The sequence below is a fragment of the Nyctereutes procyonoides genome, unplaced genomic scaffold (genome assembly GCF_905146905.1).
Source record: "Nyctereutes procyonoides isolate TBG_1078 unplaced genomic scaffold, NYPRO_anot_genome, whole genome shotgun sequence".
Lineage (NCBI taxonomy): Eukaryota > Metazoa > Chordata > Mammalia > Carnivora > Canidae > Nyctereutes > Nyctereutes procyonoides.
Window position 1 is genome coordinate 34,809,051 of NW_026575048.1, and position 71,312 is coordinate 34,880,362.

A 71,312-nucleotide genomic window follows, 5' to 3' on the forward strand; every position below is an offset into this window, starting at 1 on the left:
CGAGGACACTAACCGCCAGCCCCGCCCCCGGGTCCTAAGGCAAGGACCCCAGCGCGGCTGTCCGCCGCTGCGCCGGACTCATTCTATCCCGTTGCCGGTAGAGAGACTCCCCCACCGCAGTCTGCGCAGCGGCGCGACCCTCCGGGAATTCAGCCACGGGCTGCGGCCAGCCGTTCGGGAGTTGCAGTCGCGGCAGGCAGTGGAGAAGGCGGCCCCGCCGGAGGCGAGCTCCGGGCTCCAGCATGGCGGCGGCGGTGCGCGCTGCGGGCCGCCTCCCTGCGCTGTGCGGCGTGCCGGCGGGTGAGAGCCGGGGGGCCGGGAGAGGGGCTCCGAGCGGGCGCGGGCGCGGGCGCGGGCATCGTCCCCGGGCCTCGTCCGCGGGCCGCAGGTGCGCCGGCGGAGGGAAGCGCCGGGACGCGCGGCCCCTGGGCCCATCCGGCGCGGCTCCGTCCGTCGCAGAGCCGCTGTGCGACCTTGCGCGCCTCTGTGACTTCTCGGAGTCGCGGGGTTCCCGGTCTGTAAAGCGAGGGTGGACGGGACGCCGTGCAGGGCTCCTTTCCCGTTCACCAAACGGCTGGAGCGTGCTTCGGCTCAGAGGCGCGGGGAGCCGGGAAGCAAGCATCGCCGTCCCGCGGGCGCGACGGCCGTTCATTTGGTGATGATGTCGATGCGGGGTTCAAGGCAGGTGGAGGCAGGTGGAGGCAGCCCTCCGGCTGGAGTCGAGTAAAATTAGATCCCAGGCTGGCCAGTGTCATTATTGTAAAGAAATGATTTCAGTGGCCGTGCTTTTGCTGTTCAGTTGTCCTCTCCCCGCTTTGTTGGTTTGCAGCCCGCGGAGGTGCCTGCACTCTGCTCCATTCGGTAGCAGGTCTCCCGCCTGTGCTTCATGAGCAACTTGCCCTTTTTTCTTCGCTCTATTTCATTGTAAATCCGCAACCCAGCATTCGTAATTCCAAGACCTCTAAAAACCGAAGATTTTTTATTTTATTTTATTTTTTTGTAACTTGGAGAGGGTCAGGTTTTTTGTATCCATATCACCTGGCTCCAGAGCGTGTTTTTCTCCCCTTTTCTGGTGTATTACTGACTTTTTTGGTAGCAACTTTATTAGGATGTAATTTAAACACCATACCGTTATCCTTTTAAAGTGTACAATTCAATAGTTTTTTTTTTAATTTACTTATGATAGTCACAGAGAGAGAGAGAGAGGCAGAGACACAGGCAGAGGAAGAAGCAGGCTCCATGCAACGGGAACCCGACGCGGGATTCGATCCCGGGTCTGCAGGATCGCGCCCGGGGCCAAAGGCAGGCGCCAAACCACTGCGCCACCCAGGGATCCCTCAATAGTTTTTAGTATATTTGCAAAGCTGTACAACCATAGCCATATAATCAATTTTTAGAACATTTTCATCACCCCAAAAGTATGCCCTTTGTTCCCCATTGCCCCCAGCTCTGGGCACCCTCTAAACTCTATGGTTTAAATGTTCTGTATAATTCATGTACTATGTAGTCTTTTGTGATTGGCTTCTTTCACTTAGCATAAGGTTGTCAAGATTCGTTCACGTTGGAGCATGTATCAGTACTTCATTTCTTCTTATGGCTGAATTTCTGTTGCATGTACATACTCATCATGTTTATCCATTTATCAGTTGATGAATATTTGCCTCAAATATTTTTGAGCATGCTGTAATATGCCTTTGAGGCATACTATAACAGCCTTTTGGCTATTAGGCCTGATGTTGCTATAAATATTTGTGTGTAATGTTTTTGCTTCCCTTGTGTGTAGACCTGGGAGTGGAATCACTGGATCAAATGGTAATTCCATGTTTGACTTTTTGAGGAATGGCTAGACTGTTTCCTGATGTAGCTGCAGCATTTTACATCCCCACCAGCAGAGCATGAGGGTTCTTATTTACATTCTTGTCAACGTTTGTTACTATCTGTCTTTTTAATTATAGTCACCCTAATGGGTGTGAAGTGATTTCATTTGGTGGTTTTGATTTGCATTTCCCTAATGGCTTATGAACATCTTTTTTGGTGGTGGTTTGTCCACTTGTAAATACTCCTTGGAGAAATGTCTGTTCAAATCTTTACGTGTTTCTACATTGGATTGTCTTTTTATTAGTGAATTGTTAGAGTTATTTATATATTCTAGATACAAATCACATTCTATATGATTTGCAAAAATTTTCTTTCAATCTGTTCGTTGTCTTTTCACTCTCTGAATATAGTGTCCCCTGAGGCACAGAAGTTTTAAATTTTGGTGAAGTCTGATTTGTCTATTTAATTTTTGTTTCTTATGCTTTTGTATATCTAAGAAACCATAGCCAAATTCAAGGTCATGATGATTTACCCTTAGGATTTTTTCTAAGAGTTTTATAGTTTTTCCTCTTACCTTTAGGTCTTTGATCCATTTTTGAGTTGATTTTTTTTTTGAGTTGATTTTTATATATGGTATGAAGTAGGGCTCTAACGTCATTTCTTTTGCATGTGGATATTCAGTTGTCCCAGTACCATTTCTTGAAAAGATTATTGTTTCCTCACTGATTTGTCTTGGTATCCTTTTCAAAAATCAGTTACCAGTAAATGTTGTCATCCTGTTGGGAAGCACTGTTCCATGTGAAGTGGCACCCAGTATGGTTACAGCCTGGCGCTGCTGGGGTTTCAGAGAGGGAGGAGAGCAGAGTGCTTGGTGGGAGGGCACTGTGGGAATCAGGGAGCCTTCACCCAGAGGTGATGTTTCCAGAGAACATGTCAGAGACACAAACGGATTGAAGAGCAGAGAGTGTTCAAGAATGACTATAAGTCTGGTATAGAGAGGGTGGAGGGGACAGTGGTGACAGATGAGGCTGATGTGGAAGGTTGGAGGCCACACTGCAGTCCCGTAGGCCATGTTAAGGAGTTTTGACTTTGTTCTGCAGATAATAGGGAGCCAAAGAATGATAAAATGGGCCTGGGAAATGACCAGACTTGTTAGGAAGGCCTGTGTGACAACAGGTGGGGAATGAGAGCCAGGGTAGCAAGACCTACTAAGGGCCTATTGTTACCTTGTGACTGAGGGATGGTGCCTCAGTGAAGAAGGGATAATTAGACCCTGGGAAAGGGTGCAGCTGATAGATTTTGGGGACAGTTTCTAGGACCTGGTAACTGATTAGATGTTAGCACGAAGGAGAATATGTGGTGTTACCTACTACAAGTGGTTGTAGGACCTGGAAGTTACTCATTTGCTTCTCTTGGTTCTTTTATTCTATAGGTATTAATATTCTTTGGGTGTTAAAAATGTTCCTTTTAATGTAGAAATCTATCTTAAAAGAATTTTTTAAAACTTACAGGTCACATATGGTCCAGGCAGCTTTACCTAAACACCTATCCAACAGCTTCTGTTTTGGCATTGAAGACTGTTCTCAACAATGGTGAGATTCATTTATCCAACTGTCTTTACATATACAAGATCCAAGGCCAGAGTACTTTATATATGTGTAAATGTAAATGTACAAAGCACATTCTATATAATGGAAACGCATAAGGTTTTCAAATTATTTATGATTATAGTTGTTATAGTACAAGGCTTTAAAAAATAATAGCTATGATTTTTGGAGTAATTACTGTGTGTCAGGCTTGTAACATGTTATATTGGTTAATTCTCACCAGTTTTTATGAGATTCATTTCCATTTTGCAGATGATGGAGTGAGTCTCTGAGAGGCTAAGTGACTCCCTCAAGACTGCACAGCTAGTAAATGACAGGGCTGGGTCCAGAGCTGTCTGGATACTGTGGTGCCTTCTGGTAATGCCGTGTCTTTGCAGAGGCCTTTGTTCCTACACGGACAGAGTGCGGGGCCCTCTGTTCAGTCACTCTCCAGAAGGGAAGGAAGCCAACCTTTGCTGAGCCAATGTTGTGCTTGTGGTCAGTGAAATGCCTTTTCCTATGGTTAGGGCAGAATTGAAATCTCATTGTGTCCTTGACTTTCTGGAACTCTGTGTGCTGAGGCTTTACTTTTAGTTTTAACTTTCTTTTTTGTCTTGTTAACCCCACTTGTTGAGATGCCTTCATGCCTTGCTTAAGGGGGTCCTGAAGAGTGGGATGACCCGAGCTCTTCCCTTTATTTGTTCACTTACTAGTTGGATTCATTCATTCTTTCATTCATAAACTCCTGACTCTGCCCTCTACTGTGAGTAGTGTCCCCAATCTGAGCTGATGGAGGGCCTGCAGAAGGCTTCTGTGAGGAAGGCCAGAGACTGGCCTCACTTCTCAGAGATGTGAAAATAGCTGCTTTAACTTTGGCTCTCTGTTCTAACGGAATTAGAAAGGCTGCTTTATCTAAAGCAAACTGAGACACCTAGATGCTTCGAAGGAAGGCATCTCGGAACAGTTTGGTGAAGCATCAGGCAGACAGGCTTAACATCCAAAGGCAACACAGCAAGTCTTCCATCGTAGTAGTTCCCAAAAGCAGCTACTTAAAAATCTGGATCTCTATTTGACAGAAGACTGCGTTACTTTTAATAGTATCCCAATCTTCATTGTCGTACATGGAAATAAATTGGTTTTGCATTACAAAAAAAAAAAAACAACCAAAACGGCCCAGTGCCCTTCAATAAACTTTATTCTCTTGAGAGCTGTTTTAACCCTCCTCCACACTTCCATGGTGACTAAATCCTCCATTGAAATACAAAGCTGGAGTATGTACGGTTTTTGTGATCAATAATCCCATTTCCTGGAGTCCCTGATTGCTGTCATCCCTGCCGTCTCCCTTGCAAGACACCTCCATCCATGGGATTGGTCAAATGGCAGCCTCTAAGACATGGCTGTTTAAAAACATTTTCTTGTGTGACACATGCATATGGTTAGAAAAATTCTAAAAAACCCAAAAAAGCAAATCTTTCCTACAAACCACAGATATATCAGTTTTCTTCCTCAGAGGCAACTGCTGTGACCAATTTCTTGAATATGCTTCTGAAATTAGTCTATAAAGTATATTCATGTTCCCTCCTTGTTTTTGTCAACATGAAGGGTAGGGTGCTCTACTGTTCAACACCTTGCTCTTCTAACCAGGCCATTTAGGTCTTTCCACACAAGTACATTGCCTGTTGCACACAGCAGAGGTCGCCATTTGTCCAGAGTAGACATTGCTGATCCTGGGGTCAAAAGGGCAACATAGCTGCATAGCATCATGGCGATCCATGTCAGGACAGACTACTTTCTTTAGACAGCTACATCTGTTGTGTGGATGAACTGTCACTTCTCTAACTAGGATAGGCAGTTATGTCTGTAGTCTGAAGTTTTGCTTTAGTTTCTAAAGAAAGACTATCCTCAAAATACGACTTTTAAAAATTCAGGATTTTAGTGACTTATTTGCATCAGTAATGGTTAATTATTTGCTGCTGGCAATATTTTTTCCACAGGCTTGGAGCATCTAACTCAAAGAGTTTTATTCCATCTACCTACAGGCCCTTTGTCATATCCAGGAACCAGAGACAACCATCATTTCATCAGCTTGACCCGTGCACTACAGACACAATGCTGTATTTCTTCTCCCAGTAATTTGATGGGTCAACAGTACAGATCCTATAGTTTCTTCACTAAATGTACGTAGACTGGCCACAAATTTGCCATTTCATGAAACGGGAAAATAATCTTTTGTTATCTTAATTTTTCTTCTTTTTCTTCTTCCTTTAATGAATTAACACTTTAGAAATTAGTTTATGATGTGCTAGTAAAATAATATACCCTAGTGTACCTCCTAGAATTATCTCATATACTGCCAGCTATATTTGTACTGTACTTTGGGAAACACTGGTTTATTTTAATTCCCTTACTTGGGGCGCCTGAGACCTAAAGAGTAATTGAATTGTGGCCCAGATCCCTGCTAATTGAGATTCACCACAAGAATATATTCAAAGTTGGGATCCCTGGGTCGCTCAGTGGTTGAACGTCTGCCTTCGACTCAGGGCATGATCTCAGGGTCTTGGGATCGAGTTCCACATCAGGCTACCTGCAGGGAGCCTGCTTCTCCCTCTGCCTGTGTCTCTGCCTCTCTCTGTGTGTCTCTCATGAATAAGTAAATAAAATCTTAATATATATGTTTGTATGTGTGTGTATAGTATCTTACATAAACCTTATATATGTGTATATATGTATATATTTTATATATACATAAATCTTATATATTTTTCTAATATATATATGTGTATATATTTTCAAAGTCTGTTTTCAGGTGCACTTTAGTTGAGATAGTGCAGATCAGGAAGTGTTAATTTTATGTAGACATTGTTTTGCTAACACTACTTGTACTTGAAATAGTCAAGTCTCAACTGAAATAAGCTTGTAATAAATGGAGATTGATTTCACAACTCAGCATTAAGCAAATTAAAAGAAATTAGAATTAGGGTGCCTGGTTAGCTCATTCGTGGAGCATGTAATTTTTGATCTTGGGGTTGTGAGTTTGAGCCCCACACTGTATAGAGATTACTTAAAAGTTTCTGTTTTTTAAAAAAGAAAGAAATTAGGATTACAAAGCCAATTCACTTTAGATTATTACATAAATACAGAAAATCACCTGTAATTCTACTACCCTGAAACACTGGTTGGCTACTTTTTTCATGTAGCTGTCAGTGCATTATACATTTTCCCATGTCAGTACAAAGATGCCTCCAGTGCAGTATTATGCCCTAGTGTATTTCATTGTGTAGGTACAGATCACTTCAAATTGGAAGTCTCATAGTAACTAGATCATTTGTTTAGCAATGCAGAAAAGAGAACCAGACAGTAGAGGGATTACAAGTAACACAGAATCCGTTGTATCTGTGGATTTTGGTGCAAAGAGAAAAGAGAGGAACAGATCAAAAATGAAAGTTCGAAGTATGGTTTCTGCTGAATATATATCACTTTTGCACCATCGTAAAGTTAAAAAATCCTGTCAAACTGTCATAAGTCAGGGACTGTCTGTAGTTTTTTCCCTGCCCTAAAAGTCCTTTTCTCTAACTCTTCTTGTTATAGAAGTGCCCCTTGTCCTCTGAAACCCCTCTCCCTGCACTATTGTTTCACACCTGCCTGTGACTCTCTTAGCCTACATTCTTCTCCAGTTATAGGACTCTGAACCTTTATGAGTTTATTGCTCCCAACTGATACTAAGGTTAACTTTAAGAAAATGAACTCTATTGAAATTAGCATTGAGCTAGTTTATACTGTTTCAGTAGGAAAGTTTTTGATTTTGTAAATCTCCTCCAAAAAATAAACATAATTTATCAAAACTCATTAAGATTTCTTAAGAGTATTTAACATTATACTTGTAAATCTATCCCTCTGCCATGGAGGATCTCATTTAAATACCTTTGATCCAATTTAGCAAGCAGTTTATTAGGCATGATTAAGATAGAAGTAGTTCCGTGTATCAAATTGGATGTGATGGTGGATTTTTCGTGTGTGTGTGTGTGTGTGTGTGTGTGTGTGTGGGTAAAATCATGAAATTTATTTTACCTAACTATGATAGTTAACTGGTATATGCATTAATCTACCTAAGTTCTTCCAGAAATAACAGAAGGAATTGAAATAATAAATATATTCTAAATAACATTTTAGGTTAATTAGAATCTTTTTTTTTAAATTTTATTTATTTATTCATGAGAGACACAGAGAGAGGCAGAGACATAGGCAAAGGGAGAAGCAGGTTCCATGCAGGAAACTTGATGAGGGACTCAATCCCAGGACTCCAGGATCATGCCCTGAGCCAAAGGCAGACGCTCAACCGCTGAGCCACCCAGGCATCCCAGGTTAATTAGAATCTTAGACCAGTATGTTCTGATATTAAAATAGTAAAATCTCTGTCAAACAGCTTAATTCAACTTAAAAAATTACATTCATGAATAATAGTAAGAATATGAGATAAGGCTCACAGTGTAATATGTTAAAAACAAAAGGATGCAAAATTGTATGTGTAGTATAATTTCAGTTTTATCTAAAGCAAACTGAGACACCTAGATGGCAAGAACTTTTAAACTCTAAGCATGAGGGAATGAAGATGCTCACATATCTTCCAGAATATATTTAGTTTTTCAGGCATGTAGATAACTGTATCTTAGAGTTTTGATGACTATAACATTTGTGTGGCTCTCATTCTTCATTAAAGTTGGTAATGGGACGGAATCTATGATAGTAAAATCAGTTGGTGAAAGACTGATTGTGAAAGACTGGAAGTCCTTGGGAAGATAGAACTTAAATCTAGTAAATGATGTAGCTAGATCAGTAAAATTCAGTAGCATCAAAAGTAAAGAATCTGAATATTCCACAAAAACAAAGGGGAAAATACTGATTGAAATGTATGGTAGAAAAAGATTTAGGGATCCTAGAAATTCACAAATGGAAATAAATAAGCAGTGTCAGGGTCTATAGATAAAGTAAAAGACAAGGGTGATTTAAGAATATATACACTCCATGCAAGTATTAATTATCAGACCCCTACGTACTCATTCTTTCTGACCTATTGATTAGATTTTAGGGTTAAAGATGACTTTGGGCATCTTATTTTGAAGAATACACAGGCATTTAGATTCATAGAAGAATAGAGCAAATAACCCAAAATATTAAGATTTACGGGTTCAGATTGAAATGTTGATTGGTTGGGCAAATAAACTTGTGTTAAAGAAGGATAGGTATTGATGATTATCTTGTGGTTACAATGGTGGCAAGAGAGCAGGGAATAGACATGTAACATAGTTGATAACATGTCTGGGAAACAGACTACTGGTAAATTAGATTTAAATATTGGCCGTCTTTTGTAGAGGGAGCCCACATGCTTTGAAAATAGTAGAATCCTCTCTTGGGCTGTCTGCCTGTAATCATGTGATATATATACAAACAGTGATTTAGTTTTGCTTTCATCACCACAGTGATACAAGTGAGGCTGGCTTCTGGCCTTTTTTTTCAGTAGGGGATCATAGATCATTGCTTGGTAATTAAAAAAGCCAAAAACCTGTTTCATTACAGTGACGGCAGATGAGCTTTGGAAAGGCGCTTTAGCAGAGACTGGAGCAGGAGCAAGGAAAGGAAGAGGCAAAAGATCTAAGAAAAAGAGAAAAAAGGATTTGAATAGGGGTCAGATCATTGGTGAAGGTAAGCTTATTTATAAAAAAGCTAATATGCTTTTTAAGGTTTCCCTCCCAGTTTTGAAGAGATTTCTATGGTCTAGAAACCTCATACATTTCTCATGAAGGGCATTAGGGTCTGCAGTTTTAGAGTTCAACCAAATGGCTCACTTAATGTGTCATGATTCTGGAGGAAGGAAATCCCATAGAAAGGAATTCATTTAGTTATTCATTCAGCAAGACTTAAGTGTCCTCGTGTTACATCTTCTGTGTTTGTCTCATAGCCCTTGGGGAGCTTATGATTCATTGAGAGAGTTGGCAAGCTTTCTCTGTAAAGGGTTAGATGGTAAATATTTTTAGCTTTTATGAGACACATGGACTCTTCCAACTATTCAACTCTGCTGTGGGAGCACAGAAATAGTCCTGGATAATATGTGATCAAACCAGGATAGCTGTGTTCCAGCAAAACTTCACAAAACAAGTAGAGGGCAGGGTTTGGTCCCTGGGCCTTAATTTGCCAATCCCTGGAACACATGATTGTTTATACTTGTGTTTTTTGAAGAGTGAAAATAATGCAATGTACTTGAATCGATATTTTGTGCTATGGTTGCTGACAAATTATCCCTGATAGTAGTAGGCTTCCCGGCATAAAGAAAACACCTTTCGCTGCACTTGCTTGTCTATTTAAATGTTTTTCTCCAATGACTTGCCTTGTATCTTATTTTATTTTTTAACATTTTTAAAAGTTATAACAATCATATATATGTACCTTCTTAGTAAAAAATTCAAAGATTATAGATTATAGAATCTAAAGTCCCCTTGATGCCACTTCTGTCTCCTCCCATTCTAGTTGCTGCCCCCAAGGAAGGCGTGGATCTCATTTTGATATGTTTTCTGCTGATGTTTTTTAATGTTTTTATATACATAAGTACCTTAAATATATTTTTCTTTAAAAAAATTAAGTTATATGGTATGTACTGTTTTATAGTTTGTTTTTTTGCACTAAATAATGTGTTGGAAATTGTTCCGCATCAGAATCTATATAATTACCTTATTCTTTCAGTTTAGTGCAGAATATTTCATGGATTAAAGATGCCAGAGTTCATTTAACCAGTCCAATATTGCTGTATATGTAGATTGTTTCCATTCTTTGCCTTTACAAATAACAGTTCAGTGGACCTCCTTGTCCAAGCACACTGAGGCCTCATACATGTATAGGAGTTTGTCTCTAGGTAACATCATGAAGTGGAATTACTAGTTATGGAGTAGATACACTTAAAATTTTAATAGACAGTGCCACGTGGCCTGCCAAGTGATCGTTAGCTTAAGCTCCGTCCAGTAGTGCCATTATCTGTACCCCATTGCCTGCCATTTTAACATTTAAGAAATGGATGATTTTTAAAAATTCTTATTAACGTGTGTTTTTAAACCTTTAGGACGTCATGGCTTCCTATGGCCTGGTCTGAATGTCCCTCTTATGAAAGAGGGAGCTATGCAGACCATTGCCCAAAGAAGCAAGGAAGAGCAGGAAAAGGTGGAGGCTGATATGATCCAGCAGAAGGAAGAGTGGGACCGGAAGAGGAAGATGAAGATTAAACGGGAGCGAGGATGGAGTGGAAACACATGGGGAGGCGTCAGTCTTGGCCCCCCTGACCCTGGTCCCAGTGGAGGTAGCAGAGTCCTGGTGTGGCTTCCCTTTGTGACAGAGAGAGTACTTGTAGTTCTAGAATTCCTTAAGAGGATTTTATTTACTTACCTGTTTAGATTGCTTTTTTCCAAAAAAGGATTTGAACATCATTGAGATAACTTCACGTTATTACTCAGTTGTATTTTATGGAACATTAGAGGCCCATAACCAAGAAGCATTTCACACACAGGATACAAAGTACGGTTTTTGGCATCCTTACTTCTCAGAGCCTTGAATGTGCTAGTATGCATTTCGGATCTATGCAAGCCACCTGTAGGATGCAGTTCCCTAAACTCAGTGTCATTGGGTACCTATGGAGCAACATAGCTTGGAAATGCTGTTTTGATAACAGAAGATAAACCAGATAGTTGTCATTCAGCCTTATAAAAGCATACATGAAATTAAAATTGATAGTACTAAAAAAAAAAAATTGATAGTACTTATTAGACCAAATTAGAAAACAAAGTCCTCTACCTGAGCCCCACCCCTAATATGTAAAGAAGTAAAATCTGAAAAATTCACTCTTGTCAATGAGTAGGAGTTGAAGAAATAAGAATTTGGCTACTTTCTCAGGTTTGGCATAAAGAGAGGAGAAGTTGAGATGGAGAGATTCAGATGAACATGCTTAGAATGGAGCAAAATGGTTCAGTTGAGAGGTTGAAGGTATGGGTTGGAGAGAAAAAATGGAGAGAAAAAAATCCCTAAACTAAATCCCTAAGGAGGGCCCAGATCCAGTTTGGATAAATGGATTAACTTGTGACTACGGATTCAGGGGAGCCTGTGCTGTTGTGTGTGTGCTGGGGATGTGATGTGAGTGGTATCTGTCTGGTGGCTTCAGTTAGTCTATGAGAAAGAGGTGGGCCATCTGCTGAAAGTAGGATGGGGCACTGATGAGCATCCAATGGAGTAGGAATTAGAGTTTAGAGAAAAGAAGATTGGCTATGAGTTGATTATTGTTGAAGCTGGCTAATGGGTATGTAAGATTTAATTTTGCTCATCTCATTTTTTATGATTGAAATTTTCTATAGGAAAAAGTTAATAAAAATAAAAGAACACAGTGTTTGAAATGGCTGCTGTGGTGAGTGGAAAGAGACCTAAAAGGACATTAAAGGCCAATGGGCAGCAGGGAGGACTTGATTGAGTTGGAGACCATGAATAGTTAGTGGTCTACATGTGTACTATGCTTTGACTTCTCTCCATCACTTCCTAACAGGCCAGGTGTGGCCAGACAATTGCATTGATTCTGGACTGGATAGTATGGTAGAGAGAGAAGAGGGTAAGGAGTTGAGGTGGAAGTGATTGATTGCTTGTGATGTCTTAGCTGAGTGGCAGAGGCTTCGAAAACCAGAGGAGGTTAGAGGGAAGGGAAAACAGTGGTCAAGAGTCTGGAGGTGTTGGGGAGTTCCAGGAACCAACACTATTCAAATTGTTGAGTGAGAGACCTGGAGGGGTAGGATGTTGCAGTCGAGATGGTGGCTGAGTTTATTAATTTAATGCTGGAGCAGTCTCAGGTGGTGATGGAGGACCAGGGCGTGGTCTTGGGAGTGGCACTAAAAGATCTGAGATTCTCTCTTGAAAATCAGTGATGGTGCTGGTGTTGAAAAATGCTTTCATGCATTAACTGTGTAGACACATTTATCTGTATGCCTGCTTCTTTTCTCTCTCCAGAAACATATGATGATTTTGATACCAGGATACTTGAGGTAGGCATGCTGAATTAAATACCCAGTTGAGCCTTTGGAGAAGTTGGGGTGGGGAGAGTGGGAATAGCACAAGAGGAACCATGAGAAAAAGTCTTTTTTGTTTTTTGTTTTTTAGAGAGACAGTACATGGGTACAGGCAGGGGCAGGGGTGGGAAAGATAGGCAGAGAATCTCAAGCAGGCTCCACACCCAGCACAGAGCCCAGTGCAGGGCTCAATCTCACAACCCTGAGATCATGACTTGAGCCGAAATCAACTGACTTCACTGACTGTGCCCTCCAGGTGCCCCCAAGAAAAAGCCTTTGATGCATGACTTTTTCTGAGACACAGAGCTGACTTGGATAAGGAAATAATGAAATTTTTATTTCAGCTACTTGATATTGGCTCTCCTGACTGCTGCCCTTTTGGGGGGCTACCAGTTACAGTCTCATGACAAGGCGATCTCAGTGGTATAAAGAACAGAGTTTGGGACAGCCTGGGTGGCTCAGCGGTTTAGTGCAGCCTTCAGCCCAGGGCCTGATCATGGAGACCCGGGGATCAAGTCCCATGTCAGATTCCCTGCATGGAGCCTGCTTCTCCCTCTGCCCGTCTCTGCCTCTCTCTCTCTCTCTCTCTCTCTCTCTCTCTCTCTCTGTCTCTCATGAATATAAATAAATAAATCTTAAAAAAAAAACAGAATATGAAGATTACTGTTAAAATCCTCCCTCTAAAGCTAAAGTAGAATTAGCAATCCTTGAATTCTTTTTTTTTTTTTAAAGATTTTATTTTTTCATGAGAGACAGAACAGAGACATAGGCAGAGGTAGAAGCAGGCTCCCCATGAGGAGATCGATGTGGGACTCAATCCCAGGATCCTGGGATCATGACCTGAGCCAAAGGCAGACGCTCAACCTCTTAGCCACCCAGGCACCCCTGTCCTTGAATTCTAAACAAGCTATACCTGGCACTTGGTTCAGGGAGCAAAGGGGAGGAACCATGTGCCAGGGAAAGAAAGCTTGGAGGTGCTGTGAATGCCTAGCTTTTGATGAGGAAATAATCTGCTAGGTTGTTTGTAGGTCCTTTAACTGAAAGCTATTATCAGATAAATTTCAATCATTCTTCCCAGGATACTTCTTAAAAGAGCTTCCCTTTGGGCTAGTACCACATGCTTGGTCAGGGTTAAATATCATGTGGAAAACCACTTACTGATTTTGTGATCCAATATGTATATTGTTTCATCATTATCAGTAATTAAAATATGTTTGCGAGGGACGCTGATAGCTCAGTGGTTGAGTGTCTGCCTTTGGCTCAGGCCGTGATCCCAGTCAGGGATTGAGTCCCACATTGAGCTCCCTGTGAGGAGCCTTCTTCTCCCACTGCCTATATCTCTGCTTCTCTCTCTGTATCTCTCATGAATACATGAATGAAATCTTAAAAAAAAAAAAAAAAAGGTTCACGAGTATTTTATGTCTTTGCGTCCCAGTTTATACCTTTTGGAAGTTAATCCCTTTGAAGAATTCTTGTGTACGTGGATGAGTTCCTGTAAGGTTATTCATGGGCGTGGACTCGAGCTGCCTTTTCCTTTAACCTTACTTTATGGGAAAGGACTTGCCATGTAAACAGTTAAAGGTAACAGTTTCATAATTCCTGGCCTTTTAAATACACCAAAAAAAAAAACCAAAAAGGACACAAGATAAAACATTTTCCTATAGATCATAATCAGGGATTTCCAAATTTTATATTATCAGGTGAGCCTAATCCTTGGCAAAGAGATCCAGTCCTATCCTAATTCTTTTTATGTACTGTATTTTTATTCATTTCTAAGATCCACATTTTTTCATATTTTAACATCTCTGATAATTGGGATATGTTATCAATCAGTTTTAATTTCTTTCAAAGTTTATTTTTTTATTTTTATTATTTTTTAAAAGATTTTATTTACTTATTTCACAGAGAGAGCACAGAGGGAGTGGCAGGCCTATGGAGAGGGAGATGCAGGCTCCCTGCTAATAAGCAGGGTGCCCACTATGGGGCTGGATCCCAGGACCCTGAGATCATTATCTGAGCCAAAGACAGCTACTTAACCAGAGCCACCCAGGTGCCCCTCTTTCAAAGTTTAATCAGCAACTCTCTTCCTCTGTGAAATTCATTAAAATAGTATATATTGAGTTTCAAATCCCTTCAAAAGTTATCTCAGTCCAACCTTCTAACTACCTTATAAAATAGGCAGGGAAAGTCTTATTTTCATTTTATCACTGGAGAAATAGTGCAGAGAGATTTCCTTGAGAAAGTTTGTTCTTGGTGCTCATAACTTGGAGGTTGATGTAGCTACTCACCATGGGGGTATATGTGTGAAAATAGATTACTCCTGTTCCTTACTTCAGAATTTTCTTTTCCTTTTTTTCTTTTTTTAATTTTTATTTATTTATGATAGTCACACACACAGAGAGAGAGAGAGGCAGAGACACAGGCAGAGGGAGAAGCAGGCTCCATGCACCGGGAGCCCGATGTGGGACTCGATCCGGGGTCTCCAGGATCGCGCCCTGGGCCAAAGGCAGGCGCTAAACCGCTGCGCCACCCAGGGATCCCTCTTTTTTTAATTTTTAAAGTAATCTCCACACCCAAAGTGGGGCTTGAACTTAACCCCAAGATCAAGAGTCACATGCTCTAGTAACTGAGCCAGCCAGATGCCCCCAGAAGTTTCTTAACGTGTAATATATATGAAACATTTTGTCTTTTAGGTAAGAAATGTATTCAATATGACTGCAAAAGAGGGAAGAAAGAAATCAGTCCGTGTCCTGGTCGCTGTGGGGAATGGTAGAGGAGCTGCAGGTGAGTGGGTGTGATATGCATAGTGCTGGTGGTGGAGGCAGGGGCACGTGTAGTCTGGGCTCGGCTCTGGAGTCTCTGGCTTCTTGCTGCTGTCCAGACTCTGTACAGATTAAGCCTTTTGGTTGGTTTGGGTCTACAAATCTTGTGATAAATCCATAAAATCCCTTAGACAAAAAAAGAAGAAACCGATCTTCCTCTATCTGTCTTTTCCTGTGAGAACAATGGATATTTTAAGAGGCTTTAAAACACTGCTGTATTATGTATAATAGCACAAAATTAGGGGGGAAAAGCCACTGGATGTTCAACAATAGGGACATAGTTATAGCCACACATTGTAATAGTCTATGGCCATTAAAGAATAATGGAAAATTACAGAATAATGCTAAGTAAAAATAACCAAAAAAACTTCACAGAAGATTGTATAATATAATCCCAATTTTTGTTTTTTTACCTAAGTATTTTTCCATGCAAAGAAAAGACTAGAAGGATATACACTGAAAAAATTAATAATGTTTCATCCATAGGGTTTTGAGTCATTTAAATTTTCTTTTTATACTTTTCTGTAACATTTCCCCAGTGAATGTCTGGTTTTGAAGTATATACATGGATGTGTAAGGGAAAGAAAACTGGAAAACTGCCTATTTAAATCCAAACTGACACTTACAGAACAAGTCATCTATATGACAGGATGTTGCCCAAAGAAACCACTCTTAACAGTTACTTTTGTATCTTTCAGAAATTCTGTATTTATATATCACCATTTACCTTTTAAAAATATTTACACAAAGGGAGCAGAGTGTATCCATAATTTTGTACCTGGCTTTCCTTGCTTAGTATTATACCCAGAGATCTTCCTCTAGTAGCACAGACAGATTTCCCCTCATTCTTTTTACTGACTGCATAGTGTTCGATTATGTGGAGAAACATGATTGTTGTAATCTTTCCCCTGTTGGTGAATGTTTATGTTATTCCCATTTTTTCCCCATTTATAAAAACAGCTTCTTGTGTATGTAATTTGTGGTAATTTTCCAAGTGTACCAATGGGGGAAGCTTCTTGCAGTGAAATTACTACCTCGAAGTTATATGCATTTTAAATGTATTTAAGTTAAGTAAGTATTTCCAGATTGCCTTCTCTAAAGGTCGTGCCAGTTTATGTTCTTCCCTACCAATACATCCCTGCCAGCCCGGGGTATTGTCAAACCACACTGATTGTCAAGCATATCTCTTAGTTTTGATTTGCATTTCTTTAATGATGAGAGTTTGGGCACTATTTTACATGTTTTTTGGCCATTATTATTTCCTTTTTGAGATCTGTTAGTTTACAGGTTTTACCCATTTTCCTATTAGGCGATGGTTCCTTTCTTTACTAATAGTATATAAGCTCTTTCTAAGATAAGGACATTAGCCCTTTGTCTATCCTATATTTGACTTAGATTTTAATTTTTTTCTACACAAAAGTTTTAAATCCACAGAAGTTTTAAACCTTTATATAGCAACTTGTGTGTGTGTGTGAGAGAGAGAGAGAAAATGAGAACAAGAGGGGGAGGGGCAAAGGGAAAGGGAGAGAGAGAATCTTAAGCAGGCTTCATGCCCAGTGTAAAGTCCAACACAGGGCTTAATTTTACTACCCTGAGATCATGACCTGAGTTGAAATCAAGAGTTGGATACTTAACTGACTGAGCCAGCCAGGAGCCCACATGTAGCAACTTTATCAGTCTTTTATCACTTCTAGTTTTGTGTCTTATTTAGAAAGCTTTCATTTGAAGATGATAAATAAGTCCACTTGTATTTTTCTCTAAGGCATATGTGGCTTAACTTGTTTCCCTTAAACAGGGAATTAGGGGTGCCTGGGTGGCTCAGTCGATTAAGGGCCTGCCGGTCTGCCTTTGGTTCACGTCATGATCCCAGGATCCTGGGATCGAGTCCTGCATTAGGCTGCCTGCTTCTCCTTCTGCCTGCCCTTCCCTCTGCTTATGCTCTTGCTCTCATTCTCTCTGTCAAATAAATGAAATGAATATTTTTTTAAAATCTTAAACTAGGAACTAAAATCCACAGCCCTTTTTGTCCCAGGTTGTCAGATGTCTGGCATATCTATCTCTTGGAGCAGTATTGCTTTATATTACTTTCCTATGTATAGTTTAAAAATAAAATACATTTTTCAAAGTAAATAATGTGATTGCAAATAATGGCAGCATTTCTGTTAAATTGTGATAAATCTCATTTCATAGGATTAAGCATTCACAAATTTAAGAATTGTTGATTTTGGGGATCCCTGGGTCAGCGGTTTGGCGCCTGCCTTCGGCCTAGGGCGTGATCCTGGAGTCCGAGGATCAAGTCCCACATCAGGCTCCCTGCATAGAACCTGCTTCTCCCTCTGCCTGTGTCTCTGCCTCTGTCTCTCATGAACAAATAAATAAAATCTTAAAAAAAAAAAAAAAGAATTGTTGATTTTATTTCCTGGTTAATTGAAATCTGAATTGCATTTGGAAGTTCCATTGAAGTTGTGGTTTTACTCTATAGCAATGAATATTTTTTCCCAACCTTTCTGGTTATTTTAATCTATTTTTTAAATGTTCAAAACTGTTTATTTTATTAATTTAGAGCATGATTAGTTTTGTTTGAATATATTTAGTTTTATCTAGAGATTTATAAAAGGTTGTGTTACAAACCTAACCTTGGATTTCATAGATACTTTCAAATGTAATCTTTTCAAAATGTCCCAAAACAGATAAGCGAATCTGTATAGCCTCATGTTTTTGTTTCTGTTTTAAGTTTTATTTATTTAAGAAATCCCTACAACCCAGTGTGGGGCTTGAGCTCACAACCCTGAGATTAGGAGTTGCATGCTTCTCCAACTGAGCCAGCCTGGCGCCCTTCTGTAGCCTCATATTTTATCATTTATTTGGATAACAGGTTTTATGTGAGCAGAAGATAAATGAAATGCTGTGAAATATTATAGGAACTGACAGTTGAATTGTGGTTAAAGACATTGTGTGCCAAATTTATGCCCCTTTTTATAGTTTTACTCTTTTTTTTTTTTTTTTTTTTTTTAAGGTTTTGCCGTTGGGAAAGCCACTGACCGGATGGATGCTTTCAGAAAAGTATGTACATTTCTTTTTTTGATAGTAAAAGATCAGTGTGCTAGGCACCATTAGGACTATAAAAATAATAATAATAATAAAAATAAGAATCCTATCCTGAGGGTTCCTGTCAGAAGTTGCTTAGCTCTCCCCAAAAGTAGGCTTAGCACCTGTTTTCTTTTGCATCATCTTTAGCAGACTGGTGATTGCTTACCAAAAGCATGAGACAGCTGAAAAGGTTGAACACCCTGGCAGGATGTTCAAAGATACTAAAGAATTATTTTTATTATTTTTTTACATGTGAGACTGATGTTGTTATAAATTTTTAAAATTAAATCCTTAGCTTTTATTTTTATTTATTTATTTTCTTAAATATTTTATTTATTTATTGATGAGACACACAGAGAGAAAGAGAGGCAGAGACACAGGCAGAGGGAGAAGCAGGCTCCATGCCAGGAGTCTGATGTGGGACTCAATCCCAGGTCTCCAGGATTAGGCCCTGAGCCGAAGGTGGCGCTAAACTGCTGAGCCACCCAGGCTGCTCAAATCCTTAGCTTTTAGAAGTAGATAATGAAATTTTTGTTTAAGTGTGAAATTTTCGGTAATACAATATTTCATGGAAGGTATTTTTTTTAAATCTCCAAGAAAATGTAAATTCCAACAATAGATTTAAGAAAAATATTTTCCTCCTTTGTTTCAGGCAAAGAACAGAGCAGTTCACTATTTGCATTATATAGAACGATACGAAGACCATACAAGTGAGTGCTAATCTCTTGTAAAATTTGCAGGATTACACTTGTTACATGAAATGTGGCAGTATAGCTCTATGGCTACTTTTGTGTTTCTCTGCTGGTTACCATGTTCTGGAATAAATAATTATATAAAATACAGAAACAGATTTTCTCCTCTGAGAAGGTTAGTAATGAGTGAAATCAGAGTTTTGTCACTTATCCTTGGCCAATGTGTGCTACCTGTTTAGGGTAGTATTAGTTGCATTGTGGTATTTGCAAGGATATTTAAAGCTACACATCTAATTCCTTCTTATGTTTATGTTTTTACTCTTCAGTATTCCACGATATTTCTTTAAGATTTAAAAGGACACATATCAAGATGAAGAAACAACCCAGAGGTAAACAAAAAATACTCTAATAATTTGTTAAGGCAGAGAAATTCTCACAATCCTGTCTTCTATTTTTGATCACATGTATCGAACGCATTTTGGAAACACCGAAATGGAAAGGCCTACATTAGATTTAAGAAGGCTGATGCTCTCAGAGAGAGAAAAAGTCAACCTACTCCCATGAACACAGGCATGTTCCGGGGGGAATTCTAGGTGGTAAGAGCACACTCAGAATAGGAAATAGCAACTGAGTGAGTCCTTGCGTTTGGATGAGTGGGAACATTAGTTCCTCCTTGAGTATTTTTTTTTTTTAAGATTTTATTTATTTATTCATGAGAGACAGAGAGAGAGAGGCAGAGACACAGGCAGAGGAAGAAGCAGGCTCCATGCAGGGAGCCCAACGTGGTACTCGATCCTGGATCTCCAGACTCACTCTGGGCTGAAGGCGGCGTTAAACCGTTGAGCCACCCGGGCTGCCTGTCCTCGAGAATTATTGATGCTATTAGATGGTAGACTCTTATAGTCTCTTTAGTTCCAGTCATTTACTTACATTGTCAAGTATCAATTGAACATCTTCTGTGAGCTGGGTGCTATGCTAAGCTATGGGGATGCCGAGGTGGACCTTCCTGTCCTGTGGAAGAGCAGGTCAGCAGGCAGAGTTCAAGATCACAGAGCCAGGGCAGTCATGCCCAGGGACTCTGGGTATAGAATTTTTGAGTACTTTGATTTGTGTTTAGTCTGTGTTCTATAGTAACAGTGATACTCTAAGTATATCTTTAAAAGTTTGGATCAGAAAACGATAAAACATCTAAATTTTCCACGTCAAAGTTTCTAGTCTATGGAGATAAATCAGGAAGATAAAACATCAAATTCAGTACTAATTGTGCACCAAGAAAACTTGCCTTCTGCTTTAAAGTAATAATCATCATATGCCTCATAAAAACCTTTATTATTAGAAAAAGTATTTAGTTGGGCACTTACACATCAAGGTTTTGACTTGCACTATTCCCATGGTAGCTGCGAGCCCTTGAAATGCGGCTGCTGAGATCTGCCAAATGTCAAGTACACACCAGATTTGAAAGGCTCAGTATGAAAAAAAAAAGTAAAATATCTCAAATTTGTTACATGTTGAATGATAGTATTTTAGGGACATTAGGTTAATAAAAGATCTTACTAAAATTAATTTTGCCTCTTTTTTTAAAACATATCAATGAGAAAGTTTAAAATTCCATATATGGCTTACATTTATAACTTATGTCATATTTCTGTTGAACAGTGTTGGTAAGACACATTTATATCTGAAAGATTTTTGAAACATGGCTTTGATTTTAATTAATTGCCAAAGTTGCCTTTTTTAAACCTTCCCTGTCTCCTGAAGATATATATTTCAAGTTTCTCTATAGTTGAACCCATTCCCTGTGCATTGAGGTTAAATATTCTGATCTTGAAGCTAAAACAGTATGATACATTAGAGATGGCAGTTCCTAAACTATATTTCTGTGCATCACTATTTCTGTGAGGAGATCTTAATAGATATGAACTCCAAAAAAAGAGTACCATGTGGGAAAGTGATTATGGAAACTAAAAAAGATAGTTATACCTCTTCATGATTGTCAAAGTCTTTAATCCGCTACTGTGCAATTTGAATCTCCCAAAGGGGATAGAGAAGGCGACATTCCCAACACTTCCCATATCACACCGCGTGTATACACACACACACGCAAACACAAATTTAGCTTTCAGCAAACAAGGAGCTTGGGCATGGTGCCTGCCTGGTTGTCTTCACGACCAAAGTATATCCAAATAATTACCACAGGGCTGTGACCACTGTTACATGGATATTTGTATACGTACAAAACTGGATACCATTTGGGGAGTGTAGAGTATGGTCCAGGGGCTGTGTGGAATGTATGCCTTCCTTTGGATGCTCATCATCAGCTCTGCTAAGTAGGTGTGGAGGGGAAGAGAGGCTCTTGCCTAGGATCATCCATTGAGCAGTAGCAGGTTAGTCTGTCTTCTAGACGCTTCCAAGGATCTGCCTTGCACCTCCTTGCGTGGGCACTAGTTTCCAGGTGTGTGTGCATATATACACATTTATGCATGCCTATGTTTGTTCACACATGGATACATGTTCTGTGTATATAACTCCTCCACACACAGAAAAACCACCATATTGTTGTCTGTCTTAGCTATCCTCTGTGGTCCCTAGTTTTCACATAATCTGGCATAGCTATGGGGTCCACATTTAATTGGCTCTTTCAAGTAGAAGGGACAGTTCTCTGTGAGGTGCTTGTATCCAGATATAGTTTTTATATACATGAATTGCCATTAAAAATTGGAAATCATATTGGGATGTAATGTGCAGCTTTGTGGCTATAGGTAACAATACTGTATTGTGTCCTTGAAAGTTGTGAAAACAGTAGATCTTGGATGTTCTCACCACACAAACACAGAACAGAAAGTCAAGTGTATATAGTGATGGATGGTTTAACTAAGCATATTTGGAGTCATCGTGTTACCACATATATGTGTATCACATCATGTTGTATACCTTCAACTCACACAATATTATATATGTAGATCTAAATAAAGCTGGAAAAACAAAAACAAAAAAAAAATAAAAATAAAAATTGGAAATCAGAAAGCCAGTAACATTCGATTTCTAGAGTAGCTCTTCTGCCTTAAAGCAGGGACTTGTGTACGGAGTTCCATGTCTGGCTAATCAAAATGATAAGAGTCTAAACTTGGGGTGCCTTTCTCTCATTGCTACCTACGTTTGCTGGGCACTGATCTAGGGTTTGGGGATGCAATAGAAACAAGTAATATCATAGCCCTCACAGAACCCACATTCTACTGAAGGGAAAGATCAGAGAAGCAAATTCCATTAAGTTCCTGAAAATTAAGATGCTGTTTTTGGGGGAATGGGAGAGAGGGTGTGTTACCAAAGCCAAGAGAGGAAGTGCAACTGAGCAATTGAGGAGGGTGAAAACAGGTGTGTGCCTCTAATCTTAGCCAACTCAGGCATGTTATAAAGCATTTCTTTTAGTCTTTATAATATCTCTTTTTTTGCCCATATGCTTAAGAAATTTGTGTGTATTATTTCTTCAGTCTTTATAACCTCTCAGTTAAATCAGTGTCATTATGGAAGTAAGTTGTCCAGGGAAGCAATGAAGCCAGAATGTGAACCAAGGCCTCCTAAACCCAGAGCCCAAAACTGCATGAAAGACAGCAGGGGGACTGTGTTTTTCCTTTTCTAGGCTATGGCCTCCGCTGCCATCGGGCCATCATCACCATCTGCCGGCTCATTGGCATCAAAGACATGTATGCCAAGGTCTCTGGGTCTGTCAACATGCTCAACCTCACACGGGGCCTCTTCCATGGGCTCTCCCACCAGGTAATCCTTCCCTGGGCTCTGAAACAGAAGTTCTTGTTTGTGTTTCAATTGTGTGCATTTAGACTGTGATGTCCTGGGAGCCTCTTGGAATTGCTGTCCTGATGCTGCCTGAGGACTTGGCCATTCTTTGCTGCCTGTGGCTGCATCTGTTTAGTTAATACAACTGGAGAGTTAGTTCATGAAAATTACCCTTAAAAGATACTTCATGGAGGGGTACCTGAGGGGCTCAGTCAGTTAAGCGTTTGCCTTCTACTCAGGTCAGGATCCCCTATAGGGCTTCTCACTCAGCAGGGAGTCTGCTTCTCCCTCTGCTCCTCCCTCTGCTCCTCCCCCTGCTTGCGTGCTCTTTCTCTTTCTCTCTTTCTTTCTTTCTCTCTGTGACTCTCAAAAAAATAAATAAAATCTTTTTTTAAAAAATCTTCATGGGTGTTTTAAAGTTTTGAAATTAAGTATTTATAAAACCCAGTAATTATAATCTGTGTTTTATTACGAAAAGAATTTATGCTTGTTCTACAACTCTAACAGTATAGAAATGTAAAGTAGAAAAAGAAAGACTGTTTTCTAATTTAGTCCTTTTAGTTGGGACTAGAGTAAAGCCTCTACTAAAGAGCACTGTCTTTGGGAGAAGCATAGGTGGTTTTCACGTTACCTGCATAGGTCATTCAGATGGACACCTGAGCCAGTAGGAACTATGAACATTCATATGCCAAGTTATTTTTCTGCAGAGATGAGAGCCCTGGGCTGTCACCCAACCTGCCCCCCTCAGCCTGGGCTAGGTGCACAATTGATCTATTCCACAGCAAAGAAGCCCCTCCTCCTGGGCTGCCCTCTTACCTGCTCCAAGGGATGGCCTGTTCTTTGAAGGAATGGGTAGACCTTAGCTGGATGAGCAGAAAAGACAACCAGGTTCAAGAGACTCCATTTTGATAGTCTTCCTGACACCAAGAAAGCTGGTTTTGAATAAAGTAGTTTGTGGAATATACATGTCTCTGTGTAAAGTAGGAAAATTAATTTAGAAGAAAAGCTTTGGTTAAAAGATCCTTTTTGAAAACTGTGTGTGTGTGTTTCTGTGTGTGCGTGTGCGCGCACGTGCATGTGTGTTGGTACTATCTAAAATATGCTTCAAAAACACTTCTAAATCAAGTAGACTTGTTCTTTTATGTAATGTTTTTTTATTTGTTCATTTGTTTTTTAAAGATTTTATTTAAGAGAGAAAGTGGGGATCCCTGGGTGGCGCAGCGGTTTAGCGCCTGCCTTTGGCCCAGGGCGCGATCCTGGAGACCCGGGATCGAATCCCACGTCGGGCTCCCAGTGCATGGAGCCTGCTTCTCCCTCTGCCTGTGTTTCTGCCTCTCTCTCTCTCTCTCTGTGACTATCATAAATAAATAAAAATAAAAATAAAATTTAAGAGAGAAAGTGCACACACACAGGTGGGAGGGGCAGAGGAAGATACAGGCTCTCTAATGAGCAGGGACCCCAATGTGGCACTTGATCCCAGGACCTCAGGATCATAACCTAAGCTGAAGGCCGATGCTTAATAGACTGAGCCACCCAGGCACCCCTGTAATATTTTTGTTTTATGTTAGTACTTTGAATTTTCTGTGATTACCATGTTTTATCTCTTCTAAAATTTTCCATCAACTATAAAATGTTGCATTATTTGGGGTACCTGGGTGGCTCAGTCAATTAAGCGACTGACTCAATTTCAGCTCAGGTCATGATCTCAGGGTCATGAGGTCAAGCCTCGCATTGCCCCACACTGAGCATAGAGATAAGATAAATAAAATGTTGCATTATTTCATGTGCCACTCGAAAAGAAAAGGAATGTCACCAGTTTAAGCAACAAACTATTGATTGTAAGACTCACCAATTTAAATTATCTTATTTTGTTTTTTAAATAACTCATCTCTTTTCTAATTTCAAACTTATATAGAATTAGACTAGGACAAGATGGCCATAAAGTCTGGAAACAGGTTGGACATACCCAGTATTTTAATGTACCATAAACCATCTACTAAATTTATTTGCCTTTTTCTAGAATTCTGTGGCTACTGTCTGTAATCAGTCCCCATGGCCCTCTCACCCAGTGTCAGCAGTTAGGAGCTTGTGGCCGGCCTTTGTCTCTCAGTGCCTTCCCCATGAAGTCCAGTCATTTTGAACCAGGTCTCAGACATTACTTTATATCACTCATAAATGTTTCAGTATGTATTTCTAAAAGATAAGGACTAAAAAATACCCCCCTGGTACTATTATACCTAAAAAAAAAAAAGTTTTTTTTTTTTAAGATTTTATTTATTCATGAGAGATACACAGAGAGAAGCAGAGACATAGGCAGAGGGAGAAGCAGGCTCCCTTTGGGGAGCCTGATGCGGGACTTGATCCCAGAACCCTGGGATCATAACCTGAGCCAAAGGCAAGACGGTTAACCACTGGGCCACCCAGGTACCCCTATACCTAAAAATTAATAGCACTGCAGTATCACCAGTTACCTAGGTAGTGTTCATAGAAATGCATTCGTTAGGTTTTTTTTAAGTTTTTTTTTTTTTTACATAATTCATTTGAGTTAGATTGCAGAAAAGGTCAATACATTATAAATTCTAGCCATGTCTTTTAGGTCACTTCTAATCTGTAGGTTTCCCTCTTTCTGTTTTCTTCTTCTTCTTTTTTTTTTTTTTTAAGGAACTGGGTGTCTGCCCTGTAGCTTCATAGTCTGCTGCTAAATACCCATGGATCCTTAACATCTTCTTTCCCTATATTGTACTGTAAAATCGTAGCTAGAGCTAGGGGCTTGATGAGATTCAAGTTCAGTTTTGGGCACAGCATGGCACACAATTGGGGGGTTTGGAAAGCAAGAGACCAGAGCCCAAGGCCCTTCCTCCATTCCAGTCGAGAGTTGGGAGCTGATACCAGCCTCCCTAGGTCACCATGGTTTAGCTGCAAAATACATCACCCAGAATCGACTGAAATGTTAGGTCCTCCAAGTGGTACATGGAAGTGCCTGTCCTTTAATTTACAGTTGTGTCTCATAGACCTAACCTGGCATTATCGATTTGGTCTTTCCAGGAAACCCATCAACAACTGGCTGATAAGAAGAGTCTACATGTCGTAGAATTCCGAGAAGAATGTGGCCCTCTGCCCATCGTGGTTGCCTCCCCGCAGGGAGCCTTGAGAAAGGACCCAGAGCTAGAGGATGAGGTTCCAGACATCAAACTGGACTGGGAAGAAGTGAGGGCTGCGCAGGGAATGAAGCGCTCAGTGTGGTCAAATTTGAAGAGAGCTGCCACCTGAGCTTCCCCTGGCCTTGTACTGCTGCAGTAGTAGCTGGTGCTGTCCAGCACCTGGAGAGACTCAGCCCCTCACGTCTTGGAATGTCACTCTCTTTCTAAAGGAAAGGCTAACCTTCTTTATTTACAAATAATAAATAACTATAGCTTTAATTTATTGAGCATGTGGTATATACCAGGAACTGTGTACATACATATTTTCAAGACTACTTTAAATATTCATTTAAACTAGCAAAAGTCCATGAATTAGGAAGACAGAGCTTATAGCCTGACCCAATAAAAAATAATATGCAAAATAATAATCGCTATAATAATTAAAACTAATAAATATTAACTTTGATTTGTCCAAAATGAATGTTATTAACTTCATTTGACAGAGCAGTTAAGTACTTTACTACAGTCACACAGCTAGAAAGTAAAGGAAAACAGACAAACCCTGTTTTTGACTCTAGAAATTCTCTTTTTAAACCTCTTTGTGTGGCTGTTTTAGTTGTTGGTCTAGGTATTACATTATGCATATGTCACTCATCACTTGTCTACTAGTGTTGATATTTTACCTGTTTGAAGTGTAGAAACCTTACCTCCCTTTAAACCCTGTTTTTGTAATTGTTTCAGAATTTCCTCTATCTGCATTTAGAACCATGTTAGATATTTCACTTTTTGCTTCAACCATCAAACATGTTATGGAAGACTCAAGAAGAAAAAAAAAGTTGTGTTTATCCATATTTTAAATTTTTATTTATTTTTCATTATTTTCTTCTTCTTTTTTTTTTTTTTTTTTTTGACTTGGCTTTACACCCAACATGGAACCCAAAGCAGGGCCTGAACTCACGACCCTCAGATCAAGACCTGAGCTGAGGTTAGTAGTCGAACACTTAACCGACTGAGCCACCCAGGCACTTCTATTTATTTATTTTTTAAATAAACTCTACCCCCAATATAGGGCTCTAACTCATGACCCCGAGGTCAAGAGTCACACGCTCCACCCACTGAGCCAGCCAGGCACCCCTACCCGTATTTTTGTTCTTTCAGTTGTTTTTTTCTTCTTTCCTGACCTTCCAGGAGTCTTTCTGTTACCATTTGGAATAGGGAAACACCTAGTTCTCCAGCCTGTCCCCTTCACTGCCATACTCACCATGCTACCGAACGCAGACTTTGCGGGTTTTCCTCCCACAGGCAGTCTGGGTGTCCTGCAGTATAACAGCTCTGACATTGTTTACCTGATGGTAGGGTCAGATGCTACCAGTCAAGGACTCAGTCTCACAAGATTGCCCTTGCCCTACTTTAGATGCCAGTGCAGATGGGTTGTCAGGTGGGCTTCTGAGTGATCAGCTATAAATCAGAGGTTCCCACAACACCTCCACCAGGTTGATTAATTTGCCAGGGCAGCTCACATAACACAGGAAAACTGTTTACTTGGTATTTACCAGTTTATCATAAAAGGATATGATAAAAGATCCAGACGAACATCCAGATGGAAGAGATGCCTAGGGCAAGGTATGTGGGAAAGGGTGCGCCAGTCTCAGCACCTCCATGTGTTCACCAGCCTGAAAGCTCCCAGAACCCTGTGCTATTGGGATCTTTATGGCGGCTTTATCACATAGGCATGATCATTAGGTCCATTTCCAGCCACCCTCCCCTCTCTGGAAAATAGGGGGAAGAGGCTGAAAATTCCAAGCTTCTAATCATGACTTGGTCTTTCTGGTGACCAGACACTAGCCAGGAGCCCACCAAGAGTCACCTCATTAAAAAAAACAAAACAAACAAAAAACGAGTCACCTCATTAGAACAAAAGACATTGCTATCACCTAGGAAATTCTAAGGGATTTAATGAACTGTTAGGAACTGGAGTCAAAGACCAACGGTTAGTATAAAACATGCTGCCAGTGCTCTTATCACTTCAGAAATTACAATAGTCTTAGGATCTCTGTGCCAGGAACACATTTTATTTATTTTTACACATTTTATTTTCTGTTCTCTATATATATGTCTTCTATAATAAGTAAATAAATCTATTATCGCACACATTTCCTTCCTGCTTCAAGAATTTCCTTTAGCTAACAAATTCTTAGTTTTCCTTCAATGAGAATGTCTTTATTTTTCATTCCTAAAGAATAATTTTGCCAGATTCGTTGCCATACTCGAACTTGTCTGTATCCTCAATGCACAGTAAGCCAATGTCTGAGACACTGGTTTTGAAGCAAAGAAAGCTTTATTATCAGATGAAAAGGCAGGGGATCATTCCCAAAGCAGCCTTGCCCTGTTGAGCCTAGGGACAGCTTACATGCAGGAGAGGAGGGTAAGGAGTTTCTAGAAACCTTGAGTTGGGGTGGGGGTTGGGAAGTTTGAAACAATCTGGAAGTGAGCATTCTGGACAATGAGGTACTATTTGGGACCTGGTATGATCAGATACGTCAAGACCAACATTACCATTAATTAGGTTAGGGAATTAATTAGGCAGGGAACAAAATAATGTGGAGCTAAGTTAATAACGCAACTAAAACAACTATAGTTCTGCTTGTGCTTTCAAAGTAGGTCCTGAGGCCAGGTGTTAGTGTCAGTCTGACAGTTCTCTCTCTCAGCACTTGACTAATGTGCCACTTCTGGCCTCTCTGGTTTCTGATGACAATCTGTTTTCCTTTGAATGGTTTCCCCTTACAGACAAGGTGTTTTTCTCTCCCTGCTTTCAAGAACTTTTCTTTGTCTTTAGTTTTCTGCAGTCTGATTATGATATAATCAGTCTTGGTATAGATTTCTTTCAGTATATTTTTTTTGGGGGGGGAGATTGCTCACCTTGAATCTATAGGTTTATCTGTCTTTTGCCAAACTTGGAAAATTTTCTCCTATAATTTCTTCTTTTTAAATTTTCTCTTAACAGTTTAGTAATTTCTAGTTTAGCCACACAGTTGTGCGATCATTGCCACAATCAATTTAAGAACTTTTAATCACCACAAGGTGCTCTATAACCATTAGCAGCACCTTCCCACACCCCCTCTCTCCAGCCTGGGGCAACCACTGATCTACTCTATGGATTTGCCTATTCTGGACATTTCACCTAGGTGCAATCACACAATATATGGTCTTTTGTAACTGGTGTTTCTGAACCGCATAATGTTTTCAAGATTCATTCATGTACATGTATCCAGTACCCCATTTTGTTTTATCGCCAAAAAATACTTCCTTGTATAGATATACCACTTTTTTATTTATCCATTCAGCAGTCGATAGGCATTTGAGTTGTTTCTAATTTTTAGCTATTATGAATGCTACTATGAACATTGTTAAAAAGATTTTCTTTTTAAATAAACTCTATACCCAACATGGGGCTTGAACCCACAACCCCAAGATCAAGAGTTGCATGCTTTTCTGACTGAGGCCAGCCAGGTGTCCCTGCTATGAACATTCTTGTACAATGGAGAGGAATTTTGTGTAGGCAAATGTTTTCTTTGGGGTATATACCTAAGAGTGGAATTGCTGGTCATATCATGATTCTATGCCTAACTCTGAGGAACTGCTAAACTGTTTTCCACTATGGCTTCACCCTTTACATTCCCACCAGTGATGTATAAGGGTTTCTCTACATCTTTGCCAATATTCATGCTATCTTTGGTGATAGTTATCCTAGTAGATATAAAGTGGTATCTCATTGTGTTTTTTTTTTTTTAAGATTTTATTTATTCATGAGAGAGAAGCAGGCTCTATTCAGGGAGCCCGATGTGGGACTCGATTCTGAGACTCTGGATCACGCCCTGGGCCAAAGGCAGGCGCTCGACTGCTGAACCACCCAGGCATCCCCTCATTATGGTTTTGATTTGCATTTCCCTAATGGTTAAGGATGTTGAGCATCTTTTGATGAGCTTTTTGGCCATTGTTTATATTCCTTGGAGCAATGTCTATTCAGATCCTTTGTGCATTTAAAAAAATTGGGTTAGGGACGCCTGGGTGGCTCAGCGGTTGAGTGTGTCTGCCTTTGGCTCAGGGTGTGATCCCGGAGTACCAGGATGGAGTCCCGCATCGGGCTCCCTGCATGGAGTCTGCTTGTCCCTCTGCCTCTCTCTCTGTGTGTCTCTCATGAATAAATAAAGTCGTTTAAAAATAAATAAAATAAAATAAATAAAATGAAATAATTGGGTTATTTGTGTCTTTATTGAGTGGAATAGTTCTTTACAGAGTCTAGATACAAGCCTCCTATCAGATATATGACTTGCAAAATTTTTCTCCTGTTCCATGGGTTGTATTATTATTTTATTTCTTTGGATATTTTTTCAACTTCACCCACATACTACTGGGACATTGATGACATAAACGTTAGGTCTTTGTTATATTCCCACAAGTCTTTGAGACTCTGTTTGTTTGTAGTCTCTTTACCCTCTGTTGTTCAGATTGGGTAGTTTCTATTTTTAAGTAAACCAACAATAGGAGAGGGTGGGGAAGGGTGGGAGTCACACTGACAACCACCAGGGGGCAGAGAGAACTCCCCCAAATAGTCCCTGTTCCGTTTACCCAGTGAGGCAGTACCTACTACAAAGTAGAAATTGATGATTCTAGTAGAAATGCATCTCTGCTCTCTCGAAGAAATATTTTGTAGTTAGAAATGCTTGTTTACTACGTAGATAAATCATTCCAATTTGCAATGATACAGGTGGGATCCCCAGGGGAGCGGGAATATAAACACCTACTAGCAACAAGATTCAGGTTAAACTTTCAGATTTGTACTATGAATACTATCCTGAGGGACTCATATTTGCCCCTCTTCCTCTCATGAGGATATTCAAATTTCTTTCAGCTGCAGATCACTGCATTCAAACAAAGGTTCACAAACCCAAAGCGTAAGTCAAGGTGGGGGAGTGGGCAGCTGCAGGAAGCACGTGGGATCTGGGGATTAAGCTCAGTCCGCCAACCTGCTGTGTGACATCAGTCACTTTATGCTCAGTCACTCACTTTATGCACCTGCGGCTCCCAGTCTCAGCTTTCTAAAAATGAGGAGTGACATGAATGCTGCTTATAAAATCTACACAGCCTGCCCGTGCAGCCCAGGGCCCATATCAGAGGGAGGGGAACAGGTGAGCCAGGTCCACAGAGGAGAGCGGTGGCCGATGGGCTACAACAGACAAGTGGCAGCCCTGGGAGGGGAACCCTCTATTGGCACACTCCTGGTACCTCACCCAGGTAAGGTACCCAGGTGAGACCAGCTCCTCTCTCCAGTCCAGCGCCGCTGCTTCTAAGGCCTCCTGTTTCCAGAAAAAGGCAACACTTGCTGGCAAGTGAGAGAGCTGGACGCTGGGCAGAAAGTGCCTCCCTCTGAGCATATTTGGGAGCAATGACCAGGCGCGCCCCTGCCTTTTTCTTAGCATGAAATCGGTGCCTCCAGACCTTCAGACATTTCGGTGTCGGGAGGGGGGGAGCCTCCAAACTGAGGAACCGCAGGTGAGCGCCCGCAGGGGGCCGGGAGTGGGGTTAGTGCGAAGCCTCAGCGGGAGGCCGTAGGGGCCCGCGGCGGAGGGGGGGGCGGGGGGGGCAGTGGGTGGACCGCGGGGTGGGGGTCCCGGCTCTGGGCGGGCCGCTGTGGGCGGGCGGCGCCCCGGGACGTGGGCTCCGGGCTCCCCGGGCCGTGGGAAAGCCTGGCCGCGGCCTGGGAGCTGCGCAGGACGGGCGCGCCGCCTCCGGGTCACCGCTGGCACCAGCTCCAGCCTCGGCAGTGTCCCCACCCCCTACGGCAGGCGGGCCGCGGGCCTGCTACTTCCCCTCGGGCTGGGCCCCTGGACTCTACGTGCAGGAAGGAGACTTTGCTCTTTTCACCAGGAAGGCCCCCGTCCCGTGCCCCCCCCCCCCCCCCCCCCGCCCTGGTAGTTTAGGGACTGTTCTGTGCCCATCTAGACGCCCCCGCCTCGCACCACGCTTTCTGAACGGGGGAGTGAGGCAGGAAGCCTCGCGGTTTCCTTTGGGAACACCACCCCCATGCCTGAACCGGGTTAGATACCAGGATTTCAAGAAAGATTGAGGCTGGGGGCACCCACATGTAGGGGGCACCCACCCCTGCCAGGGTGAGCTGCATGAGGCAGTGACTTCCAAGGGGGTGGCGTGTTGGGGAGAGGCACAGAACCTTGCCGACTGTGGCTGTTCTATGGCATCTTCAATTTTTATTTATTTATTTATTTATTTATTTATTTATTTATTTACTTATTTATTTATGAGAGTCACACACACAGAGAGAGAGAGGCAGAGACATAGGCAGAGACATAGGCAGAGGGGAGAAGCAGGCTCCATGCACCGGGAGCCTGACGTGGGATTCGATCCCGGGTCTCCAGGATCGCGCCCTGGGCCAAAGGCAGGTGCTAAACCGCTGCGCCACCCAGGGATCCCCTCTATGTCATCTTCAGCAGAAGAAAACACATGAGCTTCACATTCAGGCAGAGCAGGATACAGAGATTGGGTGGCATTGGAAAGCTTCAGAAGGGTCTTTCTTTGATGTGTGTCTCAAAGAGAGACCCTACAGACTAAAGAGCAGAAGAGAAAAATCTTTTCTTGTTGTTCAAGTCATGGGAAACTGGCTTCTTCAACACCTGTCATGTGTTCAATGAATGAATAACAAAAAGACAGCCATGGTATCCCTGGGTGGCTCAGCGGTTTGGCGCCTGCCTTTGGCCCAGGGCACGATCCTGGAGACCCGGGATCGAATCCCACGTCGGGCTCCCGGTGCATGGAGCCTGCTTCTCCCTCTGCCTGTGTCTCTGCCTCTCTCTCTCTCTCTCTCTCTCTCTCTGATCATAAATAAGTAAAAATTAAAAAAAAAAAAAGACAGCCATATGGCCTGGGGCTGCTCTAGCCTCCTCAGGCCTCAGTGTCCGCATCTATAAAACAGGGGATGGACCAAGTAATCATTAGCTGGGGCTGAGAACTATGACCTCAGGCTCACTGGAGACAGACCCTGATACTGGGGCACAAGGTGACGTCACAGTCCCCTAGCACAGGAGATGGACACATCCGTAGGACACTCAATCATGGCATCTGCCTGAGCAACTAGCTAGGCATAAGCCCTTAGCTTAAAAGGTTCCTCCTTGGCAGTTGGTGACTCCATGGGAAGAAAGCTGCCCCTGCTTCCTGAGTGTCCATAGAGGGCCCACACAGCAGGGCTGTATTATTTTTGTCTCATCATGTCCCTGGAGATCAGCTCAATTCATGTCTAGTAAACATCGACCAGAATATTCTTTTAAATTTTTTTTAATTTATTTATTCATGAGAGACACATACACAGAGAGAGGCAGAGACACAGTCAGAGGGAGAAGCAGGCTCCATGCAGGGAGCCTGACGTGGGACTCGATCCCAGGTCTCCAGGACCAGGCCCTGGGCTGAAGGCAGTGCTAAACGGCTGAGCCACCTGGGCTGCCCCGACCAGAAGATTCTTTAAGGACATTGCAAATATAACTAAATAATCAGGATAAGATTTCATCTTAAAAATGCACAAGTGTGAACCCTAATTCCATAGGTATTCAACTCACCAAAACTGATGTTAAACTCTCTTCAGAGAATGTCATCCTTGGGGCCCAGGACAGAGACCCAGCATATGTTTTCTCTGCCTCCTGAGGCCAGGACCTAGGAGAAATCTCTTGGAGCAGATGCCAGAGGACACATCAAGAGTAGGGGAGATTGCCATCAGCATGGCTTAAGGGCATTCTTCCAAGGCAAACACAAGCCCATGAGTCATGTTCTTTATGGCTCTCAGGAAACCTCTTGATGCCTCCTCTGTCTTTTCTTTAAATATGATATAGGCTCCACACCCAGCATGGAGCCAAATGAGGGACTTGAACTCAGGACCCTGAAATCAACAAGCTAAGATCAAGTCGGACACTTAACCAACTGAGCCACCCAGGTGCTTCTATCTTTTAAAAGGGCAATTTGACCTCACTTAGGCCCTTTGCTAGTGCTGGGATCATAGCAGTCTTCAGAGGAGACCCCACAGCTGTACCCCTTCCCGATGTCACCTTGGTGAGCAGCAATCCTGCTACCTGCAGTCTCTTCCTGCCTGGATGCTGCCCTGCCCTTTCTAGAGGCCACACAGATTGTGGTGGCAATACCCTTTTGGGTTCTGGCCTTCTCCTGGGGAGCAAGGCTTTCTCTCCAACCACCAGCTGTCCTTACCTGCTGCCCTGGTGGCTTTATTCCTGTTTAACCCCAGCCTGTAGGCTGTGACCAGGCCTCCAGTGGCCCTTGCCCTCTGCTCCCCGGGTTGGATAGGGCTTCTCTCCTACCCAGAGCCATCCTGGAAGCCCTCAGACTGGCAGCCCTTACTCCAAAGCTGGTAGCCTTCAGCAGGAAGAAACCATTCCCACCACTGGGCCCATTGGGTCCCTACTTTCCCTCTGTTGAAATAAAACCTGGAGGAGTTCCTTGTTATGTTGTTGTGCTGGAGGAAGACAGCTTGCAAAGAAACTACTTCAAAGGGGATCCCTGGGTGGCGCAGCGGTTTGGCGCCTGCCTTTGGCCCAGGGCACGATCCTGGAGACCCGGGATTGAATCCCACATCGGGCTCCCGGTGCATGGAGCCTGCTTCTCCCTCCGCCTGTGTCTCTGCCTCTCTCTCTCTCTCTCTCTCTCTCTGTGACTATCATAAAATAAATTTAAAAAAATTTAAAAAAAAAATAAAAAAGAAACTACTTCAAAGCACTAAAGTAGGAAAGGATTTTACGGGGGTGGGGGTGGGGCGGCATGGAGGCACTAAGAACAAATGGCAACACTTCTAAGAATGGGAACAAGAGCAAAGTTCTAAGCATTCTGTCAAAAAAGTTTTAGCAAAATAAGATGACAGGTTTCTCTGATATTGGAAAATAGAGCATTTCTATGAAACAATTCGTAAGCCACGATGGCATAATTTGAAGAAGTGATTACCATTAATTTATATGGAAAGAACTTTGAGCATCCCCAGACCCCCAAAATAATCTCTCTTAGGCTTTTCTGATACCTTAGGACATAACTTGCTAATGTATGTACAAAATAAATCAGGATAAAGCCCAGATTCCAAGTTCAGCAGCTGGAGGCTGAGATGCTGGAAGTGGTTCCCAGAGAAGGAGCTGGGCGGTGCCACTCCTGCTCAGAGCACTGGCAACCTCTGTGATGGTTCACTGAAAAATAAACATTGATTGGCTATTTTTGCCTTTTGTCTTTTTTCATAAGAGAAAATCATCTTCGGGTTTCTCACAGTTGGCTCAAATAGGTACCAATGTAGGTCTTTCATAAGAGCAATGTGGTCTAACGCAAACTTTCAAAAAGCAGGTATAGCTGTCTTGGTTGGCAAGAGTAAGATAAAAGGACCCCTCAGGTTTCCTTGAGAAGGTAGGAGTGCTTATTTCTCAGAAACTGCATTTACTCAGGACTAAATAGAATTTCCCAACTGGGCCGAATGGAGTTTGGGGAAAATGTTGTGAGGACAGGGCGTTTCAAGATAGTTCGGGATAATGCAGTCTTTTACCACGCACATACCCCTCAGATGTCCTGTGTGTTCTCAAGATGGTGGCATTGTCAGGGTTTTTGTGCCCTTGAGGACACGGGGGAAAAAAGTCTGATGTCCTCTCAGCAGGGAGCCATGGGGGAGTGTCAGTGACCATCTGATTTAAGCCGGTGAATCAGATACTTCCCAGGTCACTGAATTTATAAGCTTTTTGTACCTTGGGAAAGGCCAAGAAGTTGATTAGGTAATGAGAGCTTATACATGATGATGACTCTGTGGCCCTTAGAGAAGCTTTTGAGGCCATTAATATATAGACTCTTCCACTCAAAGTTAGGAGGGCTGAGAAATCCCCTAGGATCTAAGAGTCAGCCCGAAACAGGGGAGGGAAGGGGAAAGGAGTCCACTTGGATGGCAGCCATAGTGCCTTCCCCACTCACTCCCTACTACTATTCTATAGTCAGATGACCTACTCTACCCCTGGGTCCCGAGTCTCCTTTCTAACGGAGCCCTCGCTGTCACAGACTGGGATGACTCAAGGCCGGGAGAGCACCCGGGCCAGCTGGTCACTCGAGTGGGCGGGGTGGGGGATGGTGACTGCCTGCCCAATGGACATGGCAGCAACATTCCAGCTGCAGTTAACTCAAAGGACACTGTTGGTTCCAGGGGGCCTCTCCCTAGGACTTCCCAGTCTTTCCATGGATAAGGATCCTAACTAAAATTTTAAAAACAAAAAATAAAAACCACAGACTGGCTTCTTACCCAAGACACATATAATAGTAGGTACATTTCTAGTAACTGTTGATAGAGAAAAATGAAACCTATAAAAGGAGACTCTGAGTTCAGCAGTGTTCTTAAATAATGTTGTATTGAAGGTACCACAAACACATCTACATATATTAAAAAATAGCACTAAAGAGTATATAAGTGTTTGCACTACAGATGGACACTCAGATACAATTGCCAGGATTTTCTGGGCAGGGACCACAGGTTTATGAAATCAGAGTTCCCCACTTTCCCAGAGAGAGCTGGCTTCAGCAGTGTGCACACACATATACACATACACTCCTGCTTCACTTTGGATAGATCAGGCTATAAGGTCTGTGGTATCCATGTGATCTCCATGACCCTACAGGAATCCCTAGGTCTTGGTGGTGATGAGGCTGAGGCCAGGAACTTCCAGTCTTTTCCTGGTTGGTGGTTCCCAAACCCGGCTATCCTTAAGAATCCTCTAAGCAACTTCTTAAAAGTACAGATTCCTGGGGCACCTGGGTGGCACAGTTGGTTAAGTGTGACTCGGTTTTGGTTCAGGTTATGATCTTGTGGTTGTGAAATCGAGCCACATGTGGGGCTTCATGCTCAGCACGATGTCCGCTTGGGATTCTCTCTCCGTTTCCCTCTCCCTCTGACCCTTCCCCCGTTCTCTCTCACTCTTTCTCTCTCATAAATAAATAAATAAATAAATAAATAAATAAATAAATAAAACAGATCCCTGTTTCCATCCTGGGGCAACTGGGTCAGAAACTCCAGGGCTTGGATCCTTTACTGTATTTTTTTTAAAGCTCCCCTAGTCCATGCAGTACATGAAAAGAAAACTGTGTAAATCCCACATATGCATCCCCAAAACAAAATCCCCAGTAAATTATGGTGTACAAAGAACATCACACCATTACTGTGTTGGGCCCTGCTGAAATTGGCAATTATTCCTCTTTCTGGGTGAATCTTTACTTTGAATCCTTTGATCTCAGAGAGATGAACTTTCAAGACACCAAGAAATGGAGAGTAATGAATGTGTCGCTCACCCCAGCCATCTTTCTATCAAGGGTAAAATTTCTTCTGAGCCTGAATGTCCTGGACTCAGGAGCTGGTGGCTCCCTTATTTTACAGGTGGACTCAGAGGGGTTTGGGTGCCGTCTGTAACCAGGCACTGAGGGCATGAGCAGATGGGTGTGGGGGTGTTCTAAATGGTTGTTTATATCCCTTAAAGTAGAAATCACAAGTCTGGATCATAGTCTGGCTTGGCTCCATACTCTTTCAGGACCTCAAGTGTGCAACTCTTCACTAAACAATAAACCCAATCTCCAAAGACTGTTCAGACAAGGAAAGTGTGTAGAACTACATGATATTGCTACTGGAGGCTATCTTCCTATAAGGGCCCTAACAGACACTGGTGAAAGTTGCCTGAGAATATGGGGTCTGATTTTTCTCTCTGTCCACTCCCCTGAGAAGTAGAAATTGTCACCAATGGGGTTAAGGTGTTGAGAAGGCTGCCAGAACAATGGCTCCAGGGTTATATCAACAATAGTGAGATCAAGCCCTGTGTGGGGCTTCCCACTAAGTGGGGAGTCTATTCCCCCTCTCTCTCTTCCCCTCCCCTCCTTGTGCACACATACTCTCTCAAATGAATAAATAAATCTTAAAAATAAAGAAAAGAAAATCAAGTTCTTTGGGAGGTAAATATGGCAGATGAAACATATATATCTACTTTGATGCTTTCTTGAAACTATTCAAATGATGGTACAGGTTTTTGAAAGGCATAAGCCTACAACAACAGGACTAATGAAAGAAAAAAAAATAGAATCTGGAAATCAGATAGACTGTAGCTAGCTTTTCAGACTAAAAAAACCCCTGAATCCTGAGGAGGCAGTAGGGAAAGCCTAGAACCAATCCAATCTATAACATCTTTTGAATCCTCAACAGGCTTGGGAACTGTTCATGCCATAGAGCTCTTGTTAGAGGTTGGGCTGAAGGAGTCTAAAAATAAGAATGTTCCCCCTGGGATCCCTGGGTGGCGCAGCGGTTTAGCGCCTGCCTTTGGCCCAGGGCGCGATCCTGGAGACCCGGGATCGAATCCCACGTCGGGCTCCCAGTGCATGGAGCCTGCTTCTCCCTCTGCCTATGTCTCTGCCTCTCTCTCTCTCTCTCTCTCTCTGTGACTATCATAAATAAATAAAAATTTAAAAAAAAGAATATTCCCCCTTTGGGGTCCCACAGGGCAGGCCCCCAGCCTATCCCCTTTGAGCCAGAAAGCGGACTAGCCTGCTCTGGCGGAATCTGACTAGGCAAGAGGAAAGACTAATAGTGGTATTAGAAATTCCTTTACTAAACGGCCCATCCAGATCACCCTGCAGCAACACTCTAGGAAAGCCCACCCTTGCACTCAGAACTCCCAAGTAGCTTTTAGATTTCATTTTAATATGCGCTATCTCAAAGAAAACTCCAGATTAATTCAACCAAATATTTAAAGAATAAAACAATGACAATCCTACGCAAACTCAGAAAATGGAAAAGGAGGGACAACTTCCCAACTCATTCTATGGGTCAGCATTGCCCTAATATGAAAATCAGACAAATACATTACAATGCTAGAAAACTAAAGACCAATAAGCCTTATGAACAAAGACACAAAAATATTTGGTAAACTATTACAAAGTTGAATTCAGTAACATGTATTGTTATATTATTGTTATATAAAAACATTAAAAATAGACTATAACCAAGTGGAGTTCATCTTAGGAATGCAAAATGGGTTTAACATTTGAAAACCACGTAACGCAATCTACCATATTAACAGAATGAAGAAAATCTATATGATTATCTCAACGGACGCAGAAAAAGTATTTGACAAAATTTGGCTAAATTCAGCAACTTTCATGATAAAATCTCTGAGAAAATTAGGAATAAAAGGAATGTCTTCAATCTGATAAAGACTGTCTATGAAAAACCTGCAACAAACATATTTAATAGTGAAACAGAATACTCTCTTAGATTGGGAAAAAAAAAACAAAGATGCCCACTCTTCTCACATTTACGCAACATTGTACTAGAGGTCGTGGCTAGTGTAAAAGAAATAAGAAGCATCCAGATTGAAAAGGAAAAAGTAAAACTGTCTTTATTTGCAGATGATATGATTGTATAGGTATAAAATCCTAAGGAATCTATGAGAAACTTCTAAATCTAATAAGTGTTTAGTAGGATCATACAAGATCAATACATAAAAATCAAATATATTTTTGTATATAGCACCAAATATTTTAAGATTAAAATGAAATCTGATATCATTTGCAATAGCATCAAAAAGGAAGAAAATGAATAACACTATGTGCAAGGTATGTATCTAGAAAACAAAGCGTTGCTAGGAGAAATTAAAGAGATTAAATAAATTTAAAAATAGACCGCATTTAAAGATTAGAAGACTCAATACTCTTAAGGTGTCAGTTTTCCCCAAATTAAGTTGTAGGCTCAATGAAATCCCAATCATAGACCCATCAGGCTTTTTTGCTGAATTTGACAAGGAATTTATATGAAAATATGAAAGATATGGAAGTCAAACAATTTTGAAAAAGAATACCAAAGGGAGCATACAATACCTGACTTCAAGACTTATTATAAAGGTACGATGACAAAAAACGTGGTATTGTCAAAAGGATAGACACATGGATCAAAGGCACATCAAAAGAATCCAGAAATAGACCTATACATATAGGGTCAACTAATTTTTGACAAAGCCTCCAAGATAACCTGATGAGGAAAAGGATAGTCTTTTCAACATGCAGCAATGGAACCCTTAGATATTCATAAGGGGGGAAAAAATCTTGACCTTACTTTAGGCTAAACACAAGAATTAACTCAAAATGGATCGTAAACCGAAATATAAAAGTTAGCTCAATACAATTCCTAGAAGGTAAATGTAGGAGAAGATCTCAAGACCTTGGGTTAGGCAAAGACTGATGTGTCTGAGAAACACAAAAAGCACAAATGATAAAAAGAAACATTGATAAACCATCTTCATAAAATTAAAATCTGCTTTTCAAAAGACATGCTCTAGGCTGGGAGCAAATATTGACACTACATACATTTTACATAGGTCTTGTATCCAACCTGGGTCCTGTATTCCTCTGACTATACATAGTTACTTCTCATTAAGTGTGGATTCTGTACCACAACTTCATCTACTCACTAAAACTCATTTGTAACCCTGAATTCAATACTTGTGGCAACAAAATTTGGGTTTCTGGATGTGCACATTCTGGCTGAGGTTGCCAAGCTGATGCTCTGCTTCTTGTTTCAGCCCTTGTACTGTAACCAGATGGCCTTTCTGTGGCCTGTGTTATGCCATGTGTCTTGCAGTTATGTGTTTTGCTAGTGATTTTGCTTTTCAAAATGGGCCAACTATAGTGCTGGCCAATACAAAAAAGGGGTGACGTACCTTATAGAGAAAATACATGTGTTAGATAATTTATTTTCTTTCCTTTAAAAAAAATTTTTTTTTAAATTTTTTTTTGTATTTATTTATGATAGTGACACACAGAGAGAGAGAGGCAGAGACATAGGCAGAGGGAGAAGCAGGCTCCACGCACCGGGAGCCGGATGTGGGATTCGATCCCGGGTCTCCAGGATCGCGCCCTGGGCCAAAGTCAGGCGCTAAACCGCTGCGCCACCCAGGGATCCCTAAAAAAAATTTTTTTTAATTTATTTTAGAGAGAGCATGTTCAAGAAAGCCCCGGGGTGGTGGTGGTGGGGAGAGGCAAGGGGAGTCTCAAGGTATGGCCAGCCTAGAGCTTGATCCCAAGATCAGGACCTGGGCCAAAACCGAGAGTCAGATGCTTAACAAGCTGTGCCACCAAGGGACCCCTGTGTTAGATGACTTTCAGGAATAAATTATAATGCTGTTGGCTATGAGTTCAATGCTAATGAATTGACAAAATATATAAAATAAGATGTCTTTAAACAGAAACACACATAAAACAAGTTTATGGGGGTGCCTGAGTGGCTCAGTGGTTGAGTGTCTGCCTTTGGCTCAGGTCTGATCCCAGAGTCCTGCACTGGGTTCCCTGCAGGGAGCCTGCTTCTCCCTCTACCTATGTCACTGCCTCTTTCTCTGTCTCTTGTGAATAAATAAATAAAATCTTAAAAAAAAAAAAACAAGTTTATGTATTTGTTAGATGACGAAAATGCTGTGACCAGAGACTCATAGAAATTAATCCTGTATTTACCGTAAGAGCAGGAGCTCAGTATTTGTTAAGTCAGTGTTTGTGGTGACTTTATAGAACATACTATACTGCAAATGAAAATCAAATATATATATCTCTCACACACAGAACCCAATAGAAAATGTGAAAAAGATTTCAACATACACTTCACAAAGGAAGATATACAATGGCCAATAAGCTCACAAAATATTGTCTGACATCAGTAGTTATTAGGAAAATGCATATTAAAATTTCACCTCCCAGAATGACTACAATTTAAAAAGATTGTTAATATCAAGTATTGGGAAATGGGAGGAGGAACTGGGACTCATAAGTTTCTGTGGGAGTGCAGAATAGTGCAACCATTTTGAAAAGTAAAATGGTTTTCCCATAAACCTAAATATTCACGGACCACATGACCCAGTTATCCAACAACTAGGTTTTTACCAAGAATAAAGAAAACGTGTTCACACAAAGACAAAGCTTTATTCATATTATCTCAAGCTGAACCAACCCGAATGTCCATTGACAGATGAACGGGTAAACAAATTATGACATATTCATACAATGGAATACCAGAAAAAACCGCCATTAAAAAAGAATAAATTCCTTAAAACTCAATAACATGGGTGAATTTCATAGATATCATGATGAGCAAAAGAAGCCAGGTATAAAAGAGTACAATCTGTAAGATTCTATTTATATGAAACTCTAGAAATAACAAGTCCATCCACAGAGACAGAAAACAGATGAGTGTTGCCTGGGGCCGAGCGGTGGGATCAGTAGGGATATTGATTGAAAGGGGCATAAGGGAACTTTTGTATGTGGGGAACATGTTCTATATTTTGATCAAGGTAATTGTCACACGGGTGTGTATGTTGGTCAAACTTGTCAAATTGTATGTGTAAAATGGGTCATTTTATTATATCCAAATTATCCCTCAGTAAAGTTGGTGAAATAATTTTACTTGTCCTCTCTGAATGCTCAAGGGGGCACGTCCTGCATAAATCTGGCTGTGAGGCAGAGGAGAGTTGTTGGACAGGTTTGGTTTGGTTTGGTTTGATTTGGGTTGTTGATAATTTCTTGTATTTTAGTTTTGCTTGTTTCTTTGTTGATCTGTTTTTGCTTCCTGTTGGTGTTGGCGTTGTCTCAGAGGAGGCAGGTATGTGAGCCTGTGTGGGCACAAGGTGGAAGCCCCAGCAGGGAGCAGAGCAGCCACAGAAGGTTAGGAGTGGGGAATGCTGGGAGGAGGCGTGGGGTCTGGCAGTGTGGGAGAGGCTGGCCTTGGGCAGGTGAAGGTGCTGTACGTGGCCAGCAGGATGGAGGTAGGTTCATAGAGAAGGATGGATGGGGCAGGAAGAAGGAGCCCAGAAAGGACAAGGCAATGTGGAAGTTTCTCTGATGGGCTTCTTCTTTTTCTTCCTTTAAAATTTTTGGAAGTAGGAGATGAGGTCTCTCACTGTGCTGGAAATGAGTGATAGTGCTGGAGGAGAGATGTGAGCATCACATTGTTTCAGGCTGTGGACGGGCCTCCATTGCACGCGGAGGTCCTGCTCAGGGAGGTGATGGTCAGACGCAGCAGCTCTGAAAACCACAGAGTGTTCTCAGCACCCTGGGTAGGAGGACAGGAGACGGAGAGCCATTTCTCCTTGACCAGGGAGGAAGGAAGGGTCCCTGATACCCACCCTCTGGGCAGAGGGCAGGGGAGTGCTCTGGCAGGTGACCTTGGTCCCAGGGCTGACGTGGAGACTTGGAGGGAATGAAGGTCATGTAGAAAGCAGAATGCCAAACCCGTGTCTGCCATGTGGTCACATCCAAGAAAGAAAGGGGGGATCCTTTACCCATCCTTGTCCCCTGTGCCTCTCCTGGCCACCTGACAGCTCTCAGCCCCTGAGGGCTTCTGCGGCCGCATCTGTTCTTTCTCACAGCTGTCTGGGAAATATTATATCTGGACCAAAAGAGGATGGAGCTTGCTTAAGCAAGCTGGGGACTTCTTATTGCTCCTCAAGACCGGGAGGGTGGGTTGTTGTCTCTCACTCCAGCAGGAGCAACATCCTCACTGGTATAAAAGTTTTGGGACATGCAAGAGTGGGATTATGTGTCTGACACAGCACCATTAAAACCTTCCTCTTAGATTTGCAAGGGTCTCCTGCTAAAGTGCAAGCATCCTTTGGAGCAGTAGCCCTTTTAAGCTCCAAAAACAAAGGGAGGGCAGCTGAGAACCTGTGTCCAGCCAGGCCCGGGGGGTGGGTGCTGTGGTTGAGACAGTGCTGGACAGAGGCAGGGGGTTGTCGCAGATGCATCAGTCCATGTGACGCTTCTGCAGGGCTAGCTTCATCTCTGCCTGGGCTCTATTCAGATGGTCATTATTCTGTGTCCGAGAGCCTGTTTCCTGGTCTGCACGATGGACGTGATCATAGCATCTACCTATAGGATTGTCGAGATGGGACAGCAAAGAACATGTGGGGACCTCTTCGCTTCAGTCAGTCCCACACTGAGAACGTGCTCCAGCCACTGAGGACCCACATGTAACACAGCAGGGGACAAAGCTAGCAGGACGGGGGCAGGCAGCCAGTGATGACCACTGGGAAGCTTTCTCTGCCACTCCATCACTCCTCTCCCCTCACCTTCCTGCCTAGTGAGCCCAGAAACCCCTGCCCCTTCCCTTACAGCTGGGATGAGAGGGGCTGCACCAGAGCCCAGAGTACACCCTGTGGGGCCACCCCTGAAAGGGTCAACATGGTTTTCCCCATTAGCAGTGGGGCCAGGAAGCTGCCTGCCTCAGGGAAGTGGGGTGAAGGGCAGGGCAGCCCTGCCAAAGCAGCTGGCTGTTGAGGCCTGCTCCTTGGGCACGCTGTCTCAGTATGCATTCCGGTTATTATTTACACAAAGCAGGGCAGAGGCCAAAACTGGGGGCCCCAGCCCTGCTTTTAAATGTGAGAGGTCCATGGAGAGGGACTTGCGCTTCCCCTGCTGGCCATCACTTCCTGGTCTGGATGGTAGGTACGGAGAGGCCCTCGGGGCCAGTTCACTTCCTCCTTCCTTGGCCACTTTCCATCCTGGTTGCTGCATAGAAGCCCTCCGTCCCTCTGGCCTCATTCTATCCTGTGGGGGATGGGTACAAGTTTCTGCAGAGAGACTGGTAAGGTATCCTGCCTGGGAAGTGGGGTGCTTTCAGGCTTAAGGAGCAGAGGCTGGGGGTGTGGAGCCAGGATACCCAGGAGCAAGAGCCAGCCGAGTATGGGGACAGTGCCCTGGAGGATGCGGCAGGTTCAGACTGGTGGATGGCATCGTTGCCACCATCATCACTCTCATCATCATCGTTGCTGACATTCATAGGACAATGTGCACAGAGTGTACTAGGTGCTTTGTGAGTGATGTTTGGGGACAACCATGCCCCTCACTCAAGCCATTGGTGGATGTGTGTCCTGTGTGATGCCAGGGTTGTCATCAGTTCTAACCCCAGCAACTGAAGGCCACGGGGTCTCCCCATGGGCTGTGGAGCCTGGGTATTTACCCCCACACTCACAGGACTGGCTCCTCTCCCCACCCCCTTGCCATGTCACCAGTGCAATTTGCTAATTCAGCCCCTCTCTGTTCACCTCAGTGCAAGTGGCAGAAAGCTCTATCTTCAAAGAGCCGGGCATAATGCCCTTGAGGTCTATCCATGTTGTCGCAAAGGCAGGATTTCTTTTCTTTTCTTTTTTTTTATGGCTGAATAATGTTTTTTTTTTTTAAAGATTTTATTTATTCATGAAAGACTCAGAGAGAGAGGCAGAGACATAGGCAGAGGGAGAAGCAGGCTCCCCACTAGGAGCCTTATGCAAGACTCAGTCCCAGGACCCCGGGATCATGACCTGAGCCAAAGGCCGGACGCTCAACCACTGAACCACTCAGGTGCCCCTGAATAATGTTCCTTTCTGTATCACACTCTTAACCCATTTGTCTGATGACAGACACCTAGGTTGTTTCCATGTCTTTGCTGCTGTGAGCAGGGGAGATCCTGATATATGGGTTAGTGACTTCCTTACGCTAAATGAAATAAATTATAGAAAGCCAAATACCATGTGATCTCACTTAAGTGTGGAATCTAAAAAAAAACCCGCAACAAGCACATAGAAACAGATGAGATTAGTGGTTGCAAGTGGTGAGGGGGTAGGGGGCAGGAGAATTGGGTGCTTGTGGTCCAAAAGCACAAACTTGCAGTTACAGAATAACTTTGGGGGATATGATGTACACCATGGTGACTCTAGCTAACAACACCGCTCTGTATATTTGAAACTGGCTTAGAGAGTAAGTCTTAAAAGATCTCAGCACAAGGAAAAAAATGTTGTAACTACATGAAATAATGGATATTAATTAAACTCATTGTGATAAGCATTTTACAATATATACACAGATTCAATCATTGTGGTGTACACCTTAGACCTGTACAATGTTATATGACAATTACATCTTAATAAAAATAGGAGAACCAGGAGGGCAGCAGGGCCAGAAAGACGAGAAGGCGGCTAACAGGGTAGGGACCCTGGGGCCCTGAGGCTAAATGCCAGCTCCAGCACTAACTTGCTGGGTGCTGAATGGGTCTCTTGATCTTTGGGGTCTCTTGTTCTTCACCTGCAACTTCTCTGATCCCTCCTAGCACTGCTGTCCCGCCCGCACCCAGGGGGATGGAGGTTTCAGGCTCAGGCCTGGCTACTCATGCTCAGGAACCTGACGGGACCCAGGGCTCTGGTTGGATGACTGTGACACTCTCCAGCCCTCACGGTGCACTTCATGTAGTTGTCAGTAGGGCTCTAGAAGAAATGGCCTCCTTCCAAGGGGCTGAAGTTTGGTTTACTAAATGCAGGTTTTTGTTTTTTCTTTTAAGAAAGAGTGCATGTATAAGCTTAGGGAGTGGAGCAGAGGGGGAGAGAATCCCAAGCAGACTCCATGCTGGGGGTGGATGCGGGGCTCGATCTCATGACCCTGAGATCATGACTTGAGCCAGAATCAAGTCTTGGATGCTTAACTGACTGAGCCACTCAGGCTATTTTAAACTATGACATGGCTAATAAAACGTTCAGTTCTGTGGGGGAAAAGCAAAGTATTCAAGTTTCTGATGTCAGGAACGTGGTTAAAGAATAAAGACAAAGCCAGCAACCATCATCTGCCCAAGTTAGAAACTTCAGGATCATTCTAGACCTTTCCCATCATTCCCATAATGGTGACCACAGCTGGCACTTCCTTGGGCAAGGAATATGAAGTTGAGAGAGAGACCACACACTTGGGCTAGCTTGGGGATCCATGCCCTCCACCACTCCCTCCACCAGCTCTTGGTTCACCAAAGCCTGGTCAAACCAACCCCCCCGCCCCGCCCCAGCCTGGCTGCCCACCCCACTGCTGCTGTCCAGACCCACAGCATCTCCCACTTGGACATCTACCAACACACAGTCTACCACCAGTGCTCCTTGGAGTAAAGCCAGGCTGCTGCCTCACCTTCAGAGGCAGGCCCTCATCACCTCCTGAGACCTCTCCTTCCCCACCCTCCCTGGGTTGGATCCCCACCCTGGCTCTGCCCAGGAAAGCTCATCCTACCATCTTTGCCTAACAAAGTCTCCCTCATCTCAGACATACCTCCCAGGCAGGTTGGACTTCTGGCTGTTTCCCCCACATGCCTTGTGTGTAGGCTGGAACCTTTTTATATCATCTGTCAGTGTTGTGGGGTATGAAGAACTTGCTTGGCATGTCTGTGCTCCCTGCTCCCCAGAGGGACATGGTGAGATGTGGCACATGACAGGTATCTTTGGGGCTTTGAAGGTAGACCCCTGGAACTGGGATCACATTTACTTGCTGTGTGGCCTTGGGTAAGGCATTTAACCTCTATGCGCCCCCAGATTCCTCATTTAATGGTGTCTACCGCATAGAGTTGTCATGAGGATTATGTGAGGAAGTTAGGACTTACGCAGCACTGGGCACTGGTGTGGTTGGCAAGTTTTCTTCCCCTTCATGTCCCTGGGTGTCTGTCTGCCCTAGCAGGCTTTTGTTGACCTTGCATTGGCTGAAAGAAGCCCTGGAAGCTGAGCATCCTGTGTGTATCAAATCCACAGAGCCTGGCACAGTGATTGTCCCTGGGTTACCTGAGAGGGAGCCCTGGCATCTACCCCCAGCCCCACAGCACCGTGGCTGCCATGGCCAAGTGTGACGGAGACAGAACAAAGGCCTTGAATGATGCAAAGAGTAGGCAACATCACTTTAAATCTGTTTTTCCAAATCATGTTATTTTAAATGCCCCGGGCAGATGTCCATGTGTGCAGGGGACACTCGGCTGGGCCAGAGGCGCTTTGTCCCTTGAAAGGCCCCATTGTGACCCCCGAACCGGCCCCGAGTGATTCCCGGAACAACAGGCCCTTGTATGGGCCCTGAAGGCCCGCTGGCTCTGGCCTCAGCTGGCAGTGCGAACCCTTTGCTGTCTCTTTAGGGTCAGCATAAAGAGGTCTGAAATCCCCCATGTGGGCTGCTGCCAGGGTTCTGATACTGTTTTTTAGAGTTTGGTTCTGGAATGTAGATGAAGCTCAGCTCCTATAAACTGTCCTTTCCCTCTAGGAGGAGGGCAGATGCAGTGGGGACCCACAGTGAGCAGAATGGGGGCGTTGTCAAGGGTTGTTGGTTTGCAGAGGAGAACCATATGCAGATGAGACCCCTCTTAGGCCACCCGATCCCCCTCAGGGAAGGCCACCAGGAGAATGCCATAGCCATTGAAGTCACAGACAAGAGTCTCCAAAATGTTCTGGTTGGATTTGCTCTACACACGTCTGTTGCTATTTGCCCTCCTGTGATGCATGCCCTCACCACATATTTGGGGTGACTGTTCTGCAAGCTTTGGCTCTTAGTCACATCACAGATAATCAGCTCCTTAATCCTTTCTCAGATCCATGGAGGTGTTCTCTTTACTCCAGGACCTTAAAAACATCCAGTTATTCACCTTCTTTACAAAGAATCAGCTGGGGGGCACGTGGGTGGCTCAGTGATTGTGCATCTGTCTTGGGCTCAGGATGTGATCTTGGGGTCCTGGGATCGAGTCCTGCATCAGACTCCCCAGAAGGAGCCTGCCTCTCTCTGCCTATGTCTTTGCCTCTGTCTCTGTGTCTCTCATGAATAAATAAATAAAATCTTTAAAAAAACAAAAACAAAGAAACCACAAAGGATCAACTGGATCCGGTGGGCCTTTGGCTCTCTGAAGGCTCCTAAGAGGAACGTGGTGTCTGCCTGGACTGGCACTGTTGTGACTTTGCAGCTCAGAGCCACCAGCCCCTTTCAGTATAGCCCTATGTGGCCTCCTGCAGACCCCGCTAGTAGTCTGAGCTGTCCCAGGGAAGACCCCTGCCCGCTGGTATCAGGAGCACCACAAGGGCATGTCTCTTTGTTGCCTCCTGAAAGGTGGGAGGACAGATCACATGAGGACCAGTCTAGGGACCCTAGAGCAGTAAGCAGGAGGAGCCGGCCAGAAACCCAGCTCTAGTTTTCACTAGCTGAGTGGGCCTGTTTCCTCTCCTGTAAAAACAACAGTATTAGCTAGCTCTTGTGGCCACCATGGGGATGACAGGAGGTTATATACATACACGTACGGAGCTTACGCAGTGCCTGGACCAAGGCAAGAGCTCCAGAAATGTGAGGCAAATGGCCACACAGATGCAAATATGGTCCTCTGGGTGGTCATGTTCGGGTGTTGGTGCTTCCTTACCTTTGGTCCATCAGGGACACCAAGCGGAAAGTATCTAAGGAATGTCCCATCTCCCCTTGGGCTGGAACCAAGATATGCCCCAGAGAAGGACCTCTCCTGTTCAAGACCCAGAGGCGAAGAGGTGAGGCATGCCAGCCACAAGAAGCTTTGTAGGGGCAGACATCATCCCACATCTCCAGGGATCAATGGTCCCAGCAAAACAGGTGCTTAGTCGGTGTCCATTCTGTGGGGTCTAAGGACCATTTGGCTATTGCCCAGCAGACTTCTTAAGTGCCCCCTCCCCAGGCATCATGGGTTTCCAGAGGATCAGTGCCCTTAGCAGGAAGGCCTGCCCAACAGCCAGCTCTTGTCCCTGCAAACACTTCCTAAACAGCAGGATGCAGAAGAGCTGAGCAGTGAGATGCTGGAGGGAAGAAACTAGACCAGGGTGGCGGGAGGGGGTGGAGAGGAGAGGAGGGTCTGGGTGAACAGAAAAGCAAGACCAGGAGAGGGCATTTTTGGAAGCTAGCCATCCATTAACATCCAATGAAAACAGGATGCAAATCAAATGCCAGACGAAACTGCAAATTAAAAAAAAAAAAAAAAGACTGAGGATGGGAGGAATGAGGAAGTCCTGTCATAGAATCATCTGCAAAGCCTTGGACTAACAAGGATTTTTATCGTTAGACCAATATGCAATTGAAAATGAGAAAAAGAAAGAACAAAGCAAAATTCCTTTAAAGAGAATGATTAAAATTCCAAAACATTGAGGAACCTTTGGGAAATTCAACCAAGCCTTTGGTTTCTCTTTTTCGATGGGGGTCAAAAAATGCTCCACCATTGGCATCCTGTTTCTGACTCACCAGCATGCAATCAGGGAGTTTTGTTGAAAAAAAAAAAAGCCTATTTCCCTCAATCAGTACCTGACTGCAATTTTTTTTAAATACATGACAAACTTCCTACCATTTCCTAATGATTTCTAATTTGTATTTTTTCAATCAAACATTTTGCTCCTAATTTGCTATGAAATTTTATTTAAATTTTAAGTGGACTCACTAACAGTGACCTTTTTCTGGTACAATTACCCTGGAATAACAGATCTCCTGAAAATACTGCTGAGACCCGATGTAGTCAAGATGTCCCCAAGGTGTAAAGGGGACCCCTTTACACCAAGGGGAGTAAAATGTCAACTCGCTAAACCTCTGCCTGAGGCTTGAATCTTTGCCCTATGTGGCTGCTAGCCTCTGCCTGTACACCTCCATAGCTGGGAGATGACCAGTTTTTGAGGTATCTATTCTGTGCCCCTGTGGAATATCTTTAAATTCTTTGAGCAAAGGGACAAAGCAGCATTTTTAAATGGAAACTAGGCTTTAAGGATTCCTAACTGAGTGCCTCCTTCCTGTCTCCTTTCCTTTCAATCCAGACATCCTACACCTAAAACATGGCACTCACCACTTGTCTTCTTACTTCCCTTCCCTCAGTAGTCCCCTTGCCCTCCTTGGGAGTGGCCCAGGGAAATTCCAAAAACAGTTTATTATTATTCATATCCCTAATTGGAACAAAACACAAAGCACATTGCCCAGAGGATTTCTGATCAGCTTCATAAGGAGAAGAAACTTTTGCATCTCATTTTCTTTTGGCTTAAAGACTTGTTTTTTGTTTTGTTTTGTTTGTTTTGTTTTTTTACAAGTAGGTGCCACACCCAGTGTGGAGCTCAGTGTGGGGCTTGAACTCATGACCCTGAGATCAAGACCTGAGCTGAGATCAAGAGTTGGCTGCTCAACCAACTGAGCCACCCAGGTGCTCCTGGGTTTAGGACTTTCTAATGGAACACAGATTCCTTTGTATTTTAGGGGTCTGTGCTGCATTAGACAGGAGTTCCCCAGGCTGGTACTTGGCGAGTCTCCAGAAAGGGTGAAGCTGTCTGCTGCACCTGGTAGCTGGGGAGGGTGAGATACCCAGTGACGGGCTCTCCAGCAGTGCGGTGGCCAAGCATACACAGCTGTCATCTGAACTGCCATTTAATGGCTCTAGAGATTCAGTATAAGCCAAAGGATTCCTCAGAAAGTAGGCTGAAATGATGGAGTCCCTGAAACTAGGAAATTAAAAACAAAACCCCCAGAACACCCCACAAAAATATTGAGCATAAAGGCATTTTATAAAGTATTTCAAAGGTTTATCATCTTCCACTGTGGACATCTGCAGATACTTGTTGGGTGAGCTTTACTCCCCAGGACAGGGAGACTATCCATGAAGACTTGGAAACGTGCCCCAGGATGGGTACTCAAAAGAGCTTGTGGGAAGTCCAACAGACAGTTCTCAAGATCCGGTCCAGGGGTCACCAGGGGATCTTTGTTTCTTGGGCACAGTCCCTATTTCCCAGCCCCACAGCCCCCTTCCACAAATAGGAAACAGCTCTAGAAAGACAGCTCAGTGGTTGGAGGCTAAACATACAGGCCCCCAGCCCTGACATGAAGGTATATGGGAGAGTAAACATAACACCCACAAGAAACAGAGCATTGCTTTTTTGTTTTCTTTTTTCCACCATCGAGACTATTTGTGCATTCTAAAATGTTATTCTGGAAGGCAGGCTGATCAGTTAACACCGTCTGGGTTTTCAGCAAAAGTTCTGCTGTTTTATGAAGACTTCCATCTGATTAAAGAAAACACTGCATGGACCACGTACAGCAGAGTGGCCACATATGAAAACACCTGAAACCGAGATAAACAACAATTAATGGGGGTGCATTGGGGGGGCAATGCGTGGGCTGTCCACACTCCCATGGTGCTTGGGGACGATGGCCTGAAAGGGTATGGGCCGCCGCTGCTTCTTGTCATTCCCATAGACATTTGTTCTGTGGTCCCATAATGCTTTCAGCACAGAGCTCTGGGTGACCTACTGATGCACAGGATGTGGTGTGCAAGGTCAACTACCTGCCATCACATGTCATTGTGCTAATGCGACCCAACTAGAAATGGAGACCCCCAGAGACCCTTCAAATAATACTGCTCTTAATGGAAATTTTCCTTCCCCCACACCACTAAGGCTAGAGTGTACCAGCTGTGATTCCACTGGCCTTGGCTAAGGGAAAATGAACAAGTGGGTTTGCTGGCTCTGGTTAAGGTCTTGATGCTGTCTGGTCATCCTCAGATCCCTACCAGAATTTTATTCCAGGAATCTTAATTTCATAAGCATGGGCAAGGGTGTGCCAGGCTCACAGGAAGTGAGGGACTGGAACAGGGAGGAGGGATGGGAGCTTTTGCAAAAAGGAGGGGGGCTTACTGAGAAAGCTGTTGGAAAGATCTGGTTGGCGTTTTGATGCTGGGAACAAAGGCCCTGGAAATGGGGCAAATGGTCACTTTGTCCCTGTCAAGTCCCTGACTTGTGTTCACGTGGGCACCATCTATTCCTACCACCCTGCTCTGCGTGGCTAGCCTCCCTGAAGGCTTTCCTGTCCCCACGTCAAATATCTGCACCTGGATTTGTGACCTTGGGTGCGAGGTCAAGAGTTTCCAACCCAGGCACAACATTAGGGCAGCTACGGTTCCATGACTCTTGAAAATGCCCATAAACACTAGCGGTCATCGTGCCTGCTCTCTCCCTGCCTCCACACATGGGCGAACCCTTCACCCTTATTGGCCAGAGGGGATGAGTAAGCCGAGTTATTTAATAACAAATGTAAGAGAACTCATCTGGGAACCCCTGAACACTGTCTAAAAGGCACAGTTGTATGTGAATGAGTGGCCCACCCCAAAAGAACACCTCTCCCTGTCAGAGAGGAGCAGTTTAGTGTCTGGGGAATTCCAGACCCAATGAGAACCCTTGGCAAGAGCACCTCAGATGTCCCCGGCAGTAACAGGAAACGCTTATTTTCCTAGTGAGGTCAAGCAATGGCACACTGGGACACTAAGAGCCAGGGACATGAATGCATAGCCTTGGTTCTTCAGAATCCCCTCTCCATAATGATGGCTGCCATTCGTGTTACTCCAGATTTCTGTAGAAATTTCCAGCTGCCCTCAGTAATTCCCACCAATCCCAGGGATCCCTCTGGCACACACTGTCTGCTGCCAGCAAAGAATAGAGGGAGAAGTTAGCTTTTGAGGCAGCTCCAACTAAGTAACACAGAGACGGGGAGAGGCAGGCCAGATGCTTCCAAAGGCCAGGAATGTGAGGGAGAAGGTCTTGAGGTTCCTCCTCATTTCCTGGCTGGCTACCCTCAGGACAGGAGAAAGGCATGATGTGGTTGGACAGGGTTTGCCCTGTGCACCAGAACAACTGATATTTTGCATAGAAAGGCGTGGCTTTACATTGAACCGGGCTCAGATATCACCTTTGGCCCACTGCCTCGGCCTGCTGGCAGCATTTTTTTTTTAAGATTTTATTTATTTTTTTCATGAGACAGAGAGAGGCAGACATAGGCAGAGGGAGAAGTAGGCTCCCCATGGGGAGCCTGATGTGGGACTCGATTCCAGGATCCCAGGATCCCAACCCGAGCCAAAGGTTACTCAACCAGTGAGCCACCCAGGTGCCCAACATTTTGATTCTTGATTCCGGCACTCCCGACTTTGCCGGGGCATGCCCATGTGTTGTCTAATTCAACTAACAAAAATGGAGGGACATGAAGAATTGCGGAGTGGATAAATAGATGTTGGTGTAGTCACAGGTGGAATGCTATACAGCAACAAGAATAAACACTGTACATCTCCACCCCAAAATGCGGATGAGCCTCACAAACCTAAGGTTGAGAGAAAGAAGCCAGACATAAAAGAATGCACACTGTATGACTCCATTTACATGAAGTTCAAAAGCAGGCAAAATTGAACTAGGTAGCTAGAAATCAGGAAGGTGGTTCCTTCATTTGGGTGCACAGTGATAGCGGCAGGACAAGCGGATCCTGGGAGCCATTTATTATGTTCTAGTTCTCAATTTGGAGGCTTGTTACACAGAGGGGTTACTTTATGGAAATTCACCCATCTGTACATTTGCAACTTGCTCACTTCTTTGGATGTATGTTGCATTTCGGTAGGAAGAAAACGAAAAGTTGGAACATAGTAGATCATAGTGGTTCTCAACTAGAGATCTGTCCCATGGGCAGAGGCATTCACCCTGTCTGGGTCATTGTGCTAGCCACACTCCAGGTGCATTTCACTACCGTCGTTACCTACAATCATTTCATGGAAATTGTTGTCAAATGCCTTGCTGTTGCTGTCTGTTGGGAGAGAAGGCTTCTGGGGTTGGGATGGGGCAGGGTGGGGGGGTATGAGGCCCTCTACAAGAGTTATTGGAAGAATGACAAAGGAAACACCTCACCAGTCTCCCAAGGGAAGAAGGAACAACCAAGGTGTTGCCTGGTTGTGTTACTATTTAGAACCAACCAGCTTGGAAGATAAGCCAAAGTGGGAGACACTCCCACACTGTGGGATATTTGAGGGGGTGCCAGGGACCAGGAAGTGGCCATGTTTATGGAACTGGAGAGTAGGCAGGGAACTTAGGGGGAATATGTGGCTTCCTTGGGGCAGAGAATGGGCCCATAGGGACCCAGGTGAGACTTTCAGGAACTTTCCTTCAGACCCCTCCCTTTGGGAGCAAGAAGAGCACCACCTGCCAAACCCTTCCGTAGAGCCCAACAATGCCCCTCCCCATGGCTTTCCGCTCAGCCTCTGCTCTGCTCTTACCAAAAAGTAGGGACGGTACAGTTCAGGCATCTGGGGCTGGGATCTTGTGATTGATCACCACATTTGACCTCAGCATTTATATAACTCACAGGTCGACCCCCAGAAATCTGAGGAGTGCTACTTCCTGAAGCTTTTTCATATTTTTGAAGCAACACCCAGGGTTAGAAATACATCTGATATTGCAAGTTCGAATACTTGTGGGAGCCAACATGTGCAGAGCTCTGGAGAAAGGTTTTGTGAATCAAAGCACCCTCCTACTCTCTGTCATCATTCTCATTCATTCCCTTAGGAAGAAAATGGGGTTATGACCTCAAAGCCCACTGGTGGGTCTGACCCTGCAGTTGGAGAAGGCTTCTTTCAGAGTGCAGAGGCCCTCCTGACCTGTGTACTCTGGCCACACACTGCGGGCACCCCCATTTGCTCGGCTAATGGAGTGAATGAGGCTCAGGACCCCCTCCCCAGGCCCTGCACTGCTCACTGTGACGGCCTAGAGAAGAGTGTTTAGCATCTCTACAGTCCCGAGGGAGTCAGACCAGAACTATAGGCCCATTTCACAGATGCAGCTAGTACCTGCTCAGCGCCTCCTCCTGCAGTGGGTTCTCAGAGTTGTCAGGCAGGAGGCGTCATCAAGAAGACCACAAGGTCTTATTACAGCAGCAAACGTCCACAGTGGAGGGCTCTGGACATGCTGGGCCCAGAAAGGCTTCTCCACAGCCCCAGCCCCGAAACCAGGGCTTGGCGAGACACTAGCCACTTGATTTTACATCCCTGGGCTCAAGGCTTCCCCCAGCCTGTGTGCTTTGAGGGAAGATCACTCAGGGAGAGCCAGCAGACCCAAGTGGCCAGCCTCACCACTTCAAACAGATGCTAAGAGTAAGGGGACAGAACTGTCCTGGACACTGGGAATTCCTGGCCATCTTGGAGCAAGTTATCCATGTTCTTGGTGTCCTAGTTCTGCATCTGTGAAATGGGTATAATAAGAGCACCTACATGCTATTGGTACTGGGGAGAGTTAAATAAGATCCTTCATGGAGGGCTCAGATACTCTGTGACACTCATGGTCATTTCCCTTTTGCAAAGCCCACCCAGGCACAGAGCCCTGGGCCAGCCTAGGCCTGCACAGCGCAGCACTGACCAGAGGGCTAAAGGAGGCTCAGGCACGTCACGCGTCATCTCCCTTCTCCAGGGCTTCATTTCTTCGGAAGTCAGTGAAGTAAAAAGAAAGGGGAGGGCCCAAGCAGCCTTCTGCTGACCCTCTATGGGCGGGAGGGTGCGGGGGAGCTGGGACCAGGGGCAAATCGACTGGGGCACTCACCACTGCAGAGATGTTCTCGTGGTACTGTTTGTAGGTGTAGCCCTCCTGCATTCCAATGGTGGCCAAAGCTTCCAGCACAGAGGCGCTGAGGTAAAACAGGGCAGCGATACAGTGGTAGGCTGCGTCCTGCAGGGTCAGAAAGCACTGTCAGAGAGGTGGGCAGCTGCGGTCTTAACCAGGCCTGTCTCCTCGACTTGTTCCCTCCTGGCGTAGCTCAGATCCTGCCCTCATCTTCTGCTGCTTCCTTTGGGAAAGAAGGGCTTTCCTGCCCCAACCCCTGCCCCATCCACCCATCATCAGCCCCCAGCCCCCTCCTCACAGAGGCTGTGTAACCAGCACTGCCCAGCTGGTTCTATTTCACTGGAATGGGGACCATAGTCAGGACTTCAGGGGAGAAGGCACATAGCTTTCCCTTGAGATAGAATCAAGGAAGAGGTGGGGGACAGGAGGGGCAGCCTGGAATCTCACAGGTAGAAATTGGCTCTGGCCCTGAGAAGCATCACGGGTGGCCTCAGGGACGAGGGCAGGGTGAGAGAGGCCCAGGTCATTTCCACTGTCACTTTTGTCTTATTGTTTCATTTTGGGGAGCTAGGGGAGCTCCAGATAAGTTTAATAGCAAAGAGGAACCAGAATGCAGTTTGAGTAGCTGTCATTTGGAGGTTATTTTGCAAGTCTAAATAGAAGGCCTTCTGAGGGTAGAGGCCTGGCCAAATGGTCCTGCCCCCCTTCCACTGTAGGTAAAGGGCAGGTATTCCACGTATAAGTTTTATCCCCCTAAAGGGCCTTCAAGGCAGAACTTATGCAGAATTAATACCATGGGCCATCCCACTCCCCCCTCCAAGTCCTTTTCCGGGGACCCTGCTTTAGAAGGCCACCACTGGGCACTGGCCAGTAAGCCTGGCCTCACACTGGGCAGCCAAAGGCAGCCTCCAGGTCCCTGCCCCCTCCTAAGATGGAATCCAGCTCTCTGGGATGTTAGGAGATGCCAGCAGGCACCTGGCAGGTGCAGGTGGTATGGGGAGGGGCAGCTGGACTGCTGGTTATCCATGAAAAAGGCAGTCATGCAGGAGAAAACAGAGCAGACCCAATGGGAACCAGGCAACCTCTGCCTTCACCTTCTCCTGACCTTCTTGCCATGGGGGGCCCTGGGCTGCTGGGGAGAGCTCAGAGCCGAAGGCCTGGCCAGCTCAGCCTGGGAACGGGGCTAGGAGGCAATCTACAGGACGGCCTCACCCAGCGCTGGAAAAGCCGGCCTGCCAGGAGAGAGGGTCCAATACCCACCCACCCACCTCAAACATTCCGGACTGTGACTCACCAGGGTGACCCAGGAAGTCTCCCCGCCGTGGGCACCAATTATGTACAGGACAAGCAGGGCTGTGGTGGCCATGAAGCAGAACACAGACACAAACATCACCCAGCCCTGGACCAGGGGGATGGGCACCAGGGACGAGGCAATCAAGATCCACACCAGGCCCCCGAAGATCTGCAGAGGGAAGGAGGGCAGGGGTGAATATCAGGGCAGGAGAGCCCACACACAGGAAGGACCAGATCCAGAATCCTGCTGGGGCATTAGGGGCAGAAAAACAGAAAGGAGGCAGAGAACGGTGGTGGGCATTTTTCCTTACCAATAATGCCCCTTACTGCCCCTTCGAGGCATTGCCAGTCTCAGTCCCATCCCTGCTTGTTTGCCTTTATTCATGTTTTAACTACAATTTTAATTTTTTATTTAACAAAAACGCATATCGCACTTATATGCTGGCGCTAGCACTTTGCAAATATTAACTCAGCTATTTCTTACAACAACCTTGTGGACAAGGTACCAACTTGTTTTTCAGATGGGGAAACTGAGGCACGTGGACGTTAAGTCATTTGTCATCCCAGGAAAGGACTTATCTCCTCCGGTATTATCATTATTCTAAGGTTTTATCCTTGATTAAATCCTCCTATTTTGACATTAAATTATCTTTTCTCTTATGAAAGGTTAGTGACCAGTTGATTCTTTGGTCTTTACTTGGCACAGTAAATCAACCACACTATGTCATAAGCATAATTTTTTAAAAAAATATTTGATCCCTTAAATCCCCAAGTCCAGGAAGTGCTCTGACTACCAGGGTCAGGGCTGGAGTGGAGAGGTCTGCCCTCCTCCTCCTCCTACTTATCCTCCTCCTTGGTGGCCTAGGACTGGTATGAGAGAAGCACTTCCCTGTTCTCATCCAGAGGACACCCTTGCTGCTGTCCGAAGGCTCAGGAAGCCCATGTTTTTAGAGGAGCGCAGGACAACGTAGGAGTCATAACACCCCCTGAGGCCACCATCTCGGCTCCCTGAGCTGAAGCTGGGCCTGTCTTCTCTTCCACTCTCCCTCTTCATCCTCGGGAAGGCAGCCCAGCCTCCTCTGCCATCCCTCACCCAGGTAAGGGCTGTGCTTGGTAAGGCTGGGGCACAGGTGGACAGGGCTTTGTGGTCAAAGGTCTCCAAGGTCCTTCAGAGCATCTAGGGGCTGAGGACAGGTTGCCCCCCAGCCCTCCGTCCCCTACAGTGTGAGCTCGAGTGGTGTCTTGGCTCCCTCTCTGGTACCTGCTTGGCTCCCTTGCCCACCTGCTAGGCAAGAGACCGTCGTCCTCACAGGTGTCCTCTGACCCTCTCAGCTGAGAAGCGTCAGGAGAGAGTCATTTGAGTAGAAAAATCAGATAAATGAAGAATCTGGAGTTATCAAAGCAAAGCTGAGCCTAATGAATCAGATATGGGCATCTCTGACCAGAACACTTCCTCTACTGTTGAATCTGAGGGTCCCTGAAGGCACTGGCAGGGGCAGTGGGGCACATTTTACAACTTGTAATCATTGGAGCAAATAGTTAACTAAAACTCCTTAGACAATCGTACCATAAGATCTGCGCATGTGTGTGCTTTTCATCCATAGCTGCCTCCAAGATCACACAGATTACTTGGCCTTTCTCATAACGGGCCCTGACAAAGAGACACGAAAATGCTGGAGGCTGAGAACTTGGGTGTAGGAAGCCCAAGCGCGGCCTGGGGAGGTAGGAGAACCGGGCATGCCTGTCTGGAGGGCAGAGGCAAAGGTCTGGGATCCTCCTCTCCAGGGCGTCCTTTGCCTGGACACCAGGTGACCATCCAAGGAGGAGCAATCTCAGTTAGGTTCCCTGTTCATATGCTCTCAGGGAGCCCTGCCCTTGCTTCTCCTTGGCAGCAGCCAGCACAAAATAGGTGCTCTGGGTTAGTTACAAGATGGCCATGTGACCATGTGATGGTGGGGGTGAGGTCCCCCTCGTTCACAGCTAACTCCTGGGTGTGGGACATCTGTCCAGCTGTGCATCAGCGTCTGAGTTAGTTGGCCAGCCTTCAGGGTCTCCTGTCGGATGGGTATGAGTAAACTGTAATGATTTATGCATTGCCTGCCATGAGTCTGGAGCATGCAGCCTTGCTAGATGTGGTCCCAGTTTTGACACTGAGCTTCTGGCACCCAGGCAGAGGGAAGTTCTGAGTGCCAAGTTCATCCAGTCACTTGACCTGCTTCAGGTGTGGACTTTTACCTATATGATGGAGACTGTGTTCCAGCTCCCTGGAAAATTCATTCTCTCTTTCTCTCTCAGATTCCTGGAGCCTGTGGTAAGAATATCTGTTCACAGGATCAAAGCCCACCCTGGGCTCAATCCCGGCCCCTGCCCCCTGGCAGACCTCAGGACCCTATCCTGCCTTTGGGTGTCCGACCTTGTGAAGATCCTTTTTAACAATTATGCTTTTTATTTCTTTGCACAGTTTATCTATGGCAGCAAGTTTCATAGTAAGATGGTGGGAAGCAATTCTCTCTCTATCTTACACAGCTTTAATGAGATATAATTTACTTACAAATTGCCTATTTAAAGTGTAAAATTCAATGGTTTGGGGATATTTATAGGTTTGTGCAAGCGTTGGCTCCAGCCCAACTTTGGGACATTTTCATCACCTCTAAAGAGTCTCTGTACCCTTTAGCTATCACTTGCTTCCCTCCCTCCCATCCCTAAGGGACCACTAATCAGTCTGCTTCCTGTCTCTATAGTTCCTATTCTGAACTTTCACCTGAGTTGAATCATATAATAAAAGATGGGCTTTTATGACTGGCTACTTTCCTTTAGTATAATGTCTTTCAAGGAGAGGAAGTCTCTCTCAGGGGGACTTGTACAAAATGTCTCTACCATCACAGCACACCCCATGGGCCCATTCTGACCCCTGCCATGTGAGGGACATGAGGTGAACGTGTCTCATTCTGGAGCCTCCAAGCTGGAAACAGGCGAGGAGCCACTGGTTCCCAGGGACGTTCGTGAAGGAAGCACGCTCCAGGCCCAGTCTTTCCCTGGAATGTATTTTAAGTTACACATCGTATGAAGGTCATGCCCTCGACATAGATGAAATGATTAAAACTGGGGGGTCTTGCCCCTAGAAGACTGCCAGGGGCCTGTCCTCTCCCACCACGGCCCTGCCCCCTGGGTCTCCGGAGAGAAATGTGGGGCTGTAGGAAGGAACCCCAGGGGCCCGCCTGGGAGGGGTGCTGAGGTGGGAGCAGGCCATCCCTGAGGCCGGGAGGCTGAGCGGAGGCATCTCCTCCCAGCTAGAGGCCTGTGAGCGGGGCGCAGGCACCACTGCAGTGAGAAGTCCGTGCAGATGCACGTCGGCAGCTGTCGGCCGTCCCAGCAGCCTCCTCCCGGGAAAGGGGCAGCGGCCGGCCCCCGCAGCCCCCACACATGCAGCGTCCACCACCAGCGGTGCTCGGGAGCCCGGCCAGGGGCTCTCTGCCCACCCGAGCCGCCGCAGGAGGCCGCGGCATGAGTCAGCCTCTCGGCCCCGGCTTCCTGGTGTACGAGTGGCAGTTCACAGCTGGGTCTCCCCAGGGCAGGCTGGCGCACGCTGGCTGGCACTGTGGATGTGAGTGTGCAGCTTCTGGCGCTGTGCCCAGCACCACCCCACAACCGGGGTAAGATGCTGCTCACCCACGAGGCCAGCTGCCCTCACAGACAGATGCAGAGGCAGCCGATTTACAAGGCAGGATGATAACCAGCCCGGAGTGGCACAGCGGCCTGGACTGGTGCGGGCCTCCAATCGAGTCTCAGAGGGAGAGTTGGACTAACTGCGTAACTGGGCCGAAAGGTCAAGAAGTGGCTTTGCAGGGGGAAGAAGGAGTATATATATAATAATATAACACAACACAAGAGGCAAGTCCACAGGATGCTGAAGCGGCAGTGAGGGCCTCAGAAGGCCCGGCTGCTGGGCCTAGGGGAGGCAGTGAGGGGGAGGGGTGGCTGAAGGTGGGGCTCAGGGGGTCGAGCCTCGAGGCAGAGCAGATCCCTAGGCCATGTGATGGCCTTCAAGACTCCGCTCCGTGGAGAGCTGGGGCTCAGTGTGAACCGTGGGACAAAGCCAGTGACTGCCCCACTCCACCTACTAAGTGTGCAGAGAGCAAACAGAGAGAGCAAGCAGAGCGCCCACACCCGGGGAGATAAGGCTTCCCGGGCAGGTAGCAGTCCACCCCATCCTGGCCTCAGTACCCCACTGGCCAAATATTTGCCAAGAGAAGGGGGTGGGTGAGGGTTCAAGCATTCCTTTTGTAAAGAAACCTCCAAGCGGCTCCCAGCTCCCAGAGGCAGCAAATGCTCACAGGCAATCATTTTGAAACATTAGTCATCCAAGTGGAGGCATGACTCCAGTTTCCGCTCATCTCTGTCAAGGGGCCGGACTTCCCACCACCCCCTGCCTACACCCAGGTCATCCCCTGTACTCCCAGACAGAGATGGTGCAGCTGGCTATGGTAGCTGTAGAAAACGACCTCTAAGTTGGGTGGCCTTAGGATCTTCTGCACTGAGCTCTCTCTGTGGGGTCCAGAACCCCAAGCTGGAAAATGGTGGCAGGTCTGGATTAACACTGTGGTCTGCAGCCCTCACTCAGTGCTAGAATTGCCTGGGACACCTTGAAAAAATATCAATGCCCAGGGTCTGACTCTAGTGGAGAGAAGGAAAATTCTAGCATATGCAACAGACATCCCAGGCTGTTTGCCAAAAGCCTTAGAACATCCTTCCATAACACAAGCCCTGGGGTTATGTTCTGGTGATTCCTGTCAAACAGAAGAAGAACTGGCTCCTGTCTCTGACACCCTGCTCGACTGTCCAGTGATTCCAGCCGAGGCACCTCTCCAGGTCCTGACTGGGCTTCAGTGCAAAGCTCCCTTTCCTCTTCTTTCCTCAAGATTTCAATCCCTGTCTTGCCTTGTCCTCGGCTGTCCTCCAGATCCAGGGATATAGCCTCAGTGTCTGTGAGTAGGAATGAGCTGGTGATCTGAGGCCCCAACCCCTGGTATTTCAGGATTGGAAACCACCCATCTTTAATTCAGTCTGGTTTGGGATGCTGAGCAGAGTTGAGATTCCCTAAGAACCAGGGGTAATATACAAAATCAAACTAAAAAAAATTCCAAAGACCTAGAAGAATTTATATTTGTGCCTGTGCAATCAAATGATTTTTGAAAAAAAAAAAAAAGAAAGAAAAATTACCTCAGGAAATAGTCTCTGTGGGAGCTCTCGTATAAACTAAGACAAGGTTCCCCATTTTTCTTTCCAAATTAATCCATAGGAGGCAGGCTACCAAGTTTCTTTCTTTCTTTTTTTTTTTTTTTTTGCTACCAAGTTTTGATCTCAGCTCTGCCACTTACTAGCTGGGTGGCCAGTTGTTCCTGGGCAGGTTTCTTAACCTCTCTGTTCCCTATTTGAAAAAGTGATAACAACAGTGCCCACCCACCCCATGGGGTTGGGGTGAAATGGGGTTATGTCTGCGGAGTGCCTGGCACATGGTGAGCACCTGAGCACTTGCTGTCTCAGCTGCCGTATGATGAGGCAAAGCCTCATCTGTAACCATGTGAAGATTCCCATAGGTCTAGGATCTCAACATGCACAATTATCCACTCCAAACTGTATTGGGATCTTGAATTTAAAAATAGCTTCAGAAACATCAAAAAGAGAAAAACTGATGATCTCCCCAAAATCAAAAGCTGAGAAAAATGTTTCTGCCTCTGTGGAAGGAAACACAAAGGACATTAAAATGGGAGAGAGTTTTCCTTCAAACAATGAGCTTTGGTTACAAAAGGGGGAAAAGGAATCCTCCAGCACATTCTTGAGATTTGTATGGTGTTTCCACTGCTTGTGCAAGGCTGAAAGAGCTCTGCGTCCACAATCACCCAGTGTTTTTGCGGCACGGCTGGGATAACTGAGGTCAATGCGGGAGAATTGCTCAAATTCTCTGGATGTTTTTCTGGGGCTCCGTTTTACTTTGTCAGGGTCTTCACAAGAAGACACTTTTCCAATCCCAAGTCAGGGTGTGAACTTAAAGAGGACTTCTCATGCAGGGTTTTACACACACACACACACACACACACACACACACACACACTTGGTAGCGTGGCGCCTTGGAGTCCAGCACCAGAATTCCCAATGGCTCTGAGGGCACGGTGTGGGTTTCCTGAAGGCACACGTAAACAGGAGTCTGTAATCTGAACTCTTGAGAAGCAAAGGAAACTGGTCACTGAGTGTAGGCTGTGCACCTACCACTGAGCTATCCTGCCACTTTGGTCAGGGGGCCTCAGATCATCTCCCTACGAAGGAAAAGGAAAGATAGCCACACCAGATGAGACAAGTCCCAGCTGCTGTGAGCTCTGAGCCCTTTGGTGCTCTCTCGAGGCCACCTGGACCAGTAACCTCAATTTGTGTTGAGAGAAATGTCTATGCTCACTGGATTATTTTAGTGGGCAGGGGTTATTGCAATGCTAGAAAGGGATGTCATGTAAGTGATCTGACCAGTATAATAACTGTGTGCTCTAGGAGAAGCTCAATGAGCTCTAATGGTTGAGTGACTAAAAAGATTCATCATTCTGTGAGTTAGAGTAGAGAGCATTTGTGTGTGTGGGGGGGTGCGTATGCATGAGTGCATGTGTGCCTGAGTGTGTGTGTGTAGAGGCTGGTTATGGATGTGCTATTGCAGAGAAGGGTAGGGTACCACAGTGAAGTCAAGAGGACATAAGCACCAGGTAGGAGGAGGCACAGAGGGAGGTCAGAGGGGAAGACCAAGACAAGATTCCCAAACACTGACGCCTTCCCCAAAGACCCTTGGCTCTGAAGAGAAGAGTCTCTTCAGAAAACAGATCTGAGAGGGAGGCTGGGGACTCTTTTCCTGTAGGGGGGGGGGGGGGGAGTGATGGCAGGAAGCACACGTGTGGGGCTTATGCCAGCTTCTCTGGTTCTTGTGTGAGCCTCACCCCGCTGTTGTAGAGGAACTCAGTCCCCAAAAAATCAAAGGAGAGGCTTCCCTGGCTCACCCCCTCCCTCATTCATTTGTCCATCCATGCATTTAGCAGACGTCGAGAGCGCTCTTGACCATGGCCAGCACTGAGGCAGGTACATCCCCACAGGTAGACCTTAGCCAAAGGCATGCACTAAAACACGGATCCATCTCTCCCTTCCAGTCTTGCTGCCAGGCTCCACTGGAGCAGCTCTGGGTCCACCAAGCACAGAGTCAGGTCCTGGTAAACATGTCAGGACCCCAGTGAGGGTAACCAGCTAAACATCTCTGCCCAGGACAGGGACAGAGCCCAGCAATTTACACAGACCCCATAGGGAGGTGTCTGGGTGGGGAGGAGTCAGAAGATTCTCCCTGTGTGGACCCCCACTGCCTCTGTCAGCTGACAAGGCAGCTCACTGGGAGTCTGACTGCTGAGGCTACACCAGGAGTGGTGTTGAGGCCACCCGACTCAGTTTACCTATGCAAGTTGCTCCAGCCCCCCCACCGACCCTTCATCACCAGGTTCATTCTTCCAGGGGGACCCATTGTGCCATTAGGCCTCTCAAGGTAGGCTTGGATAGTGTCTCTTCATCTAATCTGGAGGTAAGGCCAAGACTCAGGGAGCCTTGAGTCTGTTTGTGGAAAGGGAGCTAGAGACTTGAGATTCAGAGGGTTAGAGGTGAATTCAGGTCTGCAGTGGACATTAACACGGTGGGTGTGGATGGAGAAGAGGCCTCTGTCCAGGCCTGCAATCCCACTTCCCTCCAGCCCTGGGGAAATCTCTTCCACAACTATACCTCTGCTCTAGGTACTGGCCACTAGTCACTCCCTCCCCGTGCAGAGGACAGTCACCCATTCCTGAATGAATGAAAAGTTCTTTCTGGTCCACAGAGCTAGGGGCTTTCAGACAAGCATGTCCTCATTTGGATGGAAAAATTTCCTAACCTCACCTATACCCACGGGCTTTACCCAGCAGGATAAACAGAGACAAGGAGGTTCCGTGACAAATGCCAGTAAGTCACCTGTAAAAGGGGGGCACATCCAGGGAAATGCTAGACCAGATGGGGCTGGCTGCAGTGCAAGAAAAACAACAGGCACTAATGGGCATCACTAAGTCGGACAGTAATGTGGTGAACCAACAAACAAAACAGGTGTGTACCCTGTGTAGTGGGAAGGGACTGCCCACACAGGGCTTCTTTCCAGGGTCCTAGTGGTTCTTTCTTGGGAATTGCAGGTGACTGTCAATTTCATCCTCCATCTACCCCTTGGAGTCAAAGACACCCTTGTGATTCATAGTAGCCAGGTGGGAGACGAGAAGTAGCCCCTCTCCTACCAACACAGGCTAAGAACAAAGGCTTCAGAGGGCATGATCTGTGCCAGGAACATGGACAGACTTAGGGTCCAGGCAGGAGACACAGCCAAACAAGGGATGGCCATACAGGTGCCAAGTGCCAGGAAAGGGAGTGCTCTCAGGGTGGGCTTCCAGGTGGGGGCACAGGAGAAGTCTGGGCTTAAATGATAGAGAACTTAGTCCCACCATGCCACCTGCACTAAAGGGACACCTCGAATGGAGACCAGTGCAGGGCTATGGGCTGGTTTTAGAAAGAGTCCTAAGACACAAAAGCAAAGTGGAATCCTTCCTGTCAGGCCCCTCTACCCATCCGCGCTTGGCTTATCATAAGCCACAGGGCAGTAAGGAGACTGGGAGGGGTGAGGACACACTTTTGTGCCAGAGGCCACCCTCTTCCTGAATCAATGCTCTTCCAGATGGTGGCCATACACTGATACACTGACACTTGAAGATAAATTATTTTTGTAAGGCTTAATCCCAGGCCCACTGGTAACTGGCTCCTTCCCCTTGGGGTAGAGGCAGCAATTTGCATGACACTGAGAATTCACAAAGCTCTCCCCACCCATCCTGGCACCAAGCTGACAGAGTGGGACAGGAGAGAGGCTTAAGACATCCCCTGCCCCTGGGGCAGGAGGCAGGCAGGACTGCCACCCCAGCAGGCTGGCCAGGGGCAGCTCGGAGCAGAGGAGGCATGGGGAAGGCCCTACAGAGGGTGGCGTCTATGCCGTACCTGACCACCCAGGAGACAGGTCAGGTGTGCCCTCCGCAGCCCTGCCCACTCCCAAATCTCACTCACCCCCTGCCTGAGAAGGGTGTCTAAGGCTAGAGGTAGTGTGGAATGGGTCTTCTGCATCCCTCCTTCTAGCAGGGATTGGCCAGTTGATCTCAGAACAGATGTTTGAGTCATTGGTAAATTAATAATAGTGGTACTTAACAGCTGTCGAGCAGCAACTATGTGCATCGTGTCGTTTTGAGAGCTTTGTGCATATTACCCTCATTCACTCATTCCTCGCCTCAATCCTCAAGGTGGGTGCTATTATATCACCATTTTATTGATGCAGAAACTGAGGTGCAGTTGTCTGCCCACATCCCCACAGCTGCTGAGCACCCGCTCGGACAGGCGGGCTGTGCAGCCTGGGTCAGATCCTCCTCCGTGCGTGTGGCAGTTACCCAAGGCAACTTGTGGGTTCATGAAAACCCATGAAACCTCCCCCTTGTCTAGGGTCGCTTTGGAAATGGCCATGAGAACTGCCACATCGAATGCCAGGAGACTAGTCCCTGAGCCTCCGGCCGGCTCCTAGCCAGAGCCACCCTGGGTCTAGAGAGAACTGCAAGGGAGGTGGCTTCCGGAGGCAGGCTTCCCCTCCCCCACCCCTCCACTCGCTCAATAGGCTCTGTTCTTTCAGAGGAAAAGAATAGCAAGGTTTGTGTTTAAGACCAAAAAACAAGCGAAAAGATCAGAACACTGAAGGACGTGACTCGCTCTTCTGCAGGCACAGGCCTGCAGTTCTCATCCCCAGGTCCATCAACAGGACATTTGTCATGAGCTGCCCCCACCCCTCACCCCTCCTGACAGGTGTAAGGGTGCCAGTCTCACTTTTGGTCCTTCTCTGTTTGCTCGGTTCTAGGACTCTCCTCCCACCCTTAAAGCCTGCGCCCTTGGTTTTCTGAGGGCCATCTTCAAAGTTGGATCCCGGAGTGTTTCGGGGGCTACTCCTCCTGCCTCTTCCTGGCCCCTTCCCTCCCAGCCTGACTTCGTTCTAACAGGAATCCGGGGCTATGGTGTGGAATTTCAGGTCAGCTGAGACTGGCTGTGCCTCTTCCCACTACCCGTGCATATCAATGTGTGATGGCTGGTGACAAGGCTTTTCTTTTAGTTCCTACATATTTTCTTCAGGCCTTAGGGACTTGTTTTGCCCCAGTGTGGGCAGAACATTAGCTATTAATGAGGTGGGAGTAGCAGAGAGCCTGGAGCTAAGCCTTGCACAAAATCACTAATCAATGTCAGTTCGTTACCTGGGAAATAATCATGCTGCTGGTGCCCAGCAGGAGCTACCCAGGAGCTAGGCCTTTCCACCAGAATGTAGAAAGCCAGTTGGGGCCCCACAGATGCAGAGAGTAGCAGAACCTGCTCCAGGCCCCCAGGAACAACCTGAAGCCAGTGTAGAGTGAGCCTACACTTGTCCATGGCATTAGTGCTTCTGGAATGAGGGGTGCCACTCACTCACCGTCCTCGTATCCATCAGCACCTGAAGAGAACACCTGCTGGAGTATTTTAGTGTCTGCCCCTGATGGCCTTTGGTCCAAAACACTTTGTCCAGGGACTGATATTTGGGAGTCCAAAAGGAAGCCCCAGGCAGGCTTGTGTCTGGGGTGGGGGTGCAGTAGCCGGGGGGCAGGGGGCTGGAGTTAGAAGCCGGGGCTTAACATGAATCTGTTAGCATTCAGCCCCTAGCCCAATCCAGGCGTCGACTGGCTGGCCCCATCCCACCTCAAGGCAGGCCCCAAACCATCCAGTCCCCACCCACAGCCTTTCCCAGAGAATAAACCTAATCCCAGAGCAAAGCCAAGACACTCCAAAGGTTGTACAGAGCTGGCCTAGGCTGGCAGCACTGTGAGCAACCCCCATCAACATCCCCCAGCCCTTCCCGCAGAGGGCGTGGCAGGTGTAGGTGTAAATAGTCAGCCTTTGTCCCTGACCCAACCTGAGTGACCAGAGTGTGAGTGTGAGCTAGCGCTCCTCCTCCCCTGCAGCGGCATCTGGGATCCTCCTCTCCTGAAAGCACTCAGACAGAGGATACCTCCTCCTGCCCTAGGTATTATCCCATCTGCATCAAGCCAGGGAGGGACCTACGGGAAGCTTAAAAGCAACCTTTTTCGAAGTACCAAGGTTGTGATGACAAATGCATGACCATCTGGGAGTTAAGCCCCATTATCACACTAAACAGTTTCCAGACAACAGCTCAAAGCCACTGACTCCTGATCAAAGCAGTCCTCTGGTTCTTGAAAAACCAGAAAAGTCATTTCTCAACTCCAAGAACAAACCCCTGAGAAACGACTACTATAGTTCTTCCCCTCCCTTTAGAGAGGAAGAAAGGAGAAAAGCCAGGCAGTGTCCTTATCCCCTTCTAAACAGCTACAGAGAGGGGCCCCCAACACAAGACAAGGACATAGGGCTGGGAGTCAGTGGGCACAGCCAGTGAAGGCCAAGCTCAGCCGCTATCCTACACTGGCCAGCCCCCACTCCCTGGTGACTACAGAAGAGGTCCCTGGCTGGGCCAGCAGGGAAATTTCACCAGAAGCACAGAGGGTGCCTGCCTTGAACCCAGGAGTACCTGTAGGGCATCTGGCTCCCTGCCCCAGCCTCTCACTAAGCACTGTCTCCACTACTCTGTCCCTGGTAAAAACATTGAGGGGGTGGGCTGGTCTACTGATGGCCACTCCAAACTTTTGCTGAATCAATGGCTTATCAAATGCAGATTCTTGGACCCAGCCTTGACCTAGTGACTCAGATCCTTCAGGGTTTTTTTTTTTTTTTACAAGCAGATTCAGGGGCTGGGAGCTCCCCAGTGGCTCTGAGCTGCCCCTTCAACTCCTGGGGTGGGGGTGGGGGGACATGGAGAAAAGGGAAGAAGGGAACCAAGCCCTCCCCTGGGCTGCCCTTTCATGATCCTTTCTGCTGTGGGCAAAAATTCATCATGGGTGTTGGGGTGAATGCAAATCCTGGACATGACTTGCTGTCACTGTAAGAAGTGGCACCCTGGAGACCGAGTTACCTGAGGAAGCTGGGCTCCACCCCCTCCTCCGCCTCCCCCCTTTCCGTTCCCCACCCCCAACCTCAGTCTCGTCCCAGCTCCGAAAAATTCGGTTTCGGTGAGTACAACTCTCATCTCCTATGAGTCCTCATGCTGTCTTCACAATGTAACCAGAAGGTGGACCACCCACCAGAAAGCTGCTATATCATCCTGCCTCTCTACCCCACCCTCACTGCTCCACGCTGGCTCTGTAGGGCAGCTGTTTACCAGGCAGGTGAAAATCTAGGGCAGGTCTCAGGACTTGTCTGGTCACTCTCAAATAATAAAAGTCCTCAGCTTCTTTGGGTGAGAGAAACAGTCTCATTTGGGTAACTACTGTATCCAGTTCACTGTGAGTATCGAAACTGCAAACCCCCTTCCAGGTGAAGCTCCCCACTTCACATTCACCTCAAAAAGTGCACCCTAGGAGCCTTGGCTCTCACCCTCCTTTTCTGCATTCCCCAAGTCTCTCTTCATCCCCAGCCACTCCAGCCAGTGGCTTTTCCTTTTTCCTCTGTCAGTGGCTGGGGAAGAGGGAGCCAAGTTAATGGTTTCATAACCTGGCACTTTGTGAGAAGAGCTTCCTCTGGCCCTGGCCAGAGCTGAGACAAAGAGCATTCGACGTTAACGTTTTGTTCCATGAATGGTGGTCTGAGTGTCATAGAGCTTCTGGCTTAGAAAAGAAGAGGAAGAGGCAACAAGAGACTGTGATCCCCAAAGAAAAAGTCTCCCCTTGAGTGGGGACAGGGGAGCAGGCCAGAAGCAAAGCCCCCCGGTGAGTTGTTGGAAAACAGGACATTCTGCTGGGAGCCTCTCAATGGGGGGGGGGTGCCCCTGTGACTCTACTACCTGCAACAGCGGTATGGCCTGTGTGGCTCACACTACCTGGTAGGGCCAGCCTTCTACTTCCTACCACGCCCTACAGCTTTCAGAGGTCTGGGATAGGGGTGCTGGGCCAGAGTGAGGTTGCCGTATACTGCCACCCACCCCTCCCCCGAGTCACCACCCTTCCCAGCCCCTTTGGGCAGTTTCCTTGCCTTGAGAGGGGAGAGGAGGGGAGCTCCACCCTGTTGGCCTTGGATGCTGGCATCTGTGACTCTCGGGCTCCTGGGAAGTCAGGCATGGGGTATGAATTGTGACTAATCAACTCAACAGACCACAGATTTAGAACATACCCAAGCATTTCACACCCATTGGATTAGCAGAAAATTGCAAATTCTGATGCAATCCAGTGTGGCAAGGATGAGGAACAGTGGGGACTTTCACGCACTGCTGGTGGGAGCTGGAAAGGTCCAGGTTTAGCTCGAAACAGACAATTTGGGGACCTTCTTTATCAAAGAAGGCGAACTAAGGCAGGGTCTTGGAAGGGGCCTGAGCTTAATTAATGCTTCATCAGCTGGGTAACTCTGCTTCCAGAGATTGGACATTGGAATCAACTTTTTGAACAGCAATGTGATAACAACTGGGAAAAGGAAGATGTGCCTTTCTTATGAAGCAGGAGGTCAAATCCTCCCTATGTGTTCTGGGAGGAACTTCCCAACATGTAGCTAATGAGGCACATAGAAGAATGTTCTTGGCAATGCCATCTGCACCAGCA

General features: G+C 45.4%; 2 protein-coding genes across 2 annotated transcripts in view; one reads left to right on the forward strand and one right to left on the reverse strand.

The window, feature by feature from the left end:
- The first annotated feature begins 207 nt into the window (after window positions 1-207).
- Window positions 208-26,656, forward strand: MRPS5 (mitochondrial ribosomal protein S5). The gene is made up of 12 exons (XM_055327536.1): window positions 208-300; window positions 3,330-3,410; window positions 5,444-5,581; window positions 8,979-9,104; window positions 10,513-10,746; window positions 12,432-12,466; window positions 15,184-15,274; window positions 18,329-18,375; window positions 19,055-19,112; window positions 19,421-19,483; window positions 22,732-22,868; window positions 25,932-26,656. Exons 1-12 carry the CDS (start codon window positions 243-245, stop codon window positions 26,154-26,156), a joined length of 1,293 nt encoding a protein of 430 aa, XP_055183511.1. The 5' UTR covers window positions 208-242; the 3' UTR covers window positions 26,157-26,656.
- Window positions 26,657-50,941: 24,285 nt separating this feature from the next.
- Window positions 50,942-71,312, reverse strand: part of MAL (mal, T cell differentiation protein) — a 23,722-nt gene continuing 3,351 nt past the window's right edge. Inside the window, exons 2-4 of the mRNA XM_055327554.1 lie at window positions 57,575-57,742; window positions 56,260-56,385; window positions 50,942-51,980 (exon numbers count right to left, since the gene is read on the reverse strand). Of these exons, the coding sequence (XP_055183529.1) occupies window positions 51,906-51,980; window positions 56,260-56,385; window positions 57,575-57,742 (369 nt within the window). The 3' untranslated portion in view covers window positions 50,942-51,905. The remainder of the gene's footprint in view (window positions 51,981-56,259; window positions 56,386-57,574; window positions 57,743-71,312) is intronic.

Excerpts from the sequence above, each read along its gene's own strand:
- MRPS5 (XM_055327536.1), top strand. The coding sequence starts at position 243 with ATGGCGGCGGCGGTGCGCGCTGCGGGCCGCCTCCCTGCGCTGTGCGGC. Across the intron at positions 9,105-10,512 it reads GGGTCAGATCATTGGTGAAG|GACGTCATGGCTTCCTATGG; the intron begins GTAAGCTTATTT and ends TTAAACCTTTAG. Across the intron at positions 22,869-25,931 it reads TCCATGGGCTCTCCCACCAG|GAAACCCATCAACAACTGGC; the intron begins GTAATCCTTCCC and ends TGGTCTTTCCAG.